Source organism: Artemia sp. Qi Xiang Cuo, chromosome 1 (assembly GCF_049724085.1).
Source record: "Artemia sp. Qi Xiang Cuo chromosome 1, ASM4972408v1, whole genome shotgun sequence".
Lineage (NCBI taxonomy): Eukaryota > Metazoa > Arthropoda > Branchiopoda > Anostraca > Artemiidae > Artemia > Artemia sp. Qi Xiang Cuo.
In genome coordinates this window covers 44,182,494-44,254,582 of record NC_142794.1, presented here as the reverse complement: position 1 = coordinate 44,254,582, position 72,089 = coordinate 44,182,494, and the positions used below count along the sequence as shown (strand labels likewise).

At 35.2% G+C, this 72,089-nt stretch overlaps 3 protein-coding genes across 3 annotated transcripts in view; all 3 read left to right on the top strand.

The window, feature by feature from the left end:
- LOC148956360 (glycine receptor subunit alpha-2-like) overlaps positions 1-6,849 on the top strand; it is a 66,278-nt gene extending 59,429 nt beyond the window's left edge. Inside the window, exons 5-6 of the mRNA XM_089095042.1 lie at positions 848-1,060; positions 6,480-6,849. Of these exons, the coding sequence (XP_088951168.1) occupies positions 848-1,060; positions 6,480-6,773 (507 nt within the window). The 3' untranslated portion in view covers positions 6,774-6,849. The remainder of the gene's footprint in view (positions 1-847; positions 1,061-6,479) is intronic.
- A 17,174-nt stretch (positions 6,850-24,023) lies between these two features.
- LOC148956359 (protein ZBED8-like) lies at positions 24,024-28,822 on the top strand. The gene is made up of 3 exons (XM_089090452.1): positions 24,024-24,111; positions 25,440-25,581; positions 27,754-28,822. Exons 1-3 carry the CDS (start codon positions 24,024-24,026, stop codon positions 28,820-28,822), a joined length of 1,299 nt encoding a protein of 432 aa, XP_088946578.1.
- Positions 28,823-41,258: 12,436 nt separating this feature from the next.
- Positions 41,259-69,911, top strand: LOC148956358 (uncharacterized). Its single transcript, XM_089095036.1, has 3 exons — positions 41,259-41,315; positions 64,966-65,091; positions 69,633-69,911. Exons 1-3 carry the CDS (start codon positions 41,300-41,302, stop codon positions 69,791-69,793), a joined length of 303 nt encoding a protein of 100 aa, XP_088951162.1. The 5' UTR covers positions 41,259-41,299; the 3' UTR covers positions 69,794-69,911.
- Positions 69,912-72,089: the final 2,178 nt, after the last annotated feature.

The following is a 72,089-nucleotide window of genomic DNA, read 5'->3' as shown; positions in this document are numbered from 1 at the left end:
ATCAGCCCTTCAAGTCTCAAAAAAGGAGAGTATGTACGAGAGCTCTATTAGAACAACTTTAAAAAATCGGCTTCGCAAAGCTTGACTCGCATACCTATGTCAAACGAGAAAAATAATCGATTTGGAAATTTCAATTAAAAAAGCCAATAACGCTCAGGCTGCCCTTAAGACAAGTCGACCGTAACGTGATTTGTTGATAAATACTTAGTAACAATGTTGTGTTTTATTCTTTAAATTCTACCAGCCTAGTTACCGGCTAAGAGATTGACTAGACATTCAATATTCCTTCTTAGCGTAATTTGAGAGGCAGGAAAAAGTATATTATGAAGTTTACAGTTTGGGTAAAATAAAAATCTTGTTATGTAAGCTTGCTTTTCATTCTGATTCAAAATTCATCTTCGTAAAGGAATGTGAACTGTCAGAAGGAATACCAGTGCAGCGCAAGTTGGTGATGAGCACATATTAATCTATTTGTCTTATCGGTAACACCCACGGTGAATTGTTGCGCGGTCAATATATATATATATATATATATATATATACGTATGTACATATATATATATATATATATATATATATATATATATATATATATATATATATATATATATGTATACACACATATAGTTCCCATATAGTTCCTTCCTCCTCCTTAAAACGCAAGCACGTGTTTTTTCATATCTGTGATGTTATGGCAATAGTAATTACACCACTTCACAGAGCCTTGACTTCACCGACCTAGCTCTAGCTATGCCATAGGTAACTTCTAATAACAGTAACGCTCACCTTTTTGCCAAAATTAACTTTTACTCGATCAATAGTAGGCTACTTTATTGTTTCCTTCCAGGCAATAGATGTATTTATGTCTTCCTGTACAGTATTTGTATTTCTGTCACTTATGGAGTATGCTCTTGTGAACATCATCATTGGAGATTTGACTGATCTTCCAACTCAAGAATCTTTTTTGATTCGAAGTATTCGTTCACTTACATGCAAGCTCAACGGCTCAAAGCGCAAAGAGAGGAAAGACCATGGGCAGATATTGGAGAACCATGAACAGGTAAGTTTCAGACATCAGTCCTTCAGCTGTACAGGTATACTTGACCAGGGTTACTACGGGCGTTAGGTGGAATTTTTTTTTTTTTAAGATTAAATCACCAGTTCTCTTAAGTGTATTGTCAAGAAATAGAAAAAGAGAAAGGAAAATTTTAATCGTGTTTTATATTTGAATAACGTATTACAAAGAAGAAAAAAAATAATGAAATTATAGCCGCGAAAAACGAGGGTAATGTCAGCCAAAGAACAAATAAATAAGTGAAAATTAGCAGATATTTCGACAAAGACCTCCGCCAAACCCTCTTCAAAGCTCAAAAAAAGAAAAACTATTCTTTTAAAACATTAGTTTTTTCTTCTTCTTTTTTAACGCTGAAGACAGCTAGGTGGAGGTAATCGTCAAAATATCTGCTTTTTTCACTTCTTATATGTCCACTAAGAGATTTTAACGCCTAGGTCGGTAGATATAGGGATGGATGGTGTCGTAGCTTAGGTAAATTTGGTGTTGGAAAAGAAAACAGTAATGTCTACAAACCTTTGCAGTTTTGTAGGTATAACAATCTAGTTATAACCAATACGGTGTTTGGTCATAAAATGGCCAGTAATTTAACATGGTATTCACGTGATGGTAAGACAGCAAACCTTATTGATTATGTTATAGAAAACCAAAGACTGGCAGGATCAATACAAGATACAAGATACACTAGGGTATATAGGAGTGCCGTTATTGACGTTAAAAGTAAAGATCATCATCTAGTAGTGTCAAGGGTTAATTTGAAGCTGAAATATCGGAAGGGTAACTACCTCCCGGGAAGTTATGATGTTGGTAGCCTCCGTGATGAGAATTTAAGAGAAACTTTCCAGGAACAGTTGAATACTAAACTTAAGAATTTAAAATTGATAATGTGGAAGATCGTTGGAATAATTTTAGAAAAACAATTTGTGAAGTTGCTAATGGTGTCTTAGGGAAGAGAGTTAGGAATGTAGCTAAGAATATTAGTGAAAACACTTTATGTCTAATAGAGAGGAGAAGGGGCTTGTACAAGAATTATCTGAGTGATAGATCATATGAAAACAAAAGGAATGTAAAGAAAGTGGAGAAAGCATTAAAATATGAACAAATGAGGTTTGAAGTGGAGGCCATGGATGAAATTGCTGAGGATCATAATAGTAAAATATTGTACTGTCGTGTTAATAAATCTAGAGGGAGTAGTCAATCAGAACTTGGCCCAGCTAAAGATAGGAACGGGGCCACAATTAGTGATAAGCAAAGAGTTAAAGAGAGATAGGCAGAAAATTTTTGAGAATTTGCTAAACCGAGACAGAGTTGCAGGAAAAGATATAGAGGAAAATGAAAAACTTTGTGATACCCCTAAGATGTGAAATAAGATTTGTTTTGTGAGGAAGAATTAGTGGCAACTGATAGATTTAATGGAAATTGGAACTTCATGGGAGGGTGTACAAAGGGGCCCTTTGATATAAATCGGGACGGAGGAGGAGCCTGTGGAGCTGTGTTGACCTCAGGTGGCTTGGTGCTGTGGTAAGTTGATAGTAGTAGTAGTATTTTCCTTTCCACTGGCTGACATTACTTTCGTTTTTCTTGGATATTTAGTTTCACTGCTTTTTTTTCTTTGTCATACGTCATGTATAGCCAGTGTGGTCTTAGAATGTATTTCTATTTCAATATCTTGTTTATAAAGTTCCTGTACGATTAATAAAGTTTCCTAATGTAAATTTAAAACAACAATCTACAGTCACTATCAACAGTTGGAACGACATATATAGGTCATATTTGGCTTCATGATTGTAGCGTCTTTTATTTGTAACTTTTAAGCATTAGTCTAAGTACCAACACTGTGTTTAATTTATCAAAACTGCAGGTATCTAACGCTATTGTACACTACAGACCTGACCGATTCCAATCCCTGTACTTCCATATTTTCATCCCTCAACCATCCACACTTGGTTGAGGCAAAATTGTTGAAATTTTGCCCCACAATAAGTAGAACTTACATACCTCCACCCCCCCTAAATAATTAAAACTTAAATGAAATGTGAGTTTTTTATATAAGATTTTATAAAAGTAAAACACATAAAAATTAAATATAAAAAAAAACTTTTATATTTACATGTAAAAAGTAAAAAAAAAATCTTCCATAGTTGAATCATCGCCCCAATATTACCCCTTCATTCGAGTTTGAGGGGTGTTCTAGATGACAAATGAATTGAAAACAAACCTAAACATTTTAAATTAAGCTTTGAATGAGCCTGTAAATGAACGTAAAGAAACTTTTCCGGGTCTTTCGTCTTTACCTCTGCCATGTTGATTTCATTTTTGTTTTTCTCTCCTGCTTTTACCCATTATTTCTACCAGTAAAATTAGTTTTACTAGTGCTTGTTACTTGCCATTCATACAGTGGCGTCATTTCTAGGGGGAGGCTGCCCCCTCCCCCAGTTATTTGAAGAAAAAAATATGGGACAACACAATTTTTGTTATTGTTTATTTTCTAACATGAAAAAAACCTAAATTGCACTTTTTGGGTGCCATGCGGGGCTTTATGGTTGCCTTATTAAGTCAAATTTATAAAAAGCAATTAAAAATAAAAATTAGTTTACCAATGAGTCCCTAATTAGCACTCTGTGATGTCCATGTGTCCGGCCCAGCCTTTCTCTTCCAAAATATGTCACCGAAATTGAGCTTTTAGTGTACCATGTGGCACTTTATGACGGCCTTGTCGAGTCTAATAATTTCAAATTTCATGTGCTTCGAGTCTTTATAGTGATAGGATTTCACATAACTAGCTTAAGACGCTCTACAAGAACTGTGGTGACAACCGACATATGAGACTAACGGAAAATGAAAATAATTAGCATCAAGAATTTCTGTATTCGATGTAAAAAGAACGAACTTCATTATAATCTGGAAATAAGATAAATAATCATGTAGGCTAATCATTTTTTATTACATGGCGATCTTTGCTAAAACTGATGAACTACAAAAAATATTTCAGTGATTTTTCGAACCCATAAAGACATCTGACAAGTTGACTTAAATTTAATGAATTTAAAGTCAAAAATTTAATATGGTTTGGCAGAGGCAAGTCTATTTTGGGCGCCCAGAGGATAAATTTTTATTAGACAGATTAACTATTCCAGGTAGGACGGTACTTAAGATACATGGCACAGATTCAATGGCGGTTCTGGCCACTCTCGCGCTCAGGGTAAAACCTTGATTAGAATAAAATTTTCATTTATTTACAAAATTTTCTAAATATTTAAATCTGACTTTTGTTACTTTAGCCTCGGTAAAATTTTCAATTATCTCGTCCCAATTAATTGCTTTTAATTCTTTGCATTCTATGTTCGGTTACGCTAAATCATTTAGTTCCACTGGGCCCATAGTTAATCTGACTATGGCTCATAGTCGATATAACCTTTTTTATAAATTGACGCAAGTTCTAACCCCCCAATACCGAAGAAGTGACGACAGCTGTGAGTGCTCATGGATACTGAGGACACCGCTTCGAGCCTGCAAAACTGTTTCGACTGTTCTCCTAGTGGTCACCTGCAATAGTGAAAAAAAAAATATTTGAAAAGGGGTATCATACCGGTCAAACTCCTCAAGAAGGGCGATGTGTTAATCCATGAAAACTGGAGGGGCATCAACTTAACGTCTGTGGCTAGTAAAATAATAGCCACAATCATATTACAATGCCTAAGAACATCCGTGGAATGACATCTCAGGGAAGAGCAACACGGCTTTCAACCTTGTCGAACACTGATCTTATTTTAATTCTTAAACAATGGTTGAAGAGTCTAGGGATGGAACGAAAATGCATTCTCTCAATTAGTTTTGAAAAGGCATTTGATTCTACTGTTCAAAGATCTCATGGAAGATTTTGAATTATTACGGATTACCATATAAACTAGTCAAAATGATAACAGCACTTAATGAAAATAGTGATCTTTGTGTGCCGACAGAAAATGGGGATACGTATTTTTTCAAGATAATATCTGGTGTCCAACAGGGATGTGTCCTATCCTCATTCCTGTTTGTTATTGTTATGGACCATATTCTAAGACAGTCTACAGGCTCTGGATTGAAGATCTGTAGCCGACAGATCTCTGACTTGGACTTCGCTAACGCCGTTGTTCTTCTCGGAGAAGCGAAACAGTGAGTGCAGTTTCTGCTGAACGCCATAGATGAAAAGGCCGAAAAAGTGGGCCTTACAGTAAATGTCAGTAAGACAAACGGTATATCTACAACTGACTTTCCGCTGACACTGAAAAGCAAAAAGAAGCAATTGAACAGGTCCATGAATTTAAGTACCTTGGGAGTTGGATTGATTACAATGGTGGAATAGCCAACCAAATCAAGAGGAGGAATGGACAAGCTACATCAGTTTTAATTAATTGAAACCAATCTGTCACAGTAGAACACACTATATGGGCTTGAAGCTCTACCTCATAAATAGCAATATGATGTCCATTTTCCTCTCTGCAAGTGAATGCTGGAAACTGAATGTCCAACTGGAGAAAAGCATCCTAGTCTTTGAAAGCCTGTTTCTTAGAAGAATACCGAATATATCATGGCAGGTAAAGGTCACGAATATAGAATTTCGATGGCGAAGCGGTCGACCATTAGTTAATGACCCTCTGAGATGTAAAAGATGAACGTACCTTATACGCGTCCTTCTTATGCCAGAGAATTGACTCCCATGGACATTTTATGTGCGGTGCCCTGAAAGGAGGCGCAAAAGAGGTAGACCAAGACACACTTTGCGGAGGTAGTATCAACAGGATCTGAGTAGAGGGGATACGTGTCTTCAACTTCAGTGGGAGGACATCAAGGCTGCAGCTTCCTTCATCTCTATACTGCCAAATTAATTCTAACGCATCCAAAGGTCTCTTTAAGGAAACGTGTCGATATCGAATTTTTTTTTCATATCTTCGAGTTCATAGAACAAGTGAATGGGATCTAAGTCATCGCAACTTACTTTTACTTTTATTTCTACTTACTTTTCTTTAACTAGAAATGGTTTCAATTTGCTTTTACTTACTGCCAACTGTGCCCTCTATTTCATCTTAATTAAAAAATGATAAATTACAAAATGATTTTAACAGTTGGATTGTTTATTTGAAATTTTGTGCACCAAAATTTCAGCGGTCCGAGGTAGGTGCCCCCTTTGTCCCTCCTAAAATTACCTCTGAACATAGACTCTTTATCTCCTCAGAATTTGAACACACTGAAACAAACATATGTAAGACTAGTGTCCAATATTCCAAATGTACAAAACCTAATAATTCGGGTTTACAAGGGACTAGGACTATGTTTTCATTTCAAATACAATTTTACAGATAATTCAAAACAGTTAATGCAAAACTACCTGTAAGTCACAATATAAGTCTATTTCTTTGTCTTACAGTTTCAGGAAACTCAGTTAAAAGGCAGTGACCCTCCTTCACGTTCCAGTACAACTCAAATTCCTATCACAAAAAGAGGAACTTGTGTTACATCAAGGAGCTCCCAGTCAAATTCAGCCATGCAAATAATAGTGTCTCCTGTTCCAGTGTCACAAAGGAAAAAACAAAACGATTTCAACATGAAAAACAAAGCATTACTTATTGATCAGTTCTCTCGGATGTTTTTCCCAATTTGCTTCTTTTTATTTAATTTGGGTTATTGGACAGTATTTGTTATATATGCTATTCCAGTGTAGTCGATTAATTTCAATTTGATTTGAATGTCATATTGAGCCAAGACTCCACCGTCCCATTGTGGCTAATCCTCCCCCCGGAAAATTTCCCTACAGAAATATGGGTAGGAAATATATGATATAGAATATCCCATGTAGGCTATTTTTACAAATTTCTTTCTTTCAGTTCTTCTTTCTATGCTAATTACGGTTGGGGTTTGAGTTATCATAGCAGTTAATGTAAAGGTTAAAGGAACCAATTTGCTTGAAATCTATGGGCCAAAGTTGAAAAGTAAGCAAAATAGTGATCCAAAGGGGAAAAGCGATCTGAGAAAAAGCGATATTTTATTTTGGGATTCGGTGATTTTTACGAGTTTTATGGATTTTTAGGAATTTCTTTTGTTTTATATTTCGAATTTTCAAAATCATTAGCTGCTACCATCCCAACTTCTGGAAGTTCTTGTAAATTCTGAAGCGTAAACAGGATCATATGAGTACTGTTGACACTTAGCATCTGGAACCCTCCCCCTAATAAAATGCATGCACACCTTAATCTTCAGATTTCGAGGATTTTGCAAACGTATGATCCCAGGCTCTCTCACTATTTTCGAAAGCCATTGACTAGTAGATAAATCTTTTAGTTCGGTATGATACCAATACTATTCTACCAATTCGGTATGATACCAATAACATAAGTAATTCTTTAATTTCACTTTTCTTCATTCTTTTCTTCATTCCTTTTTTCGTCGCACTATCCCCTTGGCTGCTCGATTTTGCATGTGGAGCGAATTTTCTCAGGGGTACTATGCAGACATCTAGGCATTACATGCTATAGGAATATACCATCTTAAAACAAGGTTATAACAAGAAAGGTGGACCCCGGGCCAAATCATAGCTATACAAAGATAACTAATCCTACAACAAAATGTTACAGTTATGATGCTTTCTGTTGCACACTGTACAAAAAGGTAAATTTCTTCAGGATGCTGTATATTCTACATACTTCCTACGACATTCCCTGTTTTTTGTTTAATTGAGCCAACTGGGCCAGTAACGCGCCTGGCACGTGCACTAAAAAACACCTGGCTTTCCTCCGGAATAATTTTTCTGTCACATTTAAATTTTCTCAGACCTGATTTTCCCTAACCATGCATGTGCAAGAAATATAATTGCATGACGCTTTGTAAGTTTTTTTTTATAATTGGGGCTCAACCTTTCGAAAAGGATGATTTTTTTCAAGATACCTTGCTTCTTCCCGAACAGTATGTAAAATCCTACCTTATATTAATTTTTCCATTTTCAATTTGAACCCTATTTTCAAGTTTTCCTATTGAGACTTTGAAGCTTTCTTATAACTTTATTCAATAATTAGTCCCATGCGCTGGACAAAAGCTTAGAAAATTGGACATTTTGCAACAAAATGCTTATATGTCGATTTTCTTTTTCTCACATGGAATCTTATCCCCTCCCTCAAAAAATTCACACACCCCTTTTTTCATGTAATGTAAAATTCTTATTTTTCTTTTATATATTAAGTTATGTGAGTTAGTGGGGGGGGTGGGGTATTACCAGCTTATGTTTATGTAATCGTTAAAATTAAGAGAGATAGAAAAATAATATTTTTTAGGAATTTTTTGTGCTTAGCACCTACCTTTTGAATACTAAATTACAGTCACTTTAGATTACTTTATGTTGCTAGCAGGCAGAGGCAGTTCTAGATGGTAGCCTATATAGTAAAAAAGGTAAAGAATACAACATTGGACTTTACAGTCCCTACCGGTGGTGCTGATCTCCCTTTCTTGGTCCTTCAGCCAGGAAGTGCAATGGGGGGTTGGGGGCCAACCATCCTGTGCTTTCGCAAACCCTACCTATTTACCTTCCCTGGATATCTCCAGGTACCCATTTAGAGCTAGGTCGACTCGGGCTAAGCTTACAGAGTCACACCACTGACCCTTGTCCCAAACCAAATAATTAGGTACACTAGGATTCGAACCCTCGCCCTCTTTTTTTTCATTTATTTATTTTTTTATTTTTTTTTGCGGGGTTAGCGCCCGCCTTTCGAACACTAAATTGTAGCCACATTGAAATATTTTGTTATTGGTCCAAGATGTCCGCATTTAAATGCAACATTTTGCTTAGTAAAGCTGTCCCAATTCATCAAATCTTTAATTTTTCAACAGTTTTTGCTTCTTTTTTTTAATTTGAGAAATAAAAACTCGTTTTAAGTCAAGAATTCCAGTTTTCTTCAAAATTTCGGGATTTAAATATTCCCTTTCTCCAAGTAGTCTTTCTACTTCATTAAATTTTTTTTCATTTTATTATCTATTGTAACTTCTTTTTTTTTGGATTTTGATAGCAGAACCCATTTATATATCAAGAATTCCACTTATCAGAAAAAATTAGTTATTCAAGTGTTATATTTCTTCAAGTAAAACCTTTCTTTTTCATTTTTGTTTAATAATTTCCAATTCTTTGTCAAATTTCAATAGCAAAAACACTTTTTCATGTCGAGAATTCCAGTTTCTTAAAAATTTCGAATTTTAAATACAGCATATCTTCAAGTAAGGCCTTTCTACTTATTTTTTTTCTCATTTAAAAAAAAAAATCCCTTCTTTTTTGAATTTCTATAGCAAACCTTTTTTCACATTAAGAATTGATTTTTTTTTTTTCTTTAAGATTTAAATATTATATTTCTTCCAGTTAGGTCTCTCCACATCATCAATTTTCTTTCATTTTATAAAAATTTCCACTTCTTTCTTTTAATTTCAATAGCGACACTCTTTTTCGTGTCAACAATTCTTGTTTTCTTAACCTAGTAAAGCCGCCTACTTTATCAAATTTTTTACTTTTTTAACAATTTTTACTTTTTTTTTTAATTTCCATAGAAAAACTTCTTTTCTTGTTAATGATAGTATTTTTCTTTAAAATTTAAGCGTCTAAATTTAACTTTTCTTTTAGTAAAACCACCCTACTTCATGAAATTTTATTCTTTTAATAATTTACACTTCTTTTTTTAAATTTTACTAGCATATATTTATTCAAGTCAGTAATTCCAGTTTACTTAATTAAAACTTTCAGGATTCAAATACAACATTTCTTCAAGCAAGATATTTCCCCTTTATCGATGTTTCTTCATTTTTATCAGCTTTTATTTCTTTTTATTGATTTCAAAAGCAGAATCCTTTACATGTTAATACTTTCATTTTCTTAAAAAATTCAGCATTTAAATATCATATTTCTTCACGTAAAGCCTTTCTACTTAGGGAATTTTTCATTTCCCAATTTTTACTTCTTTTTCGAATTTCAATTGCAAAAAAACATTTTTTTTGTTGAGAATTTCGATTTCTCAAAATTTAGCAATTTAACCATCACACACTTCAAGTAAAACCTGTCTACTTCATTTTTTATTGTTTAACGATTTTTATTTCGATGACAAAAAATTTTTCACATCAAGAATCTAGTTTTCTTAAAAATTTGAAGATTTAAATATCCCATTTCCTCAAGTCATGCCTCTCTACTTCATTATTTATTCAATTTCATGACAAAATTCACTTCTTTCTTTGAATTTCGACAGCAAAACCCTTTTACATGTCAAGAATTCTAGTTTGTTTTTTTTTATTTCAGCCTTTAAATGCAACATTTTGCTTAGTAAAGCCGTTCTACTTCGTCATATCGTTAATTTCTTAGGAATTTTTACTCCTTTTTTAATTTCGGTAGCAAAAACTCGTTCTAAGTCAAATATTCCATTTGTTCTTGAAATTGCAGGATTTGAATATTACCTTTCTTTTAGTAGTCTTTCTACTTCATCATTTTTTGTTTTTATCTATTTCAACTTTTGTTTTAATTTCGACAGCAGAACCCATTTGCATACTAAGAATTCCACTTTTCTGAAAAATCCTAGCTTTTAAGTTTCATATTTCTTCAAGTAAAGCCTCTCTACGTGTTGCTTTCTTCATTTTTTTTAACAATTTCCACTTCTTTTTGTCAGCATTTAAAATGCAACATCTACCTTAGTAAAGTCGTCCTATTTTATCAAACCTTTAATTTTCCAACAGTTTTTGCTTCTTACTTTAACTTCGGAAGTGAAAATTCGTTTAAGTCAAGAATTCCAGTTTTCTTCAAAATTTCAGCATGTAAATATCATTTTTCTTAAAGTACTATTTCTACTTCATCAATTGTTTTTCGTTTTTTATCCGTTTTAACTGTTTTTTTTTTTAATTTTGGTAGCACAGCCCATTTACATATTAAGAATTCTAATCTTCTGAAAAATTTTAGCTTTTAAGTGTCATATTTCTTCAACTAAATCCTCTCTACGTGTTGAATTCTTTTTTTTTTAGCAATTTCTACTTCTATTTCTAACAAAAAGCCCCTTTTCACGTCAAGAATCCTGTTTTTTTTAAAGATTTTAGAATTTCAATATGATATTTCTTCAAGTACGGCCTTTCCGTCTCGTGGATTCTTTTTTCTTTAATTTGTATCACTTCTTTTTCGAATTTTGATGGCGAAAAACCGTTTCATGTCAAGAATTCCAATTAATCATAAAATTCAGGATTTAAATACCACGTTTCGTCAAGTGAGACCATTAGACTTCATCAGTTTTCTCATTTTTGTTAGCATTTTAACATACTTCTGAATTTCAATGGCAATTAACCCGTTTCATGTCAAAATTCCAGAAAACTTTGGGATATAAGGATTATGTCTCTTCAAGTAAAGCAAAACCCTTTTTTTCTATCGAGAGTTCTTGTTTTTCTTAGAAATTTCAGAATGTAAATATCAAATATCTTCATGTAGAGTTTTTCTATTTTATCAGATATTTCAATTTTAACAATTTGAGTTTTTTCAAATTTTGATAGCAGAACCCTTCTCATGTGAAGAATTCCACTTTTTTGAGAATTTCGGAGTTCTACATATATTGTTAACTTAAGGGTTCAATTGAACTTTTAACCACAATATTTACTTACATTATTGCTTTTAAAAAGGTTGAGCGGCATGGGGGTTAAATAAAACCACTTTTCTCTTTGAATCTGAGAGGTGAATTTACAAAACCTTAAAAAAGACAAAATTAACTCAGCAAAAAGTTTAAAAAAGACCAAATTACTTGAACAAAAATTTCAGAAAGAAATTATTTGAAAAAATAATAAAAAAAAAGCAATTTCATAAACTACAGTTTGATAATGACAAAATCACCTAAACAAAAACTGAAATGTTGAAAACTTTGCGACAAAAAAAAATGAAAATGACGAAATTAACTAAGCAAAATCCAAAAAGACAAACTTTCTTGAACGAAAATTGGAAAAAGAAGGAATTACTTGACCAAAATCTTTGCAAAAGTCAAAATTACTTAAACAAAAATTGAAAGAGAGGAAATTACTTCAACGAAAATGTTAAATGGACGGAATTTCTTCAGCAAAATTTGAAAAAGACGAAATTACTTGAAGAAAAATCAAAACCACGAAATTACTCCACGAAAAAATATGGAATAAAAACAAGCTCAACAAAAATTGAAAGTCTCTGAATTCCATAGACAAAAATTTTTAATTTGTGTTTTTGCTCTACAAAAATCGAAAACTTGTGTTTTCGCTCGACAAAAATTGAAAATCAATGAATTTCCTAGACAAACTTCAAAATGATAAAAAAAATTTACCATCTAAAAACAAAGCATTTTAAAACTTTGTGACAAAAATTGAAAATATGTGATTTCGCTCACAAAAAAATGAATAGTCGAATTTTTACGACCCAAACTTGAAAATCTGTGAAGTACGCTTAACAAAAATTGAGAATCTATGAAAACTTTACATCTAAGTTCACAATTTCTTGTTTTCATCGACAAAAAAGAAAATCTGTGGAAAGTTTACAACAAAAGTTTAAAAGGAAATAAGCGACAAAAACTGAAGTTATTTGAATCTTTATTAAGTCTTTTAAATCTCTACACCAGAAATCGAAAATTGGTGAATTTTCTCATGAAAAATTGACTGAAAACTTTACGACAAAATGAATAGTCTTTGAATTCCTCGAAAAAAAATTAAGTCTTTTAAACCTATACAACAGAAATTAAAAATTGGTGAATTTCCTCCTGAAAAATTGATCGAAAACATTACGACAAAATTCAAAAAAATTTAAATCTTGAATAAGGTCAAATCGTGTGAAGAAATGTTGAAAAACTATGATTTTACCAACAAAAAATTTAAAATATGAGATAAAATTTGTTCCTTCATGGATCAAATTAGTGAAAACTCATAGGTAAACGTAGGCATGGCTAGGGTAACCCCACATTAGTAGCGAAAATTAAACAGTTTTCTTAGTGATTTTCTGCCTTTCATGGTCTAATTTGGTCCCTTGATTCTCATTTGAATTTTCAGCGCCTTCTGACTTGCTTTAGTTATTTTCCGACATTCTTGGTCCCATGCATGACAATCCTCACAGGTAGCTATTTTTGTACGAGCATTTTGGGAGTAGTAAAAGTAACTGCGTCACCCATCTTACAAGGCTAGGGTATGATTATCATTTAAAAGTAGACATGGAAATAAGTATAAAACAATCACCCTTTTTGAGACGCAGTTTCTTCTTATAATATGTTACAGGTAGTTATTTGGTTATAAAAAAAACGGTCTTCTTAGTTTTAGTAATTGAGATAAAAAATGAGCCATTGAACAAGCCCTTACTCATTCATCCAACCACTTATGACAAAACAGTATATCCAATCTATTAGCCAAAAAATCGTGTCTCAAATTGAGCAAATTAAGTCGTTTGAGCAAATTAAATGTAATTCGTTGTCCAAAGCCAAGCAAAAGCACCTTTAATCTAAAAATAATTATTCCCCATGTAATCACCTCACATAAGGGCTCCTCAGAGGAAAACATACTTGCCAATACGGGTTTCAGTGCTTTAATTTCGTGATAAACGAAACTCAGAGAAGAGAGAAAGTAACAAAATGAAAAATAAAATCAAAAAGGGTGAAAACCCTACTTGGCGTCCTCGCCAAGTAGCACTGAGGACGACTTGGCGGAGGTCCTTGTCGAAATATTTGCTTATATTTTGTCTTCTTCATGGTTCGCTGGCTGACAAAATCCTCGTTTTTTCACCCTTTTTGATTTTATTTTTCATTTTGTTACTTTCTCTCTTCTCTGAGTTTCGTTGGGCATGTAGAGCCAGTGTGGTCTAAGAATGTATTTGCGTCAAGCTTACGGGGAGCACTGGACCAATTTTGTTTTAGATTTTTTAAATTGTGTTAAGAAACATGCAAATCTTATTTGTGAGTTTAATTTTTTAGAAACTTGTAAAAGACATTGAATTCTTCCACCTTCTTTACGTTTCAACCTAAATTTAGGCACACATTCTGAAGGCCCATTTATTCAGAGAATGGGTTTCAAAACTTTAACACATATTTTAAAAGACCATAGATCCAGAAGATACGTCCTTAGTAATAAAATACTTAATTTAAAATCCTTATTATATCAGATTTTGTCCCCTCATGATATAGACGATTAAAAAAGATAAAAGAAAAAAATAGGGAGCTTGTCCCCCTTGATTCAGTTACACCGGCAATTGAGAAAAAAACTTTCATCGTTTTACCATACATCCCAAAACTTGGCGATAAACTTGGAAAAATTTTAAATAAACATAATCTCTCTGTTACTTTCAAAACCGAACAAAAGGTTAAACATTTTTTTAACTCAGGAAAGGATAAAACAGACCTTGTACTGGGTAGTGGTGTCTACAGAATCCCGTGTTCTTGTGGAAAATTTTACATTGGTAGGACCCATCAACAACTAGGTGAACGTTTGCATGAGCACAAAATTTCAATAGATAAGTCCCTGAGATTGAAAAATAACAATGACAACTTTGATTCGGCACTGGCTTCGCATATTTTCGTAAACCCGACCCATCTAGTTCTGTTTGACGAGGCAACTTTAATATCAACTGTTAATGGCGTACCACAAACTTTTAAGGAGGTAATTGAGATAAAAAAATATATGAACCAAAATTTAGCAATAAATAGAGATACTGGAGATATTTCATTAAGCCCAATTTACGATAGTTTAATCTTGCAGGACTCAATCAATATTTTCACCCAAAAAAACTTAAAAGAACCTATTTGCACATCTAATGAAAACAAAAATTGTAGACCAGCAAAAGTTAATGCAAGACGAAAGATCCTTGCACAATCATCTTGGTAAATTTCATTTTCATTGATTTCTGCTTGGTTTTGTGTTCAGTGTCTATTCTGTCTTTGTACAGGAAACTTCGAAAGGTTAGATTCTCGTTTTTTTTCTTCTCTTTTTGTTTTTGTTTAGCACTGAGGACGACTTGGCGGAGGTCCTTGTCGAAATATTTGCTTATATTTTGTCTTCTTCATGGTTCGCTGGCTGACAAAATCCTCGTTTTTTCACCGTTTTTGATTTTATTTTTCATTTTGTTACTTTCTCTCTTCTCTGAGTTTTGTTTGTCATGTATAGCCAGTGTGGTCTAAGAATGTATTAATTTCGTGATCCTGCTGGATAGATGCACGAATATCCTCCGAAGAAAGAGGAGGGTCCAGCAGGCTGGGTTTATGCCCGGGAGGTTCACTGTAGAACATATCGTTACTATACACTAGCTAATTGAGAAGGCAAACAAATTCGGGAGAAAATCATACCTAGCCTTTGTGGACTTCAAGGCTGCGTTCGACTCGGTGGATAACAACTCCCTCTGGCTAATACTTAGATCTACTGGGATGCCAGACAAATACTGTAAGCTATTTGAGAAGCTTTACGAAGAGACGGAGAGCTGCGTTCAAGTCAACGGCAAACGGAATGCGAGAATCGGTATCAAAACCGTTGTCCGTCAAGAGTGTGCCGCCGCCCCGGAACTTTTCAACTGCGTCATAGACTATGTCATGGCACGAACTATGAATCACCTGCCCTTCGGTGTGCAGTTAGGAGATTGGGTCCTGACGGATGCTGAATTCACAGATGATCTTTCTCTCGTTGACGACTCAATTGACCAATTAACTGACGTGCTGGAAGTCCTACAGGAAGAGGCAGAAAAAGTGGGCTGAATATCAACTGGCTCAAAAACTAAGATAATGGCAATTGAGCCCCCAAACCTTCTCTCCCCCCCCCCGAAAACATAACTGTCTGCGGAGCTCCTGTTGAAGTTGTAAGAAAGTTCACTTATCTTGGGTCCGTGCGGTCCCACTATAGCTCCATAGATGTTGAGGTACCCAGTCAAATGTAAAAAGACTCGTCTATCGTTGGAAGGCTCAACGCTCTTTGGAGAACGCTGCAAATATCTAGGTGCACGAAGATGTGAATTGATGACGCATCCGTAATCTTGGTCCTGCTCTATGCAGTAGAAACAGGGCCCCTTAATTCGACAACCCTCAATATGATAGACGTCTGCCAGACGAAACAGCTCCGTCGGATTGAAGGACTTCAGTAGGATGAGTTTGTGAGCAACGCAAGGGTACTTACGCTCACCTCCCAAGTGCCGTTCTCCATCCAGATAGCACAGCGCATTCTCAGGTGGTTCGGACACTTCCTACGTGTGCCGACGACAACCCCAGCCAAAATAATCTATGATTTTGACCCAAAAGCTCATGGCTGGCCACGCCCAAGGGGCAGACCCAGGACCAGGTGGAAAAATAGTCTCAATAAAGTCCTGGAGATGGTCAACATTGCTATCGATGAGGCCAAAATCTTAGCACCAAATCTGTCAGCCTGGAGGAGCAGAGTTGCGACGCTCTCTACGTTGCCTCGAACACGGCAGGAGCCCTAAGTCAAGTCAAAGTAAGCCCTAGCAAGTGAGCACGCTTAACATAGAACTTATGGCATCTCCGTATATAGTGTCACCAGAGAAATATATACAAAAATTAAAATAACCAAAATTATAAATATACCCACCAATTTTTAGCAAAGTTTCCTTTACCACCAATCACCCGAAACTGATTCAAACAAAATAATGTCTACACAAATCTGAAAGAATGTCACCCTGGCCAATTTAATTCCCATATTTGCACAATAACCAACTGTCGAAAAATCCTCATTCACTTTCATGTTAAACCTTCCAAGAACTTATTTCATCCTACCTACGTGTAACAACACACCTGCTTGAGTTGAAACTTACTCAAAATCAAAAAAATAAAGGAAGATACAAATACATCCAACCAGTTGCATCAAAACATCATTTAAAAATTCTTGATCTCTTTTATTATATTTATTTAAAAGTTCATTATACTGAAAATTATTTTTTTTAAATTCCCAAGCATGTTTATTAGCGAAAAACCACTTACGATTAATTTATGGCTAAGTATTTGACTTCCACTTTTAAAATCAATGCATTTACTACGAACTCTCGCCTAGCTAAAAAGATGGGAATAAAAAGCTGAATTTATGATATTTGAATGTATATTGCTTTTAAGGAATGGGAAACTAAATATTTCAAAATTAAAACCATACGTTTTAATATATATTTTAAAAACTAGTTGATTATTACGTGAAACATTAAAATCTAAATCTAAAATGGTCATAATTGCCTTTCCCATTGCTAGGCTCAAGACTTAAATCTGGTTGGTATATATTATTCGAAATCTCTAAAAACTCTGCACAATTTATCACCTAAATATCTTTTATTATTTGAAACCGAGTATTTTACATTACTTGGGTTCTTTTTATCAATCATAAACTCATAGTCTAATTGGCCTAAAATCAAGTCCACTATACATTATTACCCCCCTTACTTCCATTAACCCCCATAGGAATTCCAATGATTTGCTTATACAGATTACCATTAAAATTTATAACAGTATTAAATAGAACAATTTCTAGTAAATCTTAAATCATGTCCAAGCTTTATAAGCGTCATTATAAGCTATCGTTTATATTATAAGCTCGTTATTCTAAGCTTCAATTTTAAAAAAAAAATTAGACAAAAGAAAAACTTTCTTAGTGATCTTTTTTAAATGTCCATTTACTAAGTTAATTGCTAGATTTGTATATAATGTAGTGAAATCAAATGAGTCCACTCTTTCGGCTGAAACTATAGCCAGAGAATCTATTACTTGCAATGAATTATTGACTCTCCAATATGGATTAAAATTAGAAAACTTTCAATTCCCGAGCAATACGCCTTAAATTTATTTCTAATTTCCCCTAAAATACATGACAGGTCAGTCGCCGCAATTCTGGTTCGGCATCTGGCTGCACCAGGAATAAAGAGTCGTTTAGGGAGATTCTTATGACAATTTTTCCGTCCAATATAAAAAAGGAAAATTTTTATCATTATCATTAACTTTAATATTAATTTTTTTTTAAGTATATCTTCTATTTTTCCATTGAAATATTATTCTCTTCTTGAACCTTTACATATGTATTCGTTGTGTGTAGCTCCTTTCATTAAAAACCACAATAAAGCCTCTGACAAATTATTGCAAAATTATTATTAGCTTTATGAATAGGTACAATTACAAAATTATTCTGTATATTAACAATTGCTTGTTTTATCTTAGTATTATAGAATATTGCCTCATTATTCAGATTATTTGCATTATTATATATCTTATTTCTAACTCTAGTTATAATTAAATTTTTCCAGTTCTGAAAACTATCTTAATTAATTTTCTGCGCCACTTACCAATAAATAAATCTAAATCATTATTTAACCACAAAGAACATATGAGGGTTTTAGATGATTAGAAAGACGGAATTTAGCCCCCATTTTCATTATTCTCTGAAGACAACCGTAAAAACAAAACAAATAAAACAGCAATTTCACGCTAAATGAAAAATCGAATGAGAGTATTTTTTGGGTAATAAAATATATTGTAAAATCCCAGGTAAAAAATATTAAAGAACACTAAAATATTAGTATTTTGTCTCATAAAACACAGTTTGATAAGCTTTAGTCCAAGCTTTACCAAGTATTTTTGCCCGAATATAGTTCAAAATAAGAATAGAAAGATAAACAAAAGGGAAGGATTTTACCCACTCTATGGGAAAAACAAGGTATAATTTATTTATTTTTTTAAAACACCCTTTTTACCAGCATGGGGACAAATTATAAAAAAAAAATCGCAGATAGCATCAAACAGGGATATTTATTGGGCTTGCATGGTCAGTGAAAATCATGTTTGAATAAATTCAAACGCAATAAAGCTAAAATTTTATGAAAAAGGAACCAGATTGTCTTGTGTAGTTGTCAGGTGTGATACTAGGCCATGGGTCTTAAAAAATGTGAAATGGAATATTAGAATGTGGTGACTTTTTTATATAGCATGTCCTAGAAAGTATTTAAAACTGTGCCATTTTTTGGGGGATGGTTATCTCTGTATAGATATGATTTGGCATGGGGTTCACGTTTTTACTTATAGCTTTGTTATAAAGCAATAAGTTCCTATAGCATATAATTCCTAGGTGTCAGTATGCTACCTTTGGTAATTTACGTAATACGATGTTACCCTCTCTTTTTTATTATCGGACGTGACAGACACATATCATTTTGAAAATTTAAATGTAAAACTGAAAATGAAAACCAAAAATGTAAAACTGAAAACCAAAAATATGAAAGAAGATTCAACAAAGCATATAAAGATTCAAAATTGGTGTGAAAAACAAAATACAAGTTCTTTTTTACCAAAGTAGACAACATATTTAAAACCATAATATCCTAATAACTAATTTTAAACCCTTATTTTAAGGTTTCATTATCCTTATAATGGATTTTAATAATCCTTTGCTCAAAATTTACCATGATAATCACCTTTTGGTTTTTGGTTGGTATATTTACCAGCAATTCATCTTGTCACTCATTCAAATTAGCAGGTGAAAGTGACTGCGATCTTCAAGAAATAACATCACTGTTTTAAATTAAATGATTTTCAATACTAAATCATAGTTGTAAATTACTCATATATAGCGAAACCTCACCAAAGATGTTAATCCTCCGAAGAAAATACATTTGATATGGAGTATCATCGTAATCGTATTATATGTGTTCCTGTATAGACCGTTTTCACCTTTTTCCTTCTTTTTTTTCTTTGTAAAACGTTGGTGAAATTAGAATTTGAGGACCGCTGTTAATAATTTTTGTTGGATCCTTGAGACATGACTAGGGCACGACATTTGCGCACTACAATTCCGGAAAAAAATATTTATTTAGAATTCCTTATGATATACATCGGATATTGAAACGTGACACTAAATTTTTACTGGGATTATGGAATACTTTAAAAGTCATAGAAATCATGAATCTCGTTTTAAGAAAGATTTTCAGAAATATTTCCACACAAATCACCAGCAGTCTTGGTGTTAAACTCGAATCAAAATAGTGCTAATTAAAGTTCTTGTTGTGACCTAAAAGAAAGTATTCACTCACCTCTCTCACTGCACTTTCAGGTGACCATCTCCACGACTCAAATTTTTGAATCAGCATCAGTTGTATTCAGCTTATATAATTTACGGGAACTTAGACACACTAGCCTTCATATTTGGACGCACTTATTTTTGTCATAGACAGGATTATAACTATTTTTGCATACATATATATTGTATTACTTTACTTCTTGGTCCTCTTTAATTGAGATATTCTTGTACCTTTTGCATTCAGCTTGTATATGAAATAAATTTATATAATTGAATTTACATGGTAGAGCATCCTTAACAACATTTATCTTTGTCAACTGACGATTTTAAACCAGGGCCGACCACTCTAGAGACGACTAATGAAGCAGGCGTCTGGTCTCTCATATGGTTGTTTTGCTACCGAGCAGGAGATTTAAGTAAAGTCAACTGCAGAATGACTTATGAAAAACAATTTATAACCGGAGAATCTTACACTGATGAAATGACTTAAATTAATTATTACAAGTCTTTTCTTGATTTGCCGAGTAGTTATAGAGTTTGCATCTACCTCTTGTTACTGTATTTTAATCAATAACGAAGAGCTTGGGTATGATTTATATGTGAAAGAAATTTATCTGCCTTTTTTCATTTATTGCTGCACAAACCGTAAATAAAAGCCATAGCCATACATATACTAACTTCACAGATCAATAATAGGACTTGCCAACTGAAGTCATAATATCAATACCTTAGTTTTCCCTGTATTTGATATTCTTCTGAAAACAATATAATATCATTGCCTAGAATAACATCTGTAAGGATCATATGCGAGTACAAAAAGCTCAGAAAGCTGGCATTTTTTACTAGCATATTAATGAAAACTCATAATCTTAATAAATATTAAAACAAGAATTACTTTGTCAATTAAAAATGAAAGGATAAACATACTGAAGTCAAAAAATTGAGGGAAAGCAGAGTTTTGTTCGGACCAAATGGAACGGGAAAGGACCTGACAGCATAATTTTTTTAGATTTCCAATTAAACATAATTGAGATTTATAACTGGATGGAGTCAAAGTCAAAATATTGACTTTCAAAAAATCAACAGCAAAAATCAAAAACCTATGTATGAAATTCAAAAAAGAGGAATGACAGCTTGTTAAAACAAATTAGAATTAAGAAAGTACTAGCAAATTCTTTCGAACCAACCCCTTTAAGCATTCCCTGAAATTTTCAACATAACTTAATAACCTATTCCTGAGATAAGCCCTTTTGTCAACGTGCATGCATGTGGTGGGTTTTGATTTAGTCCAAATTTCTCTTCTACATTCACTTGAATCTTCACCTTAATACCCTGAGTATTAATAATACTAATATCAAATTAGTAGTGTGGTACTATGAGCACTAGTAGCAGTAGTAGTGTTGTATTAGTAGTAGGAGTAACAGCAGCAGTAGCAGTATTATTATAGCAGTAGTAGTACAAACATATTTAATTTTTAAGACCACACTGGTTAATCATAATAAAATATAAAATAAGGAAGAGAGGATAAAACGAGGACAATAAAACAGCCAGTGAGAAAAATTGAAAAATTGTGCAAATATTTCGGTCAAGACCTCAACAAGATCGTCTAAGATCGGTCAAGAACGGTCAAAGGGAAACCCTTTCACCGTTACTCAGACAGGGTCATCTTATTTTAGTTTTGTGTTTTGTTTTAAGGTTTGGTGTTTTATATTTTTTTTTATCAGTTTTATTCTGTCCTGAGGGTGGTCAAGTGGAGGTCTTGACTGAAAAATTTGCGTAATTTTGCAATTTTTGTACCAGGATTTTATTGTTCTCTTTTTATCCTTTTTGCATGATTTTATGTTTTATTACAAACATATTCCCTTTTGTCTAGTAGAACATCCCTGTCGTAATGCCCTGGAAATTTCAGCTTGATACGGTAAGCCGTTCCAAAGGTTTTGCTGATATGCCTTTTTGACAATCTGTATGCACATAGTATACTCTGATTCAGTTCAACTTTTTCCTCAAAATTATCCCCAAATTTTAACTTTAAAATTCTCATCCTTAGCAGTCTCGATACAAAAGTAGTAGTTGTAGTGGCAGAAATGGTGGTAGTAGCAGTAGCAGTAGTAGTCGTTGTATCTTCGATTACTTTTGACTTTTGAAAAGGGAACTAGAATTACCAATTTCCGATCAAGTGAGCCTCCTCCAAAGTTTACATAACCATGCCTTCCACACAAACCTTATTTGCCCACAGGGCGGAACTTACTACCCTTGCTCCTAGACTCTGGGGGCTGTGTCAACCCAGGAGGCCTTGTTATATGATCTTTGGAGTATTTTGAACAAAATGGCTATCCAGAAATATCAATAAGATGTACTTTGGGAAAAGAGGGTGTAGAGAGGGGGGCTATTTGCTGTCCAATTACTATTGGCTTTAAAAAGGGAGTAGAACTTCTTATTTAAGATGGAATGAGCATTTGATGTCAAGCCCACTCCAGGTTGTCATTCTATTTAAGGTATTTCCCCGATTTTCTTTGCTGTTTTTTTCTCTCTATCTACTTCTTGTCTTTTCCTCTTTCTCTCTTTTTTTCCTTTATTCCTTCATCAGTTGAGTTTCTTGTGTGTTGAGTAGTTCGGTATGAATTTTGTTTTAATTAGCTGAAAATGATAACCTCGCTTGCCCTTCCAAGTTTATTACCTTTATTGGCAGGCGAAGGGTGAATAGTGTTTGTTTTCTTTTTTAATAAATCTATATCTCTCATATCTCATCCTCCAAAGTTTATGCAACCACATTTTGCATAAAAACCTTATAACCCCACGGGTGATAATTTACAACCCATGCCCCCAGGCTGTGGTAGGTTGTGGCAACCCCAGAGGCATAGTTATATGATCTTTGGACTACTCTGAACAAAATGCCTATATCCAAATTTTGACCAGAAGTATTTTACTCTCTGATCACTTTTAACTCTTATGTAGGGAACTAGAACTTTTGATTCCAAATCAAAGGAGCCTCCTCTGAAGTTTGTACGACCACCCCTTCCGTGCAAACCTTATATTTTAACAATGGATAGCTTGCAAAACTTCCAGCCCATACCCTGGGGGCTGTGGTTTTTTTTCAGTCCAGGAAGCATAGTTATTTGACCTATGGACTATTTTGAACAAAATGGCAATCTTATAACTTTGATTGGATGCATTCAGGAAAACGAGGGTATGAGGGGAGATAGTTGTCATCAGATCACTTTTGACTCTTAAAAAGGGCACTAGAACTTCAGTTTTTGAATCGAACGAGCCCCCTCTAAAGTTTATACGACCATCCCTTCCTTAAAAACCTCATATGTCCCCGGGGCACAGCTTGCAACTCTTTTCCAAAGGCTATAGAGATTTTGTCAACCCCGAAAGCATTTTTATATGACCTTTAGATCAGCGGTCGGGGAACCGGGGTAAATTACCTCAAATGGGGTAAAAATGAAATTTTGGGGGGTAAAAATGAAACTTTTGTATGTAAAAAGTGTGTATTTCTAATTTTACTATTTTGTAAGCCAGTTAGTATTTTTTCAACTTAAAAACAATTTATCGATATATGCACGCTACGCCATCTTACTCCCGTCTCACTAGTGTTCTCGAATCAAATCTTTGACTCGGCTACCTATTTAGTCCGTGCCATGCCAACAAGATATAAATACACTGACGAGTCAGAGAACCTGTTTTTGTAGTTGGTTGATGACAAGACCAGCATTTTATCGTTATTCATCAATATATCAATAAAAGTGAGCCGAAATTTGAAAATTTAATTCAAGTATTTTAATTATTTAAAATACTTTAAATAATTAATGTTTTAAAATTAGTATTTTAGTTATTTAAATTTTTTTATTTTCTTGGTGGGCGCATATTATTTCTTGGTAATTCTCAAGGACATGTTAATTTAATGAGGTATCTAGGTTTTTACCTAGACTGCAATATGTCATGGAAAAGTCACAGTGATTTTGTGGCATCAAATTTTACAAGAGAACTTGGAATAATATGTCGAATAAAGCACTTGGTACCAGGTCAGGAGATGTTGCTTCTTTATGATGCAATTATTAGCCCCTGTATATCGTACGACTGTCATACGGGCTAGCAATTTTTTTTGGTAATTTTAGGCGTGTACAGGTATTACAGAATACAGCAGTACGTTTGATATAAGGCTACGTTAAAGAAACTAACAACACAGTAGCATGTTTAAGGAAATTAAAGGTGAGGAATGTGGGACAAGTTCGTGACTACCAGGCTGCGGGTTTTACTTACCTGTGTTTGCATGAAGTGTATCCATCGGTGTTTTTAATTTTTTTTGACAAAATAATTATTTGCATGATTATTATACAATGAATGCTAATAATCTGGTGACGGAATATAAGAGTGGAAGTCGAACTGGATTTCCAATGATACATCTGGGCCAGGGGGTATGGAATACCCTACCAAATAGTGTTAAGGCGGCTGAACATCAGCATTCATTTAAAAAAAAAGAGTAAAGAATTTTTTGTTAGGAGGGTGAGGAGCCATGATTCAGAGATTGAAGATATATGTTATCATTTATTTTCTTTGCAAATTTAGAAATATCAAACAATTCGTTGTAACGAACTGTAAGTAAGGAGCGACCCGGCTCAATGGTAACCGAAACTGTAGAAAACGGAATTTTGATACCATTAGATACATCAAAAGAATCAGATTTTAATGCTGATTTCAAATATATAAGTTTCATCAAGTTTAGTCCTACCTATCAAAAGCTACGCGCCTGAGAAAATTTGGCTGATTTTCGAAAAAGGGGGAAAAGACCCCCTAAAAATTATAGAACCTTAAAGAAAATCACACCATCATATTCAGCGTATCAGAGAACCCTGTTGAGAAGGTTTCAAGCTCCTATCTACAAAAATGTGGAATTTTGCATTTTTTGCCAGAAGAAACGTCACGGATGCGTGTTTATTTGTTTGTTTGTTTTTTTGTTGTTGTTTTTCCAGGGGTGATCGTATCGACCCAGTGGTCCTAGAATATCGCGGGAGGGCTCATTTGAACGGAAATTAAGAGTTCTAGTGCCTTTTTTAAGTGACCCAAAAATAGAGGGTAACTAGGCCCCCTCCCACGCTCATTTTTTTCCCAAAGTCACCCGATCAAAATTTTGAGATAGTCATTTTGTTCAGCATGGTCAAAAATATGATAACTATGTCTTTTGGGATGACTTCTCGTATTTAGTGTTTTATCGTATTTCTCGTATTTCTTGTATTTAGTGTTTTATTAAGTTAAGTGTATATCTTTTGTATTTAATGAATGGACCCATTCAAGGGTATATTTGAGTATGTGCTGTTTTAAGTTCTTGTTTCTGCTTTCTTTTCTATTCAAGGTAGTGGATCACACGGCCAAAAATTTACCGGCCAATTAGAGGATACTTTGGGGGTCATGGAACCAGAATTCTATGCTTGGACCTTGGAAGATAAGAAGGGGGAAAAGACAACTTTTGGACTGTTCAGCTTTGAGAACCAACAGTGACAAGCGGTTAGAGGGAAACCGCTGGGAGAGTTAGAGCAACCTCCACCTTTCTATAGAGTACGGTGCGCTGGGAGAGTTTAACAATAACCTCCACATCAACTGCCGTCGGAGAGTTCCAGTAACCTCCACTTGCCAACTATAGACGGTGAGCTTGGAAAGTGCAGCAGCCACTTCCAAATCAACGGTGCCAGCCGGTGCAAGTTGACTATAGCTCGGATTCTCTACGGCTTCAAGAAGACTGTTCACGAGTGTACTCTAGTATTGTATTTTGTCTATTAGTTTATTAAAGTAGTTTTAGCAACATCTTGAGTAGATACGAATCCTGCCTACCACGCTACCCAAGGTCTTGTCCTCGTGGAGACTTGATCACCCCCCACTGGGGACCAATAAGACGGTATCTCTTTAGAGAAATACACCATACTTCACATAATCCCCCGAAGTCCCCGGGGGAGGACTGAAAGTTATGAACTTTACCCAATGTTAACATATAGTATTGGTTATTGGGAAGTATACAGACGTTTTCAGAGGGGATTTTTTCTGGTAGTGGGGGGGGGGAGTGGGTCGGGGTTATGTGGGAGGATCTTACCATGAAGGAAGTTTTCATGGGAGAAGGGACATTGCTATGAAGGGGGCGCCGGACTACCTATCAAAAGCTACGCGCCTGAGAAAATTTGGCTGTTTTTCGAAAAAAGGGGGAAAGACCCCCTAAAAGCTATAGAACCTTAATGTTATAAAATCACACCATCACACCTTAAAAGTTATAAAATCACACCATCATATTCAGCGTATCAGAGAACCCTACTGCGGAGGTTTCAAGCTCCTATCTACAAAAATGTGGAATGTTGCATTTTTTGCCAGAAGAAAGATCACGGATGCATGTTTATTTGTTTCTTTCTTTTTTTGTTGTTTTTTTTTCCAGGGGTGCTCGTATAGATCCAGTGGTCCTAGAATATCGTAGAAGGGCTCATTCGAAAGGAAATTAAAAGTTCTAGTGCCATTTCTAAGTGACCAAAAATAATGGAGGGCAACTAGGCCCCCTCCCACGCTCATTTTTTCCCAAAGTCACCCGATCAAAATTTTTAGATAGTCATTTTCTTCAGCATGGTCAAAATATGATAACTATGTCTTTTAGGATGACTTAATCCCCCAAAGTCCCCGTGGGAGGACTAAAAGTTATGAACTTTACCCAATGTTAACATATAGTATTGGTTATTGGAAAGTATACAGACTTTTTCAGAGGGGTTTTTCTGGTAGTGGGGGGGAGTGGGTCGGCGGTTATGTGGGAAGATCTTACCATGAAGGAAGTTTTCATGGGAGAAGGGACATTGCTATGAAGGGGGCGCCGGATTTTCCAGCATTATTTAAGTAAAGATCAGAAATTATATATAAAAAACAAGTTTTTTAACTGAAAGTAAGGAGCAACATCAAAACTTAAAACGACAGAAAACACTACGTATATGATTGGGTTCATCCCCTAGTCAATACCTTGCTGTTTAAGCCAAAGCTTATTTAGTAATTTCATAAGAGCTATTTATTCTAATTAACGACATTTGTGATTAAGGGGTCATTTTTAAAGAATTGGAAGAAAATTCGAACTTTAGCTTAAAGAGCAAGGTATTGACTAAGGGGCGAACCCTCTAATATACGTATTAAAAATATAAGAATATAGAGGTTCGTTACGCAAGTTAATTCGTAAGTTGCGTATATTTATTACTAATAAAAACATTCTTAAATAAATTTAAATAGGTTTCGAGAAAGCCATTTATCCAAATAAAAGTAAAATTAATATTCAATTTTTTTTAATTATTCATGTACGGTGAGCCAAAATCAAAACCTGCATTAATTCAAAAACGATCAAAAATTAAATAAAAAAAACAAGTTTTTTTAACTGAAAGTAAGGAACGACGGTAAAACTTAAAACGAAAATCTAATATTCCGTATATGAATGGGTCTCTACTCTCCTCAACGCCTCGCTCTTTACGCTAAAGTTTTACTTAATAACAACTCTATTTATTTAAAAAATAAAAAACTTTAGCGTAAAGAGCGAGGCGTTGAGGAGGGGACAGCCCCTTTCATATACGGAATAATTTCTGTTCGTTTTAAGTTTTAACGTCGTTCCTTACTTTCAGTTAAAAAAACCTTCTTTTTTTTATTTAATCTGTTAAAAGACAAAGATTGAATAGCAACTTGTCTGGTACATTTGATCAGCGTTCAGCAGCAAGAGCTAGCTTTGAAGTAGCATTGTTGAATGCTCCAAATAAGAAACCATACACTGAAGGTGAAGATTTGGTTAAACCAGCTGCTGTAAAAATGGCAGAGATTATGTGTGGTCAAAAAGAAGCGAAGAAACTGAATTCAGTGTCCTTATCTGCGAGAATTGTAAAAGACCGAATTTCTATATTAGCAGAAAATGTGAAGGAACAGGTTATTTTCGCATTAAAACAGGCTAAATATTTTGCTATTCAGCTTGATGAGACAACTGATTTTAGTAGAAATTCACTGCTTGTGGTATATGTTCGCTACAAAGGTGCTTATAATTTTGAAGAGGAATTGCTGTTTTGTGCTCCTCTCGAGTTGAGATTTCATGGAATTGATGTCTATAATAAAGTAAATGAATACTTCACTGCGCAAAGTTTAAAATGGGAAAACTATATTTCTGTATCTTTGGATGGAGCTCCAGCTATGCCGGGTCATATAAATGGTTTTTCAGCTTTTGTGAGAAAAAATAACCCAAATATTGAAGTTACTCACTGTATGATCCAGCGCCAGGCCCTTATGGTCAAATATTTAGAACCTACACTGGAAGCCGTCATGCATGATGACATCAATATTGTAAATTTTATCAAGGGACATGCACTAAACACGCTGCTATCTCGTGAATTATGTCAGGACGGTGAAGCTGAATATACGGACCTACTTTATTATACAGAAGTAAGGTGGCCCTCTCGCGGAAATGTAATAAATCGAGTATGGACTCTCAAAACTGAAGTCCAAATTTTTAGGGTTGATCAAAAAAATATTTTCGCAGATAAGTTTAAAAACTCTTCCTGGGCTGCATATCTTGCATATTTAGCGGACATTTTTGAGGGTATAAATATATTACACAAAGAACTGCAAGGAAAGAATATTAATATCATTTCATCGAGAGAAATAGTGTCAGCATTTAGATTAAAGCTGCAATATTGGAGACAGAAAGTAGAAAAGAACAAGATAGCTTTTTTTTCAAGGTTAGCTTAGTTTTTGGAAGATTGCGAAAATATTACTTTTGCTGACATCAAAGATACAACTGTAAGACATCTTATCGAACTTAGAAAGCAGTTTTCAGATTACTTTCCATATCTTGATACACGTACTGTCAGTTGGATTGTACATCCTTTTAAATGTGAAATTGCTATGATACCAGAAGAGCTTTCAGATTTGACGAAAGTAATACTTGAGCTTCGATCTAATACTGAAACACGCATTCAGTTTGAGAGTAAACCAAATCTGTCGTATTTTTGGATGTCAAAAGCTGCAAAGGCTTTCAAAATTGTGCATGAAGAGGTGGTTAAAAAATTGCTGCCATTTGGAACAACATATTTGTGCGAAAATGGCTTTTCAACTCTAATAGCATTAACACGAAGAACAGAAATCGATTAAACACCGAAAAATGTATTCATACCGCTCTTAAATCAAAAAGTCTCAATTTTGAAGCAATTGTATCGAACATGAAACAACATCATTTCTCCAAAACGTGAAGGAAGAATGTTTTCCATTATTCTTTTTTTCTAATCTTTTCAATTCTAATTTTTGTTTGTACCTCCATTATTATTATTATAATTTGTTACAGTGCCCCAAAATATCAACCTCAATTGTACCCCAATAGTTTTCAATTACTATTATATATATTACTGATATTGCTAGTATTACCCTTATGTATTACTAGTACTAGGTATTATCATTGACGAATTGAATAAATAATGTTTAAATTAAAATTTTAATTTTAATTAAATTTAATTTTAAGAAGAGGCGATTCCGTTTTTTTGCTCTTCGCCATGGGGTAACATCAAATTACACAAAAATATTTTGAAGTAATGATTAAAAAAGTTCCCCCTACCCCCGCTTTAGACTGTTTTGAACAAAATGGCTATCTCAAAATTTCGATCGAATGCATTTTCAGGAAAGAGGACATGGGGGTGAGTTACCTTCCAATCACTTTTGACTCTTAAAAAGGGAACTAGAACTTCGGATTTCCAATCAAATGAGTCCCTCCAAAGTTTATGCGACCACCCCTTCCATAAAAACCTTATACAATTGGCAACTAGCATAAATACCCTTGCCCTGAGGGCTGTGGGGTGGGGGAGTGTTGATATCCCCAAAGACATAATTACTGGATTTTTCAACTATGCAGAACAAAGTGATTATCTTAAAATTTTGGTTCGGGATGTTTGGGGAAATCATGGGCGTAGGGGGTGGGCTGTTTGACCTCCAATCACTCTTGATTCTTAAAAAGAGCACTAGAACTTTCAATTTCCAACCAAATGAGCTCCTTTTGAAGTTTATGCGACAACTTTGTATACGAAGTGCCTTGTTCAGAAGAAAAAGATGCATTGCGTCCACTCCGATCTTTACTTAGGCAGGTCTATTGCGCTGCCTATTATAAAAAAGAACAAGTTCATTCAAAATCAAATAAAGAGCATCACTAAAACTCCAAACTTTGTAGCGATACGCCGAATGCAACAAATTTTCAACGGATAGTCTTTGAAAAAAAAACTCCAGCTGAAAATTATTTCGTGTAAAGCAAGAGCACATCAATCAATTTTTGTATTCCTCAAATATCATGAAGAATATTTATTGTGGCATAGCCTAATCACCGAAATCAAATTCTGGGCCAAGGATGAAACATACTTTCTTTCTCAACGATTACATAGGGATAAATCCACACAAGAAAAAATACTTCGGCTTTCTCTTAGCTGGAATCTGGTAAAGAGTGAACCTAATTGTCAGTAATGGTTGTGCAGCGGAAAACTCAGTTTTGTCAAAAGTTTTGTCCAGTTTTACCTGAATCACAGGCAGCGCAATCGCACTGCCTAAGTAAACAACGATGTTGGCACAATGTATTATTTTTTTTTCTTTGGACAGGGGCACTTCGTATCGAAGCAGTTGTCGTAGTAACTTCAAAAATATTGAAATGACTATTGCCCTTTTTAATGGTCAAAAGTGATTGGAAGGCAACTAACACCCCTTCCACGCCCACCCTTTCCCTAAATACATCCAATCAAAATTTTGAGATAGCCATTTTGTTCAACATAGTTGATTTCCAGCTAGAAATTATGTTTTTGAGGAGGAAACTCCCCCCCCCCACAGCCCTTAGGGCAAGGGTTGTAAGCTATGCCTTGGGGGCATATAAGGTTTTTATAGAAAGCTTTGTCGTAAAAACTTCAAAAAGGGCTCACTTGATTGGAAATTTAAAGGGCTAGTGCCCTTTTTAATAGTCTAAAGTAATTGGAGGGCAACTAACCCCCCTCTAACGCCCACTTTTTCCCCAAATACATCCAATCAAAATTTTTATATAGCCATTTTGCTCAACGCATTTGAAAGTTCTTGAAAGTACATCTTTGAGCAGGACACTCCCCCCACAGTCTTCAGGGCAATGGTTATAAGTTATGCCCTGGGGGTATATAAGATTTTTACTGCAATTTTTGTCATACAAACATGAAAAAGGGCTCATTCAATTGGAAATTAAACGGGATATTGCCCTTTTTAATAGTCGAAAGTGACTGGAGGGCAACTAACCCCCCTCTCACGCCCACCTTTTCCCCAAACAATCAAAATTTAATTGGAAATTAAACGGGATATTGCCCTTTTTAATAGTCGAAAGTGACTAGAGGGCAACTAACCCCCCTCTCACGCCCACCTTTTCCCCAAAAACATCCAATCAAAATTTTTAGATAGCTAATCTAAATTCTATTTTAATAGTTTTAAATATCTATTCTTAATAGTTAAAAATGATTGGTGGGCAACTAACCCCCTCTCACGACCACTATTTCTCCAAACACGTACAATCAAACTTTTTAGATAGCCATTTTTTTCAACGTAGTTGAAAGTTCTGGAAATTATGTCTTTGGAAATGACAACAACAACCCCCCCTCCCACCCACAGCCGTCAGGCCAAGGGTTGACAGTTATACCCCTGGGGGCATATAAGGTTTTTTATTGAAAGCGATGTTGTAGAAACTACAAAAAGGGGTCATTTGATTGGAATGAAAGAGATAGTGCCCTTTTTAATAGTCGAAAGTGATTGAAGGGCAACTAACCCCCCTCTCACGCCCACTATTTCCCCAAACACATCCAATCAAAATTTTGAGAGTTGAGTTGAAAGTTCAGGACATTAGGTCTTTGAGGATGGTAATCCCCCTCAAAGCCCTCCGGTCAAGGGTTGTAAAACTAATGCCCTGGGTGCATATAAAATTTTTATAGAAAGTGTTGTTGTAAAAACTACAAGAAGGGCTCATTTGATCGGAAATTGAAAGGGCTAGTGCCCTTTCTAATAGTCAAAAATGAATGGAGAGCAACTAACCCCCGTCTCACGCCCACCATTTCTCCAAACACATTCAATTAAAGTTTAGAGATAGCTATTTTGCTCAACGTAGTTTAAAGTTCTGGAAATTATGCATTTGAGGATGACAAACCCCCCAGAGGCCCCAGGTCAAAGGTTGTAAGTTATACCGTGGAGGCATATAAGGATTTTACAGATAGCGTTGTCGTAGAAACTTCAAAAGGGGCTTATTCAATTGGAAATTGAGAAGACTAGTGCCCTTTTTAATATTCAAAAGTGATTTGAGGGTAACTAACCCCCCTCTCACACCAACCATTTCCCCTAACACATTCAATCAAAGTTTAGAGATAGCCATTTTGTTCAACGTAGTTGAAAGTTCTGGAAATTATGCATTTGAGGATTACAAACCCCCCCCAGAGGCCCCATGGCAAAGGTTGTAACTTATGCCCTGGGGGCATATAAGAATTTTAAACATTTAGTTCAACGTAGTTGAAAGTTCTGGAAAACTAGGTCTTTGAGGATGACACTCCCGCCAGAGCCCTCATTGCTAAGGTTATAAGTTATGTCTTGCGGTTACAAAAGGTTTTTATTGAAAGCTTTGTTGTAGAAACTTGAAAAACGGCTCATTCGATTAGAAACTCAAAGGGCTAGTGCCCTTTTTAATAGTCGAAAGTGAATGGAGGGTATCAAAACCCCCTCCCTTGACCAAAATCTTTGCATTGTAATCTAGGTTTTTCACTGGCTTGTATTATCCTCGTTTCTCTCTTCTTTATGGTTTTATTGTTTCATAATGACTGACTATATTAATTTGGAACTTTCAGGAAATGATAAGGAAGATGTCAAATGATAAGTCAAAAAAGTGTATCTCAAGAAGTGATTTGGGTATTAAGTTGCAACTTTCAGAGATTGCTTAAAGGGGAAGACTATTTGGCCAAAAGCAATATGTGCACAATACTACTAATACTAAAACTACTACTTCAACTACTACTTGTGTTGCAACTAGTTTCAAGGCTAAGAGCATTAAGATAAAAGTTTCAATCTGAATATACAGGTTATATAATACTACTACTGTGACTACTATTTCAACTGTGCTGAAGGGTATTAAGGTGAAATTCTAAGGGAATTTTAAGGAGGGAGTGTGAACTGAATTAGAACATGCCAAGTACATGCAGTTTGTCAAAAGGGTATAACAGCAATATCTAAGGAACAGATTGATGAATGATGTTGAAACTAACAGGGCTTATTGTATGGGATGTTGAACTAACCAAAAGAGAATATTTGCCTTCCAATGCTACTGCTTCTACTCATACTAAGCCTACTTCTACTATTATTACTACTTCTACTACTACTACTGTCATTAGAGCTAAAATTGTGGTCGAGTTTGAACTAGCCAGAAGGCACAACGTGTATACTGTTAATATTGCCACTGCAGTTACTGTATCTAATTAATTAAAAACAACTTTCCGAAAAATAAGTTTTTCAAAGAAAAGTAAAGGCCAATTAAACTTAAGATCATGAGATACAAATACCTGTTAAAATTCAAACTCAAAATGACCAGAAATTATTATTAAATAATAAATGAAACCCAACACGAACAGAAATTAAATAAACAATCATAGCAAAAAACATACAACAAGTAATAATATCAATGAATAAATAGATCTTAAAGCGAGTAATGCTTGGATTGAATATGATAATCAAGCTTAAAACGAAAACAAATATTTTGCTATTGAAGTATAAATGAAACTTAAAACGAACAGAAATTAAATAAACAATCAATGCGAACAAACATACAATATATATTAATGCAAATGAATAAATAAATCTTAAAACGCGTGAAACTTCAATTGAATATGCAAATCAAGTTTGAATCGAATAAAAATAACTACAAACAAGAGTTTGGGTATCGTCTCACTGCAGAAGCCTAAAACCTACTGCGTCATTGACGCTTTACTGAAAACGAATTATATTACAAATGCTTTCTTTTGTACTTAATATTGAAAATAAATATTAAAATTACAGTAAAATTTTGAACTGATGAGCTTTTGGCAATTAATATCATTATGCATCAAATATTCAGTTTAATTTATTAGTTCTTTTCAAGATTGGTTAAGACAAATATAGTTTCACTACAAGCCAAATTTGGATACTGCCCCCTTCTTTAACTGTAAAGACCTAAAGCCTTCTGCGTCATTGGTGCTTCACTGAAAACGAATTACTCGTATATTACAAATTTATTATTTTCCAGTTCTTACAGCATTGAAAATGAAAATAAAAATTACAGTGAAAAAAAACCTTGAACTGATGGATCTTTCAACAATTAATATCATTATATATCTAATATTCAATTCTATTTTGTTTATACTTTCCAAGACTGTTCAAGACTCATAGTTTTGTCATTTTTTATAACTCTGCCATTTTTTGTAATTAATCGTGTTGGTTTGTTATGAAAACATTCTATTGCCTCTAGGCATTTCTATTTGAGCGTAAAACTGCACCTCAAACTTTGTGGAATATGCTTTTTCTTGCATGAAACTCCAAAATATAATACAATATCAAGTTTCGGAATGTTCCACCACTAGCAAGCAAGTTTCATTCGTATTTTTGAATCCGCATGGTCAATTTAGGGGGTGGGGGGTAGGCTAATTCTCGTAGCAGCCCCATTCCGTCGTGGTATGGTTCACATTTTCAACACCTGGTGTCCGGACTATCATATAATCTACCAAGCATACAACTACCCCAAATCAGTATCAATAAATAAATGAAACCCAAAACGAACAAAAATTAAAATAAATATTAGAGTCAAACTCAAAACGAGCATAAATTAATGTGAGTAGGGTTCAAAACCCCTATGCTTTCTAAAAGCCAGAATATAATTTGTACTTTACTGAAAAAAAATTCAAATGAGTTTACTGAAAAAAATATACATTGTCAATTTAATATACATATGCTGATATTTATTCCCTAAAATCTTATTTAATTTTTGATTTCTTAAAGTTACAAAAGTGAAAATATTTCAAAGAATTGTTGCATTTGTTGCAAAAATCTTGAAATTTTTATCTGGTGCATTTACGGCGTGGAGGAGGGAGAGGGGCTAGCTACCCTTCAATCTCTTTTGACTTTTAAAAAGTGAACAAGAACTTTCAATATTCAATCAAATGAGCCCTCTCTAAAGTTTATACGAGCATCCCTTCTATAAGAAAAAATATGAAGGATTCGGAGAATCCTTAAATTATATCCCTTGCCTTGAGGGCTTTGGGGGAGTTGTAATCCTCAAAGACCTAATTTCCAGAACTTAAAGCTACGTTTAATAAAATGGCTATCTTATAATTTTGATTGCATGTGTTTTGGGAAAAAGCGGGCGTGATAGGGGGGTTAAGTGCCCTCCAATAACCTTCAACTATCACAAACGGCACTAGCCCTCAGAATTTCCAATCGAATGAGCTTTTTTTGAAGTTTCTACGACACCGCCTTGTATAAAAACCTTATATGCCCCCAGGCTATAACTTAAAACACTTGCCCTGAGGGTTGTGGGGGATTGTCCTCCTCAAAAACATATTTTCTATCTGGAAATCAACTACGCTGAAAAAAATATCTATCTCAAAATTTTATTGGATGTATTTGGGGAACGGAGGGGCGTGGGGGGGGGCTAGTTGCCCTCCGATCACTTTCGACTGTTGAATAGGGCACGAGCCCTTTTGGTTTCCAATCGAAAGTGCCTGTTTTGAAGTTTCTACGACAACACCTTCTATAAAAACCTTATATGCCCCCAGGGAATAACTTAAAACTCTTGTTTTAAGTTATGCTTAAACTTAAACTTAAGTTTAAGTTATGTTAACTCTAGTTGCCCTCTAATCACTTTCGACTATTAAAAAGGGCACTAGCCCTTTAATTTCCAATCGAATGAGCCTGTTTCTAAGTTTCTACGACAACACCTTCTATAAAAACCTTATATGCCCCCAGGGTATAACTTAAAACCCTTGCCCTGAGGGTTGTGGGGGAGTGTCCTCGGAGTGTCCTCCTCAAAAATATATTTTCAATCTGGAAATCAACTACGCTGAACAAAAATGGCTATCTCAAAATTTTGATTGGATGTGTTTGGTGAAATGATGGGCGTGGGGGGGGCTAGTTGCCCTCCAATCACTTTTGACCATTAAAAAGGGCACTATCCCTTTCAATTCCCAATCGAATAAGCATTTTTTGAAGTTTTTACGACAACGGCTTGTTTAAAAACCTTATATGAACCAAGGGCGTAATTTAAAACCCTTGCCCTGAGGGCTGTAGGGGATTGTTCTTCTCAAAAACATGTTTTTTATCTGACAATCAACTACGCTGAACAAAATTGCCATCTCAAAATTTTGATTGGATGATGTTTGGGGAAATGATCGGCAGGGGGGGGGGGCTATTTTCCCTGAAAAAACTTTCATCTATTCAAAAGGGATCTAGATGTTTGAATATACAATAGAACGAGCCAGTTTTTAATTTTCTATGACAACGCCTTCTATAAAAACCTTATATGCCCCCAGGGCATAACTTAAAACCCATGCCCTGAAGGTTCTGGGGGAGTGTCCTCCTCAAAAACATATTTTCTATGTGGAAACCAATTACGCTGAACAAAATGGCTATCTCAAAATTTTGATTGGATGTGTTTGGGGAACTGAGGGGCGGGGGGGGGGGGGGCGCGCGAGTTGCACTCCAATCACTTTCGACTATTAAAAAGGGCACTAGCCCTTTGAATTGCCAATTGAATGAGTTAGGTTTGAATTTTCTACGACAAAACCTTCTATAAAAACCTTATATACCCCCAGTGCATAACTTAAAACCCTTGCCCTGAGGGCTCTGGGGGAGTGTCCTCCTCAAAAATATATTTTCTATCTGGAAATCAACTACACTGAACAAAGTGGCTATCTGAAAATTTTGATTGGATGTGTTTGGGGAAATGATTGGCGTGGGGGGGGGCTAGTTATACTCCAATCACTTTCGACTATTAAAAAGGGCACTAGCCCTTTAATTTCCAATCGAATGAGCATATTTTGAAGTTTCTACGAAAACGCCTTCTATAAAAACTTATATGCCCCCAGGGCATAACTTAAAACCCTTGCCCTGAGGGTTGTGGGGTAGTATCCTCCTCAAAAATATATTTTCTATCTGGAAATCAATTACGCTGAACAAAATGGCAATCTCAAAATTTTGATTGGATGTGTCTGGGGGAATTATGGGCGTGGGGGGGGCTAGTTGCCCTCCAATCACTTTCGACTATTAAAAAGGGCACTAGAAATCTCGATTTCCAATCGAATGAGCCCCCTTTGAAGCTTCTACGACGACCCTTTCCATATGAAGTGTCTCATGATAATGGTAATAAGCTTACCTTAGCTATGGATGTCAGGTATTGTGTTATCTTGGAACGATAATTTCGAAAGGACCTGTGCCTGTCATCATCAGGTTCAAATTCAAGACTCTTGAATTTGAACCTGATGATGACAGGCACAGGTCCTATCGAAATTATCGTTCCAAGATAACACAATACCTGACATCCATAGCTAAGGTAAGCTTATTACCAATATCATGTATAAGAGTCAGGTTGGCCTCAGAGAATATATGAAGTGTCTCTGGGAAAAAAAAAAAATAAAACATTGGAGCCGTATGGCCTTTACTATAGGCAATGCTACAGCGTTGCCTCTGATGATACTAAGGGTGTTAAGGTGAAACTTTTAGGGAATGTTTAGTGGGAGTTTCAATTTAAAAAAACAAACTGTATGCATGCATGTTTTCAAAAGGGCATATAGGCAATATCATAGGAGGCGCCACTCTATAATAGCTAGAAAGCTCATTGAAACTTTTAAAGGAGCTAATTTGATTGGCAATTCAAAGTTCTAGTGACCTTTTTAAGAGTCAGAAGAGATTGGATGGCAAGAAGCCCTCCACCCAAGTCCAATAGCTTTCCAAACACATCCAGTCGAAATCTTGAGACACTATTTTGTTCAATATAGTAGAGCAGTCCAGTAATTATGCCTCTAGCGATATTGGGTATATCAACACCCTACAATTATGCAATTGACCCATTAGGCTTTAAAACTAATTGCTGCTTTAAAACTATATCAAAAGACACTGTGTGTATGGTTGCCAATAAGACATCTCATCAATGTATAGAGAAGGACTGGGGAGATTAAGTTGAAACGGAGTGTCTGTGTCCATGTTGTCAAAGGGCATAGCTAAAATAATTTGAGAATAATGTTAAGGTTTTTTTCAGGTCAACCAAAGAAGGTATAAAATTAATTTAAACAGTACTATTTGTGTCAGGATTAAAAATTGTTGAAGGAGTTTCTCCAGCATACAAATAACAAGCCAAACTATGCATTTTGTTAGAAAAAAACTGAAAAAATATAAATTTTTTCACGAACAAGACTATGTCAATAAAAAACGAACAGAAATTAATTTAAAAAACTTTTCCACGAAACAAGTTTTTCAAAGAAAAGTAAGGAGCTGCATTAAACCAAAATGAGCAGAAATAAAGTCAATTAATTTTCCGAGCGTAAAACTACCACAAATCACCCTAAAAAAATTAAGTCCAAAACAAACAGAAATTACAATAGAAAACTGAGTCAAAGTCTAAACGAGCAAAAATTAACATGAGTAGGCTTGACAACCCCCATGCCCAGTGAAAACCAGAACTGAATTTGCACTTTACTGAAAAAAGCAAATGATCTTGGATTGTCATTTTAATATAGATATACTTATATGTATTCCTTAAAGTTCTAATGTTTTTTTTATCTAATAATGTTAAAAAGGTGAAAAAACTTAGAATTTATTCGGTTTTCAGTGGAGTGAACTTTTTTTAATTTAATTTTAAGAAATATAGTAGTAAGTATGACGGCACTAGACCCTTAAAATCCAAACCGGCGGTGCTGATCTCTGTTTCGTGGCCCTTCAGCCAGGAAGTGCAATGGGGGCCTGGAGGCCAGCCAACCTGTACTTTCGCAAACCCTCCCTGCTTACCTTCCCTAGATATCTCGAAGTACCCATTTAGAGCTGGGTTGACTCGGGCTAAGCTTACAGGGTCACACCACTGACCCGCGTCCCAAACCAAGAAACTGGCCACGCCAGGGATCGATCCCGTGCCCCTTGGACAAAGAAATCTCAACCCAGCGCACGTCCACTTAGCCAGACGTGCTTAAGAAATATCGAGACATTAAAGCGAATGAGGTAATGGAGTCGCTTGATTATTACATCATACCCAGTGAAATAACATTTCAAATGATACGTGGTTATATCATCATGTATATGTATATGTATATATATATATATATATATATATATATATATATATATATATATATATATATATATATATATATATATATATATATATATATATATATATATATATATATATATATATATATATATATATATATATATATATATTCACTAGTTTGATGATGGAAAAAGGTTTTACTTTTCCCTAAAAGTCGTAATTTTTACGGCAGGGGCTATAGCAGAGCCATTCAGACGGGGCCATATGCGCCACTCATTACTAGTTCATGGAGACAGTTTTACTAGCCTCTCAAAATCTTAATTACTTCTGCGATATATAGGGCAAAGTCATAACAAATGTGATGATCATACAAGCCCAAACGCGTTCAACTGGTCCAAACGGGCTTAACTATTGAAACGGAACAGGTTTTATGAGTGTTTTTACAAGCAGGGAATCTCCCCAACCACAAGCGTTTCACCTGTTTATTTTAAACTGGAATAGGCTTTCTGCCTGCTTCTAAGAGCGGTGCCCCCCCCCCCTCTCCAGCCACACACACACCTCAATCTGTCCAACGACCACCCCCTATCGATAGCCAATTCAGGTCTCTCAATTGGTTACTCTACTAGTTACGGTGGTCCTCCCCCTCCTCTCGGGGTGGCCTCAATAGCCACAACGGTCCTCCTGTCGCTTTCACGAAATGTGTGACCGCTATAAGATTTGAATCTCATGCCCCATGCATAAAAACGATGGCACGTCAGCCGTCTGAGCCATCCAGCTTGTTTTTTCGAAGCTGTTCTAGCTAATACATTCCTATGATTTTCAAACAAAATCCAGAAAGAACTTTTCAAATGATGATAGTTGGGATTACCCCGAAACCACTCAACTTTCAGGGGAGGGGATCTTAAAAGTATGTGGGAGGGGACTGCTTATCCTGCAACTACTTTTAAAAGGGCACTATAACTTCCAATCAAATGAGCCCTCTCCGAAATTTTTAAGACCAAGCCTTCCATTTGAAGTGGTTCTGAGAAAAAGTAGATAAATAGATAATACATCAAAGCCTTTTACTCTAAAATGTAGGCAACACTACAGTGTTTCCTCTGAAAAAAATATAAATGGAAAAAAAAATTTTTTGATTTTTTCAGGCAGAATTAACTAGTTTCTTGATCAATTTTAACTGCTCTGTTAAGACAAGATACCTTTTTAAACTAAACATCGTTTAATTTGATATTCAATCTTTAACATTGGAGCATTTGTGAGCATTCTCCAAATAATGCGTGAATTAAGATGAGTCTAAAAATCTTTACAACATATATTTGCGAGCAAGGGTGGGGGTGACAGGATTCTTCAAAGAACCAGGAACCTATATTTATAATTTAGTGGGTTATTTGTAGCTCCCAATCTTGCGGGAATTATTGTTTCAAACATATATTAAAACTTCTAATTTTGTCCCACTGCCACCTACTTTCATTTATGCCAGATTTGACTATAATGTTGGCTGATTTGTAGGACAAAACATTGATTTTTGCACAATATTTGCCAACGATCTTCTTGGCTAAAACGTTTGTTCATGTTTTCCTGTTTTCGTATTTGCCTTGCAGCCATCTGTAATTTGGAAACCAAAATGCTAACCAAATTAAATTTAGAAAAGGCTAATTAAATTTAGAATTTAATTAGCCAAATCGGCTGATCTCAGATCAGTATGACGTCAATTTACTCTTCCCTGAGAAATTTTCCCTTCTTGCCCCATTTGAAATTATACCAAGAGAACAGTCAAATGCGTTATAGCATAGATGGCAGATGAAGAAACCGATTAGGCGCATTAGTAGGGGCTTTCGTTCAAAATCTTAGAATCATTTCCCACTCGATTCAGTATCGATTTAAGAACAAGGAAGAAACGAATCATTGCTTAGTTTAATCTATAAATGGATCTAAATCGAGGTAAATATTATGACTGGAAATGTAATTATATTACTGGTTCACGTGCTATTCTCTGCTATTGAATGACTAGAAACAATACTTCAACACAGCACACCTGCCGTAAATGCACTAATTTATTTGAACATAGGCCAAACATTTAAGCAAGAAATTTAAAGGTGAGATCCAGTGTTTTTAGTTCGCAGTTGATAATTTTTCACATAACCCTTTTTCTACCTTCTATTTTAGTATTTAAACCCCCTAGCTTTCTTCTTGAATTCAATGTTTTAACTGCCTTACATTTACCCTGGTTTGTATATAATCCAGTATTTACAGACCCTTCATGTGCTATGTGATATTGGCTCTGGTGGGGTTTACTTCTTCAGGAAATGCTCTGAAGCCTATTGGCCGGAATGTATTTTTTGTAGCTTTATGCTATTGTTGACCCTTTAAAGAATTTTTTAAGCGAAAGAAAAGTCGGGGGCTATATGGGAGGATCTTTTCATGAAAGAAGTTTTCATTGAGGAAGGGACATTGCTATGAAGGGGGCGCCGGATTTCCCATCATTATTTTTAAAAAAAATCAGAAATTAAATATAAAAAAACTAGTTTTTCAACTGAAGGTAAGGAGCAACATCAAAACTTAAAAAGAAAAAAAAATATTAGATATATAATTGGGTTCACCTTCTAGTCAATGCCTTGCTCTTTAAGCCAAAGATTTTTTAGTACTTTTATAAGAGCTATTTGTTCTAATTAACGGCCTTTGTGATTAAGCGGTCATTTTTAAAGAATTGGAACAAAATTCGAACTTTAGCTTAAATAGCAAGGTATTGACTAGGGGGCAAACCCCCTAATATACGTATTAAAAATCTATGATTATAGAAGTTCGTTACGTAAGTTAATTCTTAAGTTACGTATGTTTATTACTAATAAAAACGTTCGTAAATAAAATTCAACAAGTTTCGAGAAAGCCATTTAACCAAATAAAAGTAAACTTAATACGCATATTTCGTTTTAATTATTCATGCACGGTGAGCCAAAATCAAGACCTGCATTAATTAAAAAACGTTCACAAATGAAATAAAAAAAAACAAGTTTTTTTTAACTGAAAGTAAGGAACGACGTTAAAACTTAAAACGAACAGAAATTATTCCGTATATGAAAGGGGCTGTCCCCTCCTCAACACTTCGCTCTTTACGCTAAAGTTTGACTTTCTCACAACTCAATTTTTTTAAACAGTAAAATTTTGTTTTAATTGCAAATGTTTTCAATTAACTTTAACGAAATTCACACCATCAGATTCAGCTTATCAATGAACATTATTAAAGAAGCTTCAAACTCCTATCTGCAAAAATGTGGGATTTTGCATTTTTATTTAATTTTAAAGAAAATTACACCATCACATTCAGCTTATCAGAGAATCCTATTAAAGAAGTTTCAAGCTCCTATCTGCAAAAAGGTGGAAATTTGCATCTTTTGCTCGAAGAAAGATCACGATGCATGCCCTCAAAAAAATGGAGGGCAACAAGGCCCCCTCCCACGCTAATTTTTTTCTCAAAGTCACCCAATTAAAAAATTGAGATAGCCATTTTGTTCAGCCTAGTCGAAAATCTAATAAATATGTCTTTTAGGATGACTTAATCCCCCACTGTTCCCAGGGGAAGGGCTGCAAGATATGAACTTTGCCCATTGCTTACATATTGTATTGGTTATTGGGAAGTATACAGACTTTTTCAGGAAGGATTTTTTCTGGTGGGGGGGGGGGCTGGAGGAGGGGGTTACTCGGGAGAATATTTCCGTGGAGGATGTTTCTTTGGGGTAAGGGACATTTCTATGAAGGGTGCGCTGGATTTCCAAGCATTATTTAAAAAACGATCAGAAATTAAATTTAAAAAAAACAAGTTTTTTCAACTGAAAGTAAGAAGCAACATTAGAACTTAAAACGAACAGAAATTATTACGTATATGAGGGGGGTGTCCCCCAAGTCAATAACTCGCGCTTTATGCTACAGTTTTTTTTAGTGCTTTCAAAAGAGCTATCTATTCTAATTAAACGGCCTTTGTGATTCAGGGGTTTGTGAATTAAAATTTTTTTTAACTTTTAACGTAAAGAGCGTGGTATTGAATAAGGGGAAAGCCCCCTCATATACGTAATAACATAAACGTAATAATAAAAAAAGGCGATACGGCTCAATAGTAATCGAAACTTTTAAAAACGGAATTTTGATGTCAATAAATGTATCCAAAGAATGGGCTTATAATGCTGATTCTAAATATATAAATTTTATAAAGTTTAGTATTACTCATCAAAAGCTACGAGCCTGAGAAAATTTACCTGATTTTTTAAAGAGGGAGGAAACATCCCCTACAAGTGAAAGAATTTTAATGAAAATCCCACCGTCAGATTCAGCGTATCAGAAAACCCTTGTAAAGTATTTGGAACATAAATTCGAGAAGGCTTTTTCTGGTGTCTCGTTTCTTAGAGATTTGGCCATGTATATGTCAACGAGAACAGTCCAGGGGGGGCTTTTGGGACTAAGGCTAGTCATGGGAAAGGGTCCGTTCCAAGGCATGGTTGAAAAACCAATAGCTGGAACTTCCGTTCCAGGAAAGTTATATTCTTGGCTCATTTCTAAAGGCAGTCCATCTTTCACCTTCGTCGTAGCTAGTTGTTCTTGTGCTACCTTATTTTTTCTATGTGTATTCTCACGTTATTCAATAAAGACCATGTACCAACGTTTATCGTCTATCTTTGGAATTTACGTAAACCATTACATCTGCCAATATAAAAGGGCATATAGAAAGAAGTAAAGAGAGGTTTACAGAGTGGTGGGAAGTAGTTAAAACTAGTGGAGCATATATCACTAGGGGAAAACCTCCAAGTGACATTTGAGTGACCGTTATAAGTACTTACAACATCTTACGGTAAATACTGGCAACATATTGAAGAGCTATTTCGCCCGCTACCAAAATTGCTGTGATATTGAGCTGCAGATACTGCGAAAGACCGATTAATAAGACATCGAAACGTTACGAGCTATTGAACTCTCGTCCCTTCAAAGCGCATTCTTGAAAAACACTTTCATTTAAATGAACATTTTGAAATAGGCTGTTACGCAACGCCTAGTATGGATTTCCTCGCGATCGCATCTACCTACTAATTCAAATTTCTACAACTGAGAGTCTCAGGTTGATTGCTACCTCCACTTAGCCATTCTACGTTTGGTGGCTTTTTTTTACCTGATTTTATACAGTCGACGTGTGATCTATATTTGACAGTTTCCAACCAATGTTTAACATTTTTGAATTCGATAATCGAAAATTAATTCTCAATTGTGACTCCATTTGATGCTAGTGTTTTAATTGAGACCAACTGCAATTGGATTTGAGACATATTATCTTTCGTAAATGATTTAGCACGACTAAACAACCCAGTAAATTTAATTAGACCCTTGTTGTTAAAGGTGAAGTTTATTGCCCAAAATCTGGCGTCCGTAATTAAAGGGCTGTGTTTAAAACAAATATTTAAATTTTTAGAATAATTGCTTTTTCAAATTTCGATCTCAATATGTCAGTTATTATTCCTATATTTGACCCGGCGAAAACTGGATATAACAAAAAGGTTGCTTTTGATTTTGTAAAACAGTGGATGATAAATGGCATATTTCCATTTCTTTTATTTGACTCCCCTCGATTATAAATTTGTCAAGTTTAAAACGTGGATTACTTGCAGCATATTCCCCAGGCAAAATAGTAGGCAAAATCGTTGCAGAGTTTGTAGGCGTGGCTCAAATTTAAGGATGAAAGGGTATATCTATTCTATAGAAGGATGCAAAAATTAGGAAGGTCATGTAGGGTGTCCTTAGAAGCCAGGGATGATGTTGTAGTCCTTGGAAGATTTGCTCTTAATTTATTCAAGGAGAGGATTATACCGTCCTATAAACGGTATTTGTTAGAGCATAGCGCAGAATTTTTTTTTGTTTAGGTGATGCGTACAAGGTTGCAAAGCAATATGAGTAGATAGAACAGATAGCGGGGAAAGGAGACACGTCTTTTTTTTCTGATGAATTTCTTTCTGTGCTGACGAGGGTGAAATTTGGACTCAATGATAATGAGAAGGCACAGCGAGATGGTACTGATTCCTCGCAGGGCGGTTTGGCTACCCAGAAAAAGGGAGCTGGTTTGAGGTCCCGTGGGATGGTACTGATGCCTCACGGGATGGTTTTTTGAGCTGGTTTTGAGGTCCCGTGGGTTGGTACTGATCCCTCAAGGGTTGGTTTTTTTTTGTTGCACTGCGAGATGGTTCTGAAGCCTTCCAGGGCGGTTTGGAGACCCATGAAAATGTAGCCGGTTTTAACGTCCGTGGGATGAGAAAAAGAAAGGTGGAAAGGGAGCTGGTTTTGTGGTCCAGTAGGATGAGGTTGATGCCTCGCGGGATGGTTTTAATGCATACCGCTAATAGTTATGTAAAGATATCAACAGAACTACTGCCATTTGTTGAACCAAAAGCTAGTAGAGCAAAACCAAATAGGTCAAAACCGAGGCGTTCCGCAGCAATAAAACCCCGAGGGTTTTACTGGAAATAATATCTTGACGTCATTGCAGCATGGTAGGCCAATCAAACTTTAATGGTTGACATATCTATTCCATTATTTATAAGTTTATACAATTTCACTTATTTGTCGCCAATATTTTCAGGATTAATTACCCTTTCTTGGTCCATCATTTTGCCTTAAACCAAAATTTATACATAATCCCCACTTTCCTTGTCCTCATCAAATTCAGGGGTATGGGGAACAAGTCTATTTTAAAGGGTACAAAGAAAAATGAAGTGTTAAAACATCCAGGTTCCGACTACTGTTGTTAGTGTGGTTCGTTTATACTATGTAAGTTTTTACTTATGCAAGTATTGTGTAGTGTTTATATTATGTAATTCTTTACTAGTTGATGCTGAAGAATGTTAGTAGGTGAGAAGTGAATAATTTGGGAAGGGTATTGAATGTTTTGAATTCAATTAAATTTTGAGGGTTTAATGAGAAGGGGATAAGCCAAATTTGGGAAATTTAACTTAAAACAGGGGGGAGAATCTGTAAAGTATTTGGAACATAAATTCGAGAAGGCTTTTTCTGGTGTCTCGTTTCTTAGAGATTTGGCCATGTATATGTCAACGAGAACAGTCCAGGGGGGGTTTTTGGGACTAAGGCTAGTCGTGGGAAAGGGTCCGTTCCCAGGCATGGTTGAACAACCAATAGCTGGAACTTCCGTTCCAGGAAAGTTATATTCTTGGCTCATTTCTAAAGGCAGTCCATCTTTCGCCTTCGTCGTAGCTAGTTGTTCCTGTGCTACCTTATTTTCTCTATGTGTATTCTCACAGTATTCAATAAAGACCATGTACCAACGTTTATCGTCTATCTTTGGAATTTACGTAAACCATTACATCTGCCAATATAAAAGGGCATATAGAAAGAACTAAATAGAGGTTTACAGAGTGGTGACAGCAGAGGTTTACTGATGCCTCGCAGGGAGGTTTTACACCCTATTACATAGGTTTCAAGCTCTTATCTGCAAAAATCTGCAACTATATCTGCAACGTATTTTTTGCCAGGAGAAAAATATACGAATATAGAAGTTTGTTACGTAAGTTAATTTGTAAATTACGTCAGAACCAAATTTGGAGACAGCCATTTAACAAAAGAAGAGCAAAATTTTTATGCAAATTTTGTTTACTTATTCAATGACGGTGAGCCAAAATAAAAGCTGCATTAACTAAAAAATGATCAGAAATGAAATAAAAAAACAATTTTTTTAAACTGAAAGTAAGGAGCGACATTAAAACTTAAAATGAACAGAAATTACTCCGTATATGAAAAGGGATGTCTCCTTCTCAACGCCTCCCTCTTTACGCTAAAGTTTAACTCTGTCTCACAACTTTATTTTTTAAAATAATAAAAAACTTTAGCGTAAAGAGCGAGGCGTTGAGGAGGGGACAGCCCCTTTCATATACAGAAGAATTTCTGTTCGTTTTAAGTTTTAATGTCGCTCCTTACTTTCAGTTCAAAAAACTTGTGTTTTTTTTTTATTTAATTATACGAGGAGCCACCCTTTCTAGCCTCGCTCTTCTTAAGGTAAAGCCCTAATAGAGCTTTACTGAAAGCATGTGGTATTTGTAACGGTATTATCTTCTGTTTTTGACCAATTGCTTTTCAAAAGAAATTCAACTCTACGTTTTATTGTTTAAAGCATTGTTTAATTTCATTGTTTAAATTTACATTAATAAAGCTTTTTACTCTACGGCTATTTTGAAAAAGAAAACCTTTTATAACATTGAGCTTGTGCTAGAGCATTTATTTCTACATTAGTATAAGGACCAGGGGGGCAGTTCCCTCATCTAACCAATAAAACACGTTTATTTTAAGTTTTAAGGACACGCTTTATTTTCATTCTATTTTTTATTTATTTAGTGTATGATCATTTCCTGTTTCATACCAAAGATTATCATAAAACCATCTCCTGGCTCTCACTCTTCATACAACTGTTTAACAAGTGCATACCCATGCTTCAAGACAAGGAACTAATTTAAGTATATTTGCTTTTCAAAATAAAAAAGACTTTGCAAAAATAAGAGGAGATCAAACCCCCGCTTGTTACATTGAAGGTCAACTTTGTAATTTCTGAACAGTTTATTAGTTCTAAAAAATTGTGTTTCTGGAGCATCTAAACATTTTTAACACAAATGAATACTGATAGCTTTCAAAATTAATGTTTGGTTTTTTAATGTTTTTTATGGTTCTCCAAGATTTTGATGCAAGTAACAATCTATTAATTAAAAATAGGTTTTTAAACCAAAACAGAACAGAAATAACAGTCAATAATTAACTCAAGCCTAAAATAAGCAAAATTTACCACAGATAGGAATAGAGTTAACGCCCCCTTTGCCTTCTGAAGAGCAGAACGTCATTTGAGCTTTGTTGAAAAAAAAACACATTTTAAACATGTTTCCTTTTATAATCTTAATAAATTTAAATGGCTAAGACTTTTAGAATGATATCAATTTGTATTAAACCTTCAATGAACATTCATTAATTCTTTTTAGTAGTCTTGTTTATTATGGTGATTTTTCTTTTTTTTTATGTTATTTGTTTTACTCAACATAGGAAGCATAGGGTATGTTAATCCTACTCCTGTTTGTGGCAATATCATCATGAATGAAATCATATCATTACCATTCTTAGGCATTCAATCCCATTTGGATGCCGCAATTGTTCTGTAGCAAGGCGCCTTGCTACGGAACAATTGAGTTGAACGACAAGCGAGTGATTAGTTGGAGTTTTGGAATTTACCATCAAAATGGTGTTCATCATATTGTTAATACGGACTAGATTTTTTAGATTTTTTCGTAGAGTTTTTTGTAAAGTTCATCTGTTTTTCCTTTGCATAGTTAAAGGGCACCAATTCACAAAAATATAGGGAATAGGGGGAAAAAGTTTTTGAAGATACGAAATAGGCATTTCTTAAGAATTACGGATACGGGTATTTTTTGAAATACCAAATAATGTTTTTTTTTAACCAATAAGTCTTTTTTTCAAATTCAATGGGGCAACTAACTCTCTCACCCTATTGGTGCCTCTGGATTAGTGAACTAAATTGATTTCAATCAATTACTCAGTTGATTTCTTCTGATATATCTTAATAAAGCTTTGAACTTGTTTTGGAATAAATAAAGTTTTCAGAATCACCACAAGTCAACATAGTGCGTGATGGAGAGAAAAGAAGTTGTGTGACGGTAGGGGTGGAAGGGTTGGACAAACTTGGTTTTTCCTTCAAATGTGCCTGATGGACTACTAATGTGCCAGTCGGTTTTTCTTGACAAACCCGTAAAAGAATTGAGTAAACAATTATTAGCACAGTTCTTATTCCTGCCAATAAAATAAATATCCCATGACAATTCTTGACAGTCTTTACTGCCTTGGGTTTATTTTTCCTGCCCTTACCATTAAACTTTTTTTCTGTTCTCAATGAAATTGAGTGACGCAAGAGGTAAATTTTCAACATACTGTTCAGGTGGTTCTAACTAATCTTCTGTGGTACAATTCTATGGGAAAACTGGGATAATTTTTTTCTCTAGCTGTTGGCTACGCTAGTAAGTCTACTACCTCAAACTAATTTAAAATAGTCAATATGAAACGCAACTTTTCTTCTTTTTTTTTTATTATTATAAAAATACGCAATAGACCATACAAATCCAAAATTATGAGAAACTAAACAAAAATCGTTTCTCATAAGCAAAAAATCAACTACTCAAAACCAAAAATTAATATCAGCAATAGATCCCTGGCACAGTTTAAGTGTCGAAGAATGTCGTCGAAGAATTTCAGAAATGGTAACTATTATCTCGGTTTCTCTTAAATAATAAAAGTTCAACGCGAAAATACATTAGTATGAATTTCAATAAAGAGCATACTACCGCTTAAAAATGGCAAATAAAATCTATATAAAACATGACTTACTTACATAATATTGATAAAACGTGATTTGGATCACTTGGCTATTTGTAGCATTGTTCTGGAATCCTGCTCCCACCAAATCCTGCTCCCACCAAAACACCAGTAGTAATCTAGGTTATATTTTGGGGACTTTATGATCTTTCCTGTATTATTTGCGAACTTTACATTCCCTGGCACAATTCCATGGCAGATTACCAGACCGATTATTGCTATTGTCGTCAATTGAATATGGAATAATACAAAACCAACCAGACAAGTTTCCGGGCCAACCTGACAAGTGTCCAGGCCAACGAGACAGGTTTCTGTGCCAACTATAAGTTTCTGGGCCTTTACATTCCATGGCACCTTTCCAGAGATGTACCTGTGGATTTAGGGCCTTTACGTTCCTTCCTGTGCTATAGAAAACCGGTGTGTCTTGTTTAGCTGCCAATATATATCAATTATTTTTTTTGTATATATTCAGGTTTCAGATTAGAATTTTCTACAGTTTGAATAGTTCATTCATTCTACCATCATCAATATTTTTGCAATCATTTACACGGATATGGAACATTCTAAGCGACTTCTGGTGAGTGGAATTTTGTAATTATTATAATAAAAAGAAACCCATTTTTTTTTTGTCTCGTCATTAAGTTAGGGAAGAATTTCCTTCCTTTCTTACGCTTTTTTTTTCACCGTGTTGTTAGCTCTTTTAAAAAGCATTTCGCTAAATATTTAAAACAGGATCAGTCAGTTTCGCTATAATAAAAGGAAATCTATTTTTTGTCTCGTCATTAAGTTAGGGAAGAATTTCCTTCCTTACCTTTTTTTCACTGTGTTGTTAGCTCTTTTAAAAAGCATTTCGCTAAATATTTAAAACAGGATCAATCAGTTTCGCTATAATAAAAAGAAATATATTTTTTGTCTCGCCATTAAGTTAATTAAGAATTTCCTTAATTACTCTTTTTTTCACCGTGTTGTTAGCTCTTTTAAAAAGCATTTCGCTAAATATTTAAAAAAGGAACTATTATTTTCGCTATAATAAAAAGAAATCTATTTTTTTTGTCTCGTTATTAAGTGGCTTTTTCAAAATTTAGTTTTGAATTAACTTACGAACTATGCCTGAACTGGGCACTTTAATTGTTACGAACTGGGCACTTTAATTGTTGATATGGAAGGAGAAAAAAAAAAGTTCTTCGCTTACAATGATTTATTTAGTCCAGGTTAACTGCTTGTGTCATTTTTTAAACTTTTGAGGGGTTTGATATTGAAGGGTAGTACTCTCCCGTAAGCTAAATAGTTTGAAAACTGAAAATGATTTTTATTTTAGAACGCTCTTGATCAATCATCACAGCAAAAACGAGCAAACTTGAATGAAACCCTCGACAATGCCGATACAGGAGTAATCAAGCCAAGTGCCAGCACTCAGAGAACCTTTATTCAGCCTGGGAGAAACTTCAAGAGAGAATGAATGCTTTCCTATAATGCATCAATTTCATCCAATCAATATGGGGGGGACACTCCTCTTTATGCTTTGCATGTGACTTCAGGTTTACAAGCGCAGTCATAATTTGTAAGTTTATATGATTTTTTTTTCTTTCTTTTCCGTATTTTTGAAAAATAATCAAAATTTTCATAATCGCATAAATTTTGATGAGTAAAACTTAAATTTTTTTCTAAACTATTCTATAATAATCTTATTTGATTTTATTTCATTAACCAAATTACCAATATATAAGAGAATGGTTATAACACAGAGCTAGCAAATAGCTTATCATAGATTTATAAAACTTTACCTGTAATTTTTCTTTTAATCAAGATGTTTTCTAATGCAAAAATCAATTATTTCTTTAAACAAACTAACTATATAAACAAATAACTATTATTTCACTGTTAAGCATCGAACAACCGTTATTAAACTAGGATGTGTTTTTTGCAAATAGCTTTGTGCATATCTGGTTCTAATCAAATATCCTATCGCGATGGGTGAATATTAATCCGACAGGTATGAATTTGACTGCTTATCGTTCGTCACATAGTGGGTTTCAAATAACAGGATATTCATCTTAGATAAAATATTAACACAGGAAAAAGGTTTTTAATAATTTCCAAATATGTCATCGCAGTGATGTCAAAAAAAACATTATTGGGGCGAAACCGTTTTTGGACATTTCAAGCAATTATTTCGAAGAAACAGTTAGAGACATTTTAAAAGATGTTTTTCGAAAAGAATTTGAGGCTGAAACTCTAGGGTCGTTATAATACACAAGTTCTATTTGAACAGTGTTGTGAAGTCCGATACCCCAACTCGAAAGGGCTCCGATCCTCCTACCCCAAAGGAAGCTCCCGGGTGTGTGAGTGTGTGTGTGTGTGTGTGTGTGTGTGTGTGTGTGTATGTGTGCGTGTGTGTGTGTGTGTGTGTGTGTGTGTGTTCATGTGTGCTATTAAAAAAAATTGTAATTTATTATGCATTGTTTTGGAAATAATGCTATAAGAAAAAATTTTTAACTTATTATGATTTTGTTTGATAATTCGAATCCAATTTAGAAAAAAAATTGTTTGATAAAAAAAAAGAAAAGTGTGTTATAATTTGGATAAAACTTTCGTCAAAGAAAAAAAAATTAATCCATTCATTTTCTAGTTTCAGGGGGAAGCTGTGAAAACTTCCGCCTTCCCTGGCCCGGGATATCCGAGGAAAACGCGATTGACGGGAGCATTATTTTAACTGACCCTGTGAATGTTCTCCATAGCTACATCGACAGAATTCGAGCACAAAGTGATATTCAGACCCAGACAGGGGGGGGTCACGGGGGAGTTAAAGCATCAGTTAATCAAAAAGTTTATTTACAAAAGGGGACATGCGGGGATATTTTTTATTTTCATTTTTCAACTGGCAACCAGACTTTTTACCCAGGTCTAAACGAATTTGAGGATAACTTTTTCAACCGGATGAATAAATTAATATCAACTTTGGACACGTTTAACGAGAGGGAGTGCGGGTCCACAATTTTATACATTGAATGCGTGGATCTGAATATTAGTAGATTAAAAAAAAACTTTACTTTAAAAGGGGTAGGTAATCTATAAATAAAATGCCACCTCGATTTGACGACTAAGGGAGGAGTTTAGAACTTCAAATTTGAATAGGGGCTACATGACTTTAAGCATGCGTTTTAAGTAGGGGCCCATAAGACATTGAAAAAAGATTAAACAATGAAAATTAATGACAGCTTTGCACGCAACAGTGTAGACAATTTTCCTTAAATAATTTCTGATTGTTTAGAGGGAATGTATCGTGTGTCCATGAAGTATACAGGAATATACGAGAAAGCAAATTAAAATCTGGTACGGGAGGTGGTTGTTCTCCAGTATGACACTGAGTTTGAAGATGGGGGAAAAAACCTAATAAAAAAAGGGTTTTGTATTCAGTGAGAATACCGATGGTGGATAATGTTAAAAATTGGGAATGGGTTATTTACGAGCCTCCCAAAGATGTAAATTCCTATGGTAATTTTTTCCCCGTTACAGCAATGAGTCTACTCCTATCTCAATGTGTGAAAAAAGGGAAGCATTTCTATTGCTCCAGTTGCTTTTCCCCATTTCGAAATGAACAAAAGGTTTCGGATCACATGAACCATAGCAAAATCCATGGCACTCAACGACTTGACCTGCCAGAAGAAGGAAAAGACCGTTTACAATTTAAAAATTTCCAAAATTCTTTTCTCAAGCTGATAAAGTGTCTTTACACTGCGATTCAAGACTGGCTGAGGTATCAAACCCATCAAAGCCAAAGATAGACAAGGAACATAAACTCGTTGCATGTTCCTATGTACACTCCAGTCACGATTCCAAAAATAAAATGCAGTTTGCAGATTTTTTTTTGCTATGGATGAGCAGTGCAGCATGTAAAAGCTATTTATATATTTAATAAAAACAGAAAGTGCCGTAATTTTACGATTGTGTCACATCAACAACCCGATGAAATTGTCAGATAAGGAGTAGCTGGCGCTAGAAAAGAGAATGATTCTCTGGGTTAGTTGGGGTGCTCTTGCCCCAAAAGACGCGGTCCAGGATCACGACCACCTTATTGATCCCAATTCAACGGGGAAAAGTAACCTTCGAGGATGGACAGACAATTAATGTAATTTAAAAATTAAACAGCGACTTCTTCTCCCTGTTTTTATACATAACTTTAATTATGATCTAATGTAAGTGCTACCTGCATTAGTACGTCTTCAAAAATACGGAACAATAGATGATTATGCATCGGTGATAGACAGATTTTCCTAAAAAATAATTCCTAAGTCATCGGACAAGTTGCTTGGTTTGGAATGTATGTGGAAATTTGTTGAAGCCGACGTTGAGTACACGAATAAAATTCGCTTTTTAGATTCCTACAGTTCTTTCCCCAAATCATTGAGTAAATTAATTCAAGTACAGAAAAACGATGACGGTTGCAATGCTTTCCCCCTTCTCAAGCAACAATTTCCAAATGATTTATATGACTTGTTGACGGTCAAGGGCATATATCCTTATGACTATTATTGTTCCATGTCGAGATTGCCGAGGAAACTATTCCTTCAATTGAATCGTTTTACGACAGTCTACACGATCGTAGTTGCACCCCCGATGAATACAGTTTTGCTAAAAAAGTTTGGGCAGAGGGAGGGTGTAAAAATGGGTTTGACTACTGCAACCTGTATTTGTCGAGTGACGTGTTAACTCTATTTGACATTATGTGTAAAAATACGGATAAAATCTATGAAGAATTTAATCTTGATTTGGGCTATTATTTTTCATCTCCTCATCTAGTGATGGACCTCATCCTAAAAATTACCTGGGAAAAAATTGGGCTAATCACAGACATTGATCAGCATCTGTTCATAGAAAGATCAATGAGGGGTGGATTTTGTTTTTCACGGGGATCATATCTTGGACACCGATCCAACAGGAGAGAAGACGGGGACAAAATCGGATGCAGTTTTCCTTGATATGAATTCTCTCTACCCCTCGGCCATGTCCAATTATGCACTACCTTGCGGTGACTATAAATGGCTCAATGACCCTCAAGCTCCCCATTTCCCCAACATTGACAGTGTTGAGGAGAATGGACCGGTTGGATGGTTTTTTGAAATTGATGGAGAGATACCAGTCGAGTTTCACGATTGGATTTTATTTTCTCGTGCATCAATAGACCTGTGACTAAGGACTCTTTGAGCCCTCGCAATAGGCGTTTAGTCAAGGTAGACGGATTGCATTGGTCACCTTCAAAACAAAAACTTATTGCTGACCTTCTGCCGAAAAAAAATATAGTTCAAAATGTGGCTTTAAAATAGATGCTCAACAACGGTTTCAACGTTACAAAGGCTAAGAGAGAACTCTATTTTACCCAAAAACACTATTTGAAAACATTTGTTGAAGCTTTTGTCAGCAAACGTTCGGAAGCGCAGACAAAGGCTGAAAAACAAATTTATAAACTCATTTTGAATTTGGCTTTTGGTAAAATGTGTGAGTGTTTGCAACAAGAATCGTTATGAAATTGTGACCGGCCCCGAACACCAAGCTCGAATTATTGCCAATCCAAATTACACTTCCTTCACAATCATTTGCCCGGACATGGTACTTTTGAATAGGAAAAAAAGACGCATTGTCTTGAATAAAAATATTGCTGCAGGCAGTGCGATCTTGGAGATCTCTAAAAAGCTCATGTTGGAATTCTACTACAATGTGGCTAGGGTACAGTGGCTGGAAAAGGGGCAAGTAGAGGTCTGCTACGGGGACACGGATTCTCGACTGTTAAAAGTAAAAACCCCAAATCTAATTGATGATTTGGCGCACGGTGAAATTATCAGCTCATGGATGGACTACACTAATTGGGGTGGTCTTTACCCAGAGCTAGTGAAACGTCGGGCATCAAATCAGCTTTTATTTTTTAAATCAGAAACGTGAAGCGACATGATTTCCAGTGGTATGTTTGTAAGTCCGAAGGTGTACTTTATACAGACACACGACGAGGAAATCAAGAAACGTTGTAAAGGAGTACCCACGCGCTATGTGGATAAGAATTTTGACATGGACATTTATAGGAATTGTATTGTTCAAAATACAATTCCACGAGCCAAATTGCTGGCAGTTCGTTCTCTCAACTACAGGAACTTTACTGTAAATGTAGAAAAAATTGCCATGAGTACCATCTCCGACAAGGTCTATGTTTGTCAAGACGGTGTGACCACCCTCCCCCTTGGACACTATTTAACTTCAGACCGGGTCGAATTTTTTATCCATATGGAAAGTCTCGGTTTGAATAAAGTCCTGTAAATTATTTCCTAAAACCTTTGGAGGGGCCTCGCTGCCTTTGGGGGGGGGCCTTGCGGCCCGGGGGGGGGGGGGCAGCCGCCAGCGGGGGCGCACCGCCACTATCAAAGTTATCTTTTTTTTAACTTAGAGCAGATTTTTTTTTGTAAATGTTTCATTAAAAAAAAAAGTGATATTTTTTTTCAAGTGCTTTAATCTAATGTTGTATTTTTTCTCTATAAATAAACAAAAAAAAGTGAATTTATTTAAGTGTTTTTTATCTCAGTGTGCCCATGTACATTTTGTATTTTTTTATAAATAAATTTAAAAAGAATTTTATTTTTTAATTTTTAATTGGCTTTTTTCAAATTATTTTAACTTTTTTTTATGCATATAATATAGGAAAATATGATTTTTTATAAGTCTTCTTCTTCTTGAACGGAGTAGTAGTAGTAAGGAAATTATTTATTCATTAGACAATTATAGTCTACGGTTAGTTGTCCAGGTGAACTGTTGAAGGGAACATGTATCAATTTAAAACACCATTCAGATCGTTTCTGTGTGGGCACTCAATGTCAGGCAAAACAACACTCTTAACTAAAATAATTAAAAATTGCGATAAAATGTTTGTGGAAAAGCCTAAAAAATCTACTATTGTTACAGTATTTGGCAGGAGTCATACGATAAAATAAAAGCAATTGCTGCCACCATGGGATTGGTGCAGATAAAATTCATACAGGTACTTGATGTTTTCAACATTATTGAACCAAACTCTTGGCTGATCATTGACGATCTGGCTGAATATATTGAACAATGATCCCAGGAAATGCTGCAATTGTTCACCGTTCGCTCTCATCATGAACAGATTTCCGTTACTCTGGTTCTACACAATCTCTTTCATCAGAGCAAATGTATGCGAACACTTGCTTTGAACTGCACCTACTATATCATCTACAGAGTTTTTCGTGATTCTATCTCGGTAATAACCCTCAATAAAGAAATCTATCCAGGTGCCCCCAAATTTCTGCTCTCGGCATACAATCAGGCAACTAATAAACCCCACGGTTATATCCTATTGGATCTTAATCAAAATACACCCGAGGATCTGAGTGTAGTCACAGATATTTTCGACAATGAAATTACAGTATATCTCCCTGTGAACAATAAAAAGAACTATTAGTCGCTATCATGACACTGAAGAAAATACAGAAATATATACATTGTTATCTGTTCTAAGCAGTTCAAAACCACCACTTAGAAAGGCAATACTCAATAATGGTGATGATTATTACTTCGTAAACATTATGTTCGAACTTTTTTTAAATTTGATCGAGGTCAATGATCAAGTGCAAGAATAATTTAAGCAGCAGGCAAAACAAAGTAGTTCAATTGTACGTACATTGGCCTATAAAAAGCAAGGAAAGAATTTTAAAAAGAAACGACTTCTTCAGGTGGGCAGTAGCTTTTTCACACTTTTACTGTAAATAATTGCAGGACTTGTAAACAGTTTTCTCTAGAGAATGGCAAAACCCTATAAATTGACTCCAATAGAACTCGCTCTCTCACCCGTGGAACACTTTGAGAACAATCTGAGTAAATTCCTTGACAATGAGAATATTGAAGATGATAAAAAACTGCTTTTACCTCAAGATGCACTTCGCCGAGTGGACAAACACAGGTCCTATCGATCGAAGCCCACTGCTACTGCTGGTATTGATCCCAAAAAAGAATCATCTTCTCAAGATTCTGCTGCTGCTGCTGGAACACAATTAAAGATGGAGTATTTGTATTAAATTTTATTTAAAATTGTAATTATAAGCCCACACTATTTTCGTGAAAAAATAACACGACTCCTAATCTATCTCTCGAAAAGTGGTCAAGATCTTGTTCCAGTTGATAATAATGGGAAAGAGATTATAATTCAGGGCAAGAGACATAATATACTTGATTTAGTCTATGACATGGTTAGAAATAATAAAGAACTATTATCATTTGACACTCATTTATAAAATTTTTCAAATACAATAAACTTCCCCGAAAGTCTTATCAACGATAGACACGTTCTAAAAAAAATTAAATGAAAATGCATCATCATCACCAACAACATTGAAATTATTAAAATCGAAACTTGAAGAAGATGAAGATTTCAAATCAAATTGTAAAAATACTAGCACAACGTTGATAGCTAGACAGAAGTGAAGACGTATCAAGTCAACGTCACCATTACCACCACCACCACCAACAGCCAGTATACAAAAGGGTAGCGGACGTTACACAACGTGTTTACGTTCAAAATGGTTGAAGTTTTGAAAGGTGTTTATGAAAATATTGGTGATGCGGGGAGTTTAACTTCCCCCACCACTCTTTCCAAAGTCACTGGTGTTCACACTAAAAGTGTACAAGACTATCTACAAAATGAATCAAGTTACACTCTGCATAGAAATCATAGACTTCGTGCCAATCAATATCGAAAAACTAAAGCCTTTTACCCATTGCATATAATGCAAGCAGATCTCCTAACTCTAGATGAAATTCAACGACGTCACAATATACCATACAAGTACGTCATACTTGCACTCAGTGTTTATAGTCACTATGCATATGCAATTCCATTGCGGTCAGAGAGAGGTGTTGAAGTTGCTCAGACCATTGAAAGTATTCTTGAACAGGATTCATATAGAAAAATTCAAACGGATCGCGGTAGTGAATTTGTTAATCCCCATGTTGCAAAAGTACTAGAGAAATATCACTGCTCTATCATAGTCACAGTCCTATAAAGGCTGCATTGGCCGAACGATTGATAAGAACTATTCGACTTTTAATTTCAAGATATTGTACATTGAAAAATACACCGGCTTTTATTCATGGTCTAGATAAAATCATGTTGATTTATAATCAACGACCTCATCGATCATTGTCCAACTTTACGCCAACGGAAGTTCATCATTCTGATCATGATACAATTGACACCTTTCTTAAACAGTATTCCAATGAATCGGTTGTCAAGATGAAAAATAAATTCAATGTTGGTGATACTTTTCGAATTAATAGAACAACTAAGGTTTCTGAAAAGGGGAATTACTTGTGGTCCATTGAACTTTTTAAAGTGGCAAAAATCCTAGACACTAAACCCATAACTTATCGCCTGCGTGATACCAAAGATGAAGAGATTGTCGGTGGTTTTACGAATATGAATTGCAAAAAGTTAAAAATGCTAGTGAAATCTAGCAAATTTAAAAGATATTAAAAACTCGTACTCGCACGGGTACGGAATAGATACTTGTATTGTGGTTATTACACACTTCCTATTTTTATTTTTGGTTTAGTGCTGATTATGCTGACAAAGCTAAGTGATTTCTATGTGTCATGTATGTCAAATGTTTCCGATTATCTCTACAACTACATGAATATGGCACGTAATTTTTTGACAAAGAACAGACCTGACATCAAATTTGACGTTGCATATGAAGTGGGTACTGTCAACTATATTCTAAAAAATATCTATGATATCCTAAGAAAGGATCGAGTGTATGATATAAAAGTTATACCATTCGATTGGACTATTAATAGGTTGGGCTTTGTAGACTAAGACTGGATTGAAAAATTTAAACCTAGTGACTATCCACATGCCAAATTGAAATATATTGAATATGATAATATGGGAGATTTGTGTCGTACAATCAATAGAAAAATCTTGCATCGTAGGAGTTGTACATTCTATTTTAATTATTCATTGGAACTTGATAGGATTTAAATTAGTTCACCTGTTGACACTGAAATAATTATCCTCAATGATAATCTGAGAGATGTTCTTGGCTTTAAACAGAATATGATCAATGGGAAAAATGCTGGCACCGTTTACGGGATGGATCAAGTTATTTTTTGCTGATTATCCACATGGTTTTGCCTCGGACTCTTGCATATTTCTCTATGCATCCTTTGTGGAAACGTCGAGAGTCGGTAATTCAAATTTCCCCCTCCTACGTTTTCTTGAATGAAAAACAACTCATTGAATTGTTCATCACTATAAAATAAAGCATCTTCAGTATGTTCCGGTAAACACTTAGTATTTGTAACTCTGTCAGTTAACACTAAGAAGTGAATTCGGTGATCTTCTAGCAATAACAAAAGGCTTAGCAGTGATTACATGTCATTTTCGACCCATTGTCAAAGACAGCACAATCACCTAAAATGAACAATAGGAGAATTCCATTTGTCTGTCCCGATATCGATTGCTATGTTGGTGCTTTGAGTCCACGTCAAACAGGCAATGGATTGGACTAATACAAGGGGCGTACTACAACGTCTGGCTATGGTCTTGGTAGCTGGTTTGCTAGGCTATTTCGTTCTGCACTACCCCTTGCCAGAAAATATCTTGTACATGCTGCGTCAAATTTTGCTGCCTCAACACTACAGGACTGGGGGTCGGACGAGAGTTTCAAGGAGATTGTTAATGAAAATATTATATCTTCAGCAAGAGCCGTTGGTGAACAACTAAAATCTCGACAAATTTGGGAGGGGTTGAAAAGGATGTTTCCGCATTACTCACTCATCAGTCTTCATCCAGGCAGGAAGCAAAGTACATCAACAAGGCCTTCGAGGAATAAAACAAGGAAGACCAATAAGCAGAAGAAAAAGAAAAAGATTGTTAGATCAAAGAAGGATTTCTTCTCTTAAGATGACTTATCTCCCCCACAAGGAATCACATACATCAATCAGTTCCTCATTGAACATATTCAATGCTGAAAATGTTGATGTCAGTGTCAAGTATGGTTACTATGAACAATTTCATCCTCAAAAACCCTTCTCAGAAAATATACACTTCCAAATATTTTCCAATGAAAACTATTTCAATGATTTGTCGTCAACATTTATTGATTTAAATGTTGTTGTGAAGAAAAAGTCAGATAATAAAACTCCAAATGAAGGAGATTGTCTCTCCTATGAAAACTGTATTATACACAACCTATTCAAACAAATTAATGTATTTATTAATGGAAAATTGGTGAGCACTAGCAATAATCTGTCAAACTATGCAAGCTACTTACAATTTATGATGATGACACCAAAAGTATACAAGGAGTTGAGATGACAATCATTGGGCTATGAATATCGATCAGATGTAGGTACTGTCGGTGAGTTGTCTAGCGCAGTGACCCTGGATTGTCATCTAGTTGAAATATTAAATCATGAGATATTCAATATATCCCAATGGCTACCCCCCAATGTCAAGATTGACATAAAGTTACAGATGGCCCCATCGAATTTCATTTTGAGAAAAACAGTTCCTGTAGCACCCGATGCAAATGTCATTATCACATCGGCAATTCTCCTTGTCCGAAAACAACAGGTTATGAGCTCTGTTGCATTGGCAGTGGAAAAGCTAAGAGCCAATGGTAACAACATTAAACTTCTTGTCCCCAATACGATCACCAATCAACGTCACATTGCCATTGGCTTTCGTAGCTATAGCGATTCATCATTTATAAATAGAGAAATCCCATCAAAAGTGGCTTTGGCCTTTGTAAAAAGTGGTAGTGCCGTTGGATCCTGGACTGAATCCCCCCACGATTTTAATATTTTCGGTCTATCTAGCCTTGTGTGCAAAGTGAATGGTATTCCACTGTACACTCTATCATTTTACAAAAAATCCTATAGAACTCTGTACGAGTTGACCATGCGATCCCTAGATCATGACTCTCAACTATTTGAAAATGGAATAACCGATTCAATGTTTTCAAAAAATCATGGGGTCATTGTTTTGGACTTGTCGGGCACACAGGATATGAGCATAGTACGAACAGGGAATGTTCGTTTTGAGTGTACATTTGCCGATGCTCTGACTGAGAGCATCACGCTAATATCGCTAAGTCAATTTGGAACCTATTGATAAATCCCACCCGACGGCAGTGTTCTATTAGAACTTGCACCGATAACTCAAACATAATAATCAGCATATTAGGTATGGATCCATGTAGTTCCCAAAACAACTCCTACTGTATACCTTTAGACTTCATTGAGAAAATTCGAAGTGTTAACAATACCCTAACCATTGTTAATAGCAGTCCATCGACTTTGAAGACCGGTCAGTGGCTATGTATCTTTCAAACAGCGAGGAATATTGAATTTTTTGATCCTCTTGGCCTATCGTACAAATTCTACGCTCCATACATCAGCAACTTTGTTGAAAGCAGGGGGAAAACCACTATTCAAAATCAACGAAGAGTACAGGATTTAACGACTAAGACATGTGGCTTTCAAGCACTACTCTTGTTCATGTTCAGGTGCCGTAGCTTTACCTAGAGGCAGTCTCTCGACATAAACGTTGAATTACCTCAATTGAACGACTTTTTAGTAGAAAATATACTTAAAAGTGTATTTAATATTTATTTTAGGGCCCTGAGAATAACATTTACTAAAAATGTATGTGAAATTGTTTATTAATAAAAAAAAATTATATACATGATAAAATTACGTTTCTACTCTTTAGATTCCATCCACTGCAAGATATTTTATAACAAAGCCGAGTGCGGCTAGATTAACTGAATTAACCATGTGCTGATCTTGAAATGCTGTAAAGTAAGGATCACATTTCCCCCAGTCCAGTGTGACTTCTTTTTTGTCGCATATTTTTGTCTAGTCTATGACACTATTCGCATTCATTCTATAGAATTCACTTTTTTCAATTTACTTATTTAAAGCAATTTCACAAACAGTTTCCTCGAGTGTCGAATCACATTCCGTCACAGCCAAGTAAAAATCAGTGGGCTTATAATCATAACACCCATTGTCTTCACAACGAGGACATAGATACCATATTCTATTGTTGTTCCAACAGTTGAATCGTTGACCCGGTTCCTCCTCCCAGAACTATCTAAAACCACGACGATACTAATCTCGTAGCAATAAACTAAAATCATGGTCAGGATTCTTTCCAATCATACCAGAATGTATATTTTCCCACTGATTACATTTATCATAATGACAATTGGAGCATAGGTGGCCTCTAGGATGAGAGTCACAAACCTCTTCAAGACAGGAATTACAAACTTTAATTTTTATGGCATATCCTCTATGCAATTTACACGGGTTGCATAATCTACACTTTTCATCATACTCCTCAATCATTGTGCAACTCTCACATGATGAACAGCTGCCCAGTGTGTACATACATAACGGACATTTATGGAATATTTTTTTATGTGTTGACACTCTCACTGCCACAATGAAACTGAGCTAGCAACAACAAAAATTGTCTGAGATAGAGAGAGAGAGGAGTAAATCATCCTTGAGCACCATCTTTCACATGATAAAAAGTCCTAAATTTCTAAACTAATGTTTAAAAGCATATTCACAATATCATTTTGTCGTGTTGTGATCAATATATCAATAAATTGTGTAAATGCATTTGGACCACGACGTAGAAGCTTCATACAATAGTCTAATGATGGAGAATCAGTTTTCATTATATCGACAAGCATTCCCCAAGAAAATATCTTCCTTTGAATAGATAGGTCTAGAAAATCGTCATCAAGAATACAGTATTTTTCCATAAGAACTAGATTCCTCATGATTCGCTCTTTCTCGAATCTGTCCATTTTTCAGAGTCATAACTCTCAAAGTCAACTTCAGACTAACCAGAATTTTTTCTACTCTAAAAAATATACGCTAGTCTACTATAGAAAGAAAAAAAAATACCATCGATTTAGAAAAAATTTTATTGAACATAATTACAATAATAATATTAACTGATGCATTTTGTTCTCATCAATATATTTCGATAGGACATCTAATGCTTACCGAAGTTTATTTATATGGAGAATATTCACTTTTCCAGAAAAACATAACTGCTCTTCATGCTTAAATTTGCCTAATGATATCACGTATCTAGTATACATAATCTACCATTTAAAACATAGTCTACAACTAGTGGTTATTTTCCTAGCCACATTGGGTACTCGTATATCATTGCCGCTGTTGTCGGCTCCATGATGTATCTCCAATAATATAAATGCACTACTCATTTTTCTCTACTAATATCCTCGCAAATAAACTATTCTCTTTGAATTCAATTCTCTTACTAATATGAATTGTAAAGAAAACTATTCCTTTTATTCAAATCTCAATCACCAATCAAGTTATACTCACTCTCTTTGAAAAGGTGAGAGGCGTACGCAAATAACGTAAAGATTCCTATAGCTTCAAGTAAATAACAACGAAAGGAACATAAAAGGCCCCAAATAGCACAGGAAGGAACGTAAAGGCCCCAAATCCATCGGTACATGCTCTGGAAAGGTGCCATGGAATGTAAAGGTCCAGAAACCTATAGTTGACCCAGAAACTTGTCTGCTTGGCCCAGAAACATGTCTGGCTGGCCCCCGGAAACTTGTCTGGTAGGTTTTGTATAATTCCATATTCAATTGACAACAATAGCAATAATCGGTCTGGTAATCTGCCATGGAAAGGTGTCAGGGAATGTAAAGGCCGCAAATAATACAGGAAGGATCATAAAGTCCCCAAAGTATAACCTTGATTACTACTAACACCACCCGTTCCTGAAAAATATTAGTTGTTCTATTCGTCTGTTTCACCCCGTTCCGGGGTTGATCTAGCCAAAGGAAATATATTCATCAGTTGCTAGAACGAAAAATGGTAACAGATTGGTGCTTGTACTAAAACAATCTATCTGCTCAAACCTTAGGCATTCTAGATGTTATATTATAAGGTTTACTTGGGGAAAATTTATTTATTCGTTAGTTACCTATTTTTAAAAGGAGATTGCTAAAAATTTCTTTTAGATATCCGTCAAAACATGACAGTCCACCTACCAGAATTTCTATTCGACAAAACTTGAAAATATTCTTGAAGCCTTCTAACCACTTATTCCACATTTTTGTAGGTTTCTCGCACCAGAACTCTGTCCAATATAATGACGGAACACAGAGCTATGAATCCATTAATGAGCTCCGACAAAGAATCACCGAAATGAAACAGTTGCTTGACGAGAAGGAGGCGGGAAAAACAAGTATGTGTTTTCTCAAAAGTTGGGCTTTCGAAAAGTGTACTCCCACACTTTAAAAGCACTAAAATGAGTGTGGGAGAAAATGCTCTGTTATTTTTTTGTCTTTCACTTTTTGGCACCGATTATCACAGCCATATCATATAGCTGATTTGGAGCAACGAATAGCTCTATGAAATCCACCCTAACATTAGTTTTTTTAAAGGATTTGTGTACAGTTTTTTAACCTTATCTCATACAAATAAAAAATGTTGGTTTCTATTTTACGTCGAATATATACTATATTCTGAAAAAACATAATTAAATGAAAATTGTAGGGTTGATTGGAAAAACCCTGCTTTTAGGCCTGTTTGTCTAACTGTAGAATATTTATACAGTATTTTGGAAATAAAAAAAATGGTTGTTTTTTTCCTAAATTAAACAGTTCTTGGTATCAAACTGTAAGTAAGAAGCTACTCGGCCCAATGGTAACCAAAATCCTAAAAAACAGAGATAGCATTACAATAGATACATCAAAAGAATCAGCTTATATTGCTGATTCCAAATATATAAGATTTATTAAGTTTAACATTATCCTTCAAAAGCTAAGAGCCTGAGAAAATTTCCCTGGTTTTTGAAAAAGGAGGGTAACATCCACTATAAAACAAGGAATCTTACTGAACATAGCATCATCAGATTTAGTGCATCAGAGAAGCCTAATGTAGAGGTTTCGATCTCCCATCTGTCAAAGTTAGAATTTTTTATTTTTTGCCAGAAGAAAGATAACGGATGCGTTTTTTTGTTTTGCTTTTTTTGTCTTCCCAGGGGTGATCATATCGAACCAATACTCCTAGAAAATCTAGATCTGGTTCATTTGAATGGAAATTGAAAATTCTAGAGCCCTTTTTGAGTGACCAAAAAAATTGGAGGACAACTAGCTTTCCTCCAATGCCCCTTTTCCCCAAGGTCGCAAGATCAATATTTCAAGATAGCTATTTTGTTTAGTATAGTTAAAAGTTCCAATATCTAGGCTTTCGGGGATGACATGACCCCCCCCCCCATCCCCAATCCCAGAGAAAGAGTTGCAAGTTATGAAATTTGCCCATTATCTAAGTTTAGTACTTGTTATTGGGAAGTATAAAGACATTTTTGGGATGGAGGGGGAAATTTTCTGTAGATTGGGATTTTCTACAGAGAAAATTTATCGTTGGAAATGAAATTTCAGGGAATCGAACTTTCCAGGGGAAATTTTCGCAGAGGAATTTGCCAAAATTTGTATACAAATTGGAATTATTTGTTTTACTTTCTCCTTTTTGCGACTTAATTTTTCATATAGAGACGTTTTAAGGAGAATTGACCAGGAAAATCATCAGGGGGGTTACAATTCTCTTGAGAATTTTTCCGTGGTGGTGGGTCCACAGAAGAAATTCTCCATGGGTTAATTATCACCACGTAAATTTTCTGCGGGAGAAAGTTTCCATTGGGACGGGTCTGGGGTGGAGGATTTCCAGGCGAAATGTTCCACATAGGGGGGGGGGGGGAATTAATTTGAAAAGTCTCAAGAATAGAATAAATAACAAGTTTTTTTTTCAAATGCAAATATACTAAGGAGAATCTTTCAAGAGGAATCGTCTGCAAGGGATTTTTTGGGAGGAATTTACAGCAGCGATTGAATTTTCCGGGGTAATTTCCTGCCTTCTCCCCTAGAACTTCAAATTTACATTAGACGTGGCTAAAAAAGCAGTTGATAAAAGGTAGATAGTTGAAAAAGCTGGAAATAAACAGCTGGAATGACAGAATAAAAGTAAAACAAGAAGCAATTATCCATAATGTCTTGGAAAGATTTAGCTCTAATTTAAGAAGATTAATACTGAAACTTATTGATGATTTATGATTTTTAGTGACTACTTATTAATAAACATTTCATAGATATGATATAACTTGCTGGCAATATAAGGTTTTCTAAACTGCCAATATAACTTCAGCTCCCCTCCTCCGCCCTTCATCACAGAATCGGCTGCCCCCCCTCCCATAGACAAGAAGCTAGGTATGCCCTTGCTTTGCGCTAAAGTTTGACCTTTTGTCCCAGTTCTTTAAGAATTTTATTTTTAAAGAAATTCAAGGGCCATTTAATTACAATCGGAATATTTGTTGAAAGTGTTTTGGCGTAAAGAGCGGGGTATTGAGGAGGGGGCAACCACTTTCATACTCGGAATAATTTCTGTTCGTTTTAAGTTTTAACGTTGCTCTTTACTTTCAGTTGAAAAAATGTATTTTTTTTTTATTTAACCACAAATATAAGGTCAAACTAGGATTAGTTTTCCGATGTTATGTCCATACTTTTTGGAGTTTAAGATCAGAGGCAGAATACAGTGAGCTCTATGCTTTCTTAGATTAAAAAAAAAAATCATTAGTAAGGACCAGATTAAAACTTAAAACGAAAAGAATTTGTTCCGTATATAAAACGGATGCCTCCTCCTCAAACTCTCGCTCGCTACACTAAAAAAAAATTACTACTACTACTACTAACAGCTCGTCGCTGCACCAAACCACTTGAGACTAATACAGCTACGCACGCTCCTCCGCAGTGGGATGGACCACTCTATTCAAAGCCTCACTCTTAACACCCTCCCAGGAAGTTCCCATTTCCTTTAAACCTTTCCTTACGACATCTTCCCACCCCAACTAAGGACGATCTGCTTTCCATTCAGTCCTAGACGGTTGGACGAAAAGGACACTCCTTGGCAATCTATCATCCTTCATCCCACAGAACATGCCCAAGCCATCTCAACCTTTCTATCGACATAACCCTAGAAAAGGGGATTATACGGTACTTTTATACACCCTACTGTTTGAAATACGGTCAGTCAGTGGGGTACCCAAAACAATCCAGAGGCAATTTCTCTGGAAAATATCAAGCAAATCTTCCTCCCTTTTCTTGGAGCATCCATGTTTCAGAAACATACTTGACCACTGTCATTACTGTAACTTCCCATATTCTAATCCTGGTTAACAAACTTATCTTCCTATTCTTACAAACTTCAACTGTAAAAAAAAACACCCTGGGCCTTGGCTATCCTTCTTTTAGATCTTCACTCCACCCACCGTCTTTACTACCTAGGTAAGCGAAGCTGTTCACTTGACCGATCTTTTTGTTACCGAACACCTTTTCATCTTCACTTATTCCCAGTCTTAACAACTCGGTCTTCTTAACATTAATTTTCAGCCTATTCTAGCACCCTGAACTCGCGAAACCTGTAATAGCTCATTTATTTTGCTCACAGTTTCATCTAGGATGCTTTAGTCATCAATATAATATAAGTCCAGAAAAGTCTTAATTCCCCATTTGATTCCGTGTTCTCTCATTGCCTTTCCTGTGCTTCTTAAGGTAAATTCCATCATTATAATTAATATACATGGAGATAGAACGTAACCCTGATTAAACCCTGATTTAGGACGAAACTAGCTACTAAGATCATTTCCTACCTTAACCGTAGCAATTTCATTCTCGTATATAGCACTAATCACTTTATCATATTTGTCTGGTATACCACACAAGGATAAGACCTTCGCTAAAGTTCTTCCATAAGCTGAATCAAACGCTGCTGATAATCTGCGATACTGAGGACTAAAGATGTTTGATGACTCTGACACTTCTCAATTATTAATCTAACAGTGAAAATTTGGTCGGCATATCCTTTACCCTTCCCAAAATGGCACTGCTTTTCTCATAAAACTTTGTCTACAGCATCTTTAAGTCTAAAAAAATATCATCATACTAAGTAATTTGCTTCCTATAGAAACCAAGCTAATACCTCTATAATTACCAAACTCATTCTTATCACCTTTCTGATACAGGGGTTTAATAAGGTTTTCCTAAAATCTTAGGGCTCTTCCCCTTTTTCAAAATTCATATTCACAATCTTCAATAACTTATTTCTAACCTCATAACCCCCATATTTAAGAGACTCATTTACCAAACTATCAGCACCTGGAGCCTTATTTTTAGTACTATCACTAATTCTTCGTGACAAAATAATTCTTCCTTCACATCCAAGGTGTCACAAACTTTTTCGTTCTCCTCTATATCTTTCCTGTAACTCTATCCCGATTTAGCACATTCTATGAACGTTCTGCCCAACTCTCTGTAACTCTTTTCTTATTACTAATTATAACCCCATTCCCATCATTAACTGGAACAAGTCCAGATTGACTACTGCCTCTCAAATTATTTATATGCCAGTACAGTATTTTACTATTATTACGTCCAGCTGAATCTTCCAGGTCATCGGCAATCTTATCCATGGCCTCCACTTCACATCTTTTTAGTTCATATTTTAATGCTTTCTTTACTTTCTTTACATTCCTCTTATTTTCATATGATATACCACTCATTTTTGACAAATAAGGATAACTTCATTCAGAGATAATAAAAAAAAAAAAACAGTTTGTGTAACAAGTCTAGTTTATTTTGTTTAAGGCTTCTCAGGACTTTTTCCCCAAAGACCGTCTATTTTTTTCTCGGAGAAGTACTAGGAAGGCCACTAAAAACATTGTTTCTTTTACAGGACCAGATGTGAGACATTCAGAAAACGGTAATCGTGAACCGACCAAAGATGCAGTGATATTAAACTATGTATTTGGCGGTGTGCTTGTGATGTTGCTTGGGGTAGCAGTTTGGGCTTTCCATAGTTTATTTTCTGCTATTAGAAAAAAATTCATGATTTAGCTACTGTTTTAGTTGGTAGTGTCTTCTTTGCTAAGAAAATAATGTTTTATACTTCCGGAATATACTTTTATTAAGTTTATTAAATTTCATGTGATAGCAATGCCGAAAGCAAAAATAAAAGACTACTTTAAAACCAGTTATGTGATTGAGGCCAAAGTCATTTGCATTTCGTTACGAATGCCATGCCATTACCCTTCGCTTATTTGAAAGCACCTAGTAAGTTCAATATACTGAAAGTAGTTTCCTAGGATCACAAGCATTTATACTCTTGAAGGAATAGTCTACCTTAATGTGCCTTTAATGGTGAAAAAATATTCACATGAGACTATAGACAAGACCAGATGCAACGCGCTAGCATTGCCTATACTATAGTAAAGAGCCCAAAGGCTTCAAGGTGTTCCTACTATTATTTTTTCCCTAAAGTCATTTCACATGGAAGGATGACATGGGTGCCCATAGGCTGAATTTTAGGCGGAGGCTTACCTGGTCTAATCAGCACTTCCGATGCTTTATAATTGAAATCTCAAGACAAAATATCATAGGCAGCGCGATAGCACTGCCTAAGTAAAGAGCGATGTGGGCAAAATATATTGTTTTGTTTTTTAGACCAGGTCACTTCTTCTAGACATAAATGTCATAGTAACTTCAAAAAGAGCTCGTGGAGGGCAACCAGCTCCAACTCCCCCACGTCAATCACTTCCCCAAACACACAATAAAAATTTTGAGATACCCATTTTGTTCAACGTAGTTTAAAGGTCCGGAAAATATGACTTTGAGAATTACAACCCCCTCCCCTCCCCAACAACCCTCAGAGCAGGGGTTGTAAGTTATGCCCTGGGGGATATAAGGGGCTTATGAAAAGGATGGTCATATAAGTCTCAGAGGGGGCTCATTTGATTGGTAATCAGAAGTTCTACTGACCTTTTTAACAGTCAAAAGTGATTGGAGGTCAACCAGCCCCCCTCCCTCATGCACCAATCATTTCCCCGAACACATTCGATCATAATTTTTGAGATACCAATTTTGTTCAGTGTAGTTGAAAGGTCCAGAAATTATGTCTTTGAGGATAACCACTTGCCCTTGCCCCCCCCCCTTATGGACGCCCATGTTTAGGGATATGGGGCATGTCAAACCCGCACAAGTATGCAATTGTCCCATTGTGCTATATAGCTAAATGATACTTTAAAACTAAATCAAAAGGCATTGTGTTTGGGGTTGCCAATAAGAAAATTCAGCAATATATCGAGAACGACTGGGGGTATTACGTTGAAGCTTTTGGGGCTATTACTGCTTCTGCTCTTACATTTTAAATAAATAAATAGATTGTAAGTGTAAAAAGGTTGTCAAAGAGCATTGATAGAATCTTTTGGGAATAATATTAAGTTTTATTTTTTCTGGTCAACTTGAGGAGGTATAAAATTAAATTAAAAAAATACTATTCGTGTCAGGATTAAAAATTGTTGAAAAAGTTTCTTCCAGTAGAGATGCCTTATTGACTCGTGTCACCCACCCCTGCTGCCACCTATAACTTTTTTTTACATAATTTATGCATGTTTTTATGGATTTTGTCAGTGAGAATTTGAAAAACAGGAACTTTGTCACATTTTTGTATGTTTTTATGGATTTTGTCAGTGAGAATTTGAAAAAACAGGAACTTTGTCACATTTATGTCTGTTTTCTTGGATTTTTTATGGATTTTGTCAGTGAGAATTTGAAAAACATACAAATAGCCAATTCAGTCATTGACCATAGTAAGAAACAACAAGTAAATTATAATACTGAGGAGTTGAGGTCTCGAAATTTATTGGGTTTTTCGAAATTTATTTCTACTCAAAAATTGCTTTGTTCAAATTCCTCTCTGATGGGAATGGAGAATGTATAATACTTTTTTGTATCATACTTTTTTGGATATTTTAACTTGGATACTTGGTAAATTTTCCATTGGCTGTTTTCAGCTCTACCTTTTTTTGATCCCGCCAACTGTCATCAGTCGCTGCTAGGCATTCATGCACAGAAGGTTTGTGAACGTTTTGAGAGAGAGATTTTGCTTTTTTTTTTCATTTTGTCATTTGCCGAAGCTATGAAAGTGGGAAACCGGGCGTTTGCTAAATTTAAATATTAAAAGCTGTGGCCGTGCAAAATTAAGCAGGTGATACCTGTCAAAGGTGATGGAAGTAATTATGAAGTTTGCTGTTACGGAACTGACGAAATTAAAATAGTAACGTCCGAGAATATATGGGCTTACGCGGAGAAATATGAAGAAGCGCTGAGAGATGGCAGAAAAAATGTTCAGAGA

Excerpts from the sequence above, each read along its gene's own strand:
- LOC148956358 (XM_089095036.1), top strand. Across the intron at positions 65,092-69,632 it reads GAAGGAGGCGGGAAAAACAA|GACCAGATGTGAGACATTCA; the intron begins GTATGTGTTTTC and ends TTTCTTTTACAG.
- LOC148956359 (XM_089090452.1), top strand. The coding sequence starts at position 24,024 with ATGTCATGGAAAAGTCACAGTGATTTTGTGGCATCAAATTTTACAAGA. Across the intron at positions 24,112-25,439 it reads AATAAAGCACTTGGTACCAG|GTAGTGGATCACACGGCCAA; the intron begins GTCAGGAGATGT and ends TTTCTATTCAAG. Across the intron at positions 25,582-27,753 it reads TTCAGCTTTGAGAACCAACA|ACAAAGATTGAATAGCAACT; the intron begins GTGACAAGCGGT and ends ATCTGTTAAAAG.